This window comes from Heterocephalus glaber, unplaced genomic scaffold (genome assembly GCF_053883595.1).
Source record: "Heterocephalus glaber isolate CG9 unplaced genomic scaffold, H.glaber_assembly_v1.0 deba00000901, whole genome shotgun sequence".
In the NCBI taxonomy this organism is placed as follows: Eukaryota; Metazoa; Chordata; class Mammalia; order Rodentia; family Bathyergidae; genus Heterocephalus; species Heterocephalus glaber.
The window spans coordinates 14,962,221-15,034,309 of NW_028258171.1; the positions used below are offsets into that span (position 1 = coordinate 14,962,221).

The 72,089-nt window shown below is 38.0% G+C and overlaps 1 long non-coding RNA gene across 2 annotated transcripts; it reads right to left on the reverse strand.

Annotated features, from left to right (window-relative positions):
• Positions 1 to 6,513: 6,513 nt before the first annotated feature.
• LOC147828845 (uncharacterized) lies at positions 6,514 to 44,172 on the reverse strand. 2 transcript variants are annotated; one of them, XR_015450096.1, is made up of 5 exons: positions 43,574 to 44,172; positions 20,152 to 20,330; positions 19,375 to 19,738; positions 15,341 to 15,655; positions 6,514 to 10,636 (listed from the first exon to the last, which is right to left on the reverse strand). It is a non-coding gene; the product is annotated as an uncharacterized LOC147828845 (long non-coding RNA). The 2 variants fall into 2 exon arrangements; XR_015450097.1 differs by lacking the exon at positions 15,341 to 15,655.
• Between the last annotated feature and the right edge of the window lie 27,917 nt (positions 44,173 to 72,089).

Sequence of the window (72,089 nt, forward strand, 5' to 3'; positions counted from 1 at the left end):
GACAGAAGACTGAGTCTGTTTGTCTAGCATCTACCCTAGGAATAGAGCTGTGTACCTTGCAAGTCCCATGACTCCTTTAAACTGGTTGTTTTTCACCTGGAAAATGATGTGACTAATAACAAAATGAGCTTCATACCTCCTACTTTCAAATTACCAAAGTTATTTATTCAAACTCCTGAAAATAACAGCATGGTGGTGAGGATAGGAATAGAATTCTGGAAAAAGTGATAAAAGTGTGGACTAGATCATGTGGGGAAATGGAGGGTACACTGAGGAAGGATAAACCAAAGGATTGACTTAGGGACAGCTGACAGTAGGTCCATGAGCATCCATCTTCATGGAGTTTTCCGTACATGTCTTCTATTATATCCCAGTGACTAGAGAGCCAGTATTACATAACTGCATGAATGAAGAAGAAATAATTAAGTGGAATTGAGAGCTGGCACTAAATATCTCTAAAGTCCCTTCCATCTACAGATTCTTCATCTCTGGGAGTCACAAGAATGGAGGTACAAAGTATAGAGATGAATGAGAAGTTAATTTTATATGAGGTGAATCAAAGATGGAGATGGAGACAGGAGGTAACCTTGATGTATGCACGCCCTTTGAGGAGTGTGTCTGACTGTGGTTGTCCATAATCAGTTACCAACAAGGAGTCCCAGAACCATGGTGCTCAGCTCCAGAGGTCTTGAAGATTATTGTGCATCTGTGCTGTAGGTTTTCTGACAGGAAGCTGGAGGTTTTACATACTTCACAGGTGACTTTCCGGAACTCCTACTTGGACACATCACTCTCTCTTCTGAATCTTATACCCACAATAGCTCCAAATGTTTTTCTCTGCTTCTCATCTCTCCACACCATCATTCTGGAGCTTGGACTTCCAGGCAAAAATGGTCACCACAACTTCCACTGAGCTGATCTAGGTGCACGGGTCACTTCTAGAAGCAGCCAGGGGCCAAGAGACCCATAAGTGATGTGCTTAGGGGTCTCTGGGAAGTGTGATTCACTTCTCACCCTGACCACCTTGCTCTGAAATAATCCCAAGAAGCATTTCTGGTGGAAACACACTCTATTAAAATATAGTAGAGTCCCTGAAGGTCAAATAACGAGGTTGCTTAAAAATAAAAGTATGTGGAGTATATAAAATATAAATCTATTGGTGATTTGGTAGAAGGAATGGGTTCAATAGAAACTCTTGTAATTTTCCCCTTCACTGCTGGTAATGAGTCCTGTATCACTACATCTGTTCAGCAGATAGGTCATCTTAATTTCTAAATGTGTAGCCCACATTTTATATCACATTATCCTGGATGTGAACTACCACTTCTTTTCTTTCTCCCTAAACATCATAACATCATATACCAGACTTCCCTGAACACTGGAAAACAAGAAATGGGGGCGGGGGGCCACACGGCTCTGTGGTAGCTTTCCTAGAATACACAAGGCCCTAGGTTCAATCCCCAGCATTGAATGAGTGAATGAATGAATGAACTGAGGTGGGGGGACTACATCACAGATAACTCAACATTTAATAAAGCTTCACTGTTCTTAAAAGTCCCTTTGCTGTTTCTAGCAGTTCCCAATTCCCTTAGAAAGCAGAATAAGGACCTCAAAGTGGAAAAGAGACAGCAAGAGCAAAGATTTAAGAGGGCCAAGGGTATATAGTCCTTTAGTTTAAAGGACCCTTGTGTGGTTTAAATGCCCCCCCCAACTCATGTTGACATTTAGTTGTTACTATTTATAGTAGTATTAAGAATGGGACTTATAAGGGGTGGCCAGACATTAGGGGTCTAGTGTCGTGGATGGACTAATGGTTTTTGAGAGGATCTCTCGCCTCCCTCCCTCCTCTCTGAGATAACACAGCAAGAAGGCTCTCATCGGATGCTGGCCCTTCAACTTCATAGTTCCCAGCTTCATACTTCCCAGCCTCCAGAACCATGAGCCAGCAAACTTGTGTTCATTATCTGCTTATCCTTACCTTACCAAATAACTGCTTATCCTTACCTTATGCCTTAACATTCAAAGTGTTCAGAGAGCCAGGCGTGGTGCACCTGTCAACCCAGCCCTCTGGGAGGCTGAGGCAGAGATTGAAAATTTGAGCCCAGCCTGGGCAGTAGAGTGACTTAGCAAGACCCTGTCTCAAAAAGTATAACAAATATGCTGGGGATGTAGCTCAGGGAAAGGCCCTGGGTTCAATTTCCCAGTACTTCCTCAAAAAAACACTCAGAGAGAATATAATGTGAAGATGTAGATATTTCTTCATAATGTAAATATATCACTTTAAATTTTCATTGAAATTATACATATTATATATATTTTATATTATACATTATGTAATTATATAATTTATTATATTATAATGCATATTATAGTAACATAATATATTATGTTATATTTATATTATACAATCATAATATAATATATACATATTATTTATATTATATATTACATTATATGTCATATATAAAATATATAATGCATAATACATATATATTATAGATATAATTTCAATGAAAATTTAAAGTTATTGCTTTCCCGCTGCTTTAAAAATATGAAAAAAAAACCTCAGAAAAATAGAAACTATCGTAAACATGCATACATTTTCAAAGTAGCAACTTGGGGTTTTAATATGTGTCTGTTTAATTTTTACTGGAAGAAACTTATTTGTCTGGTTCCCACTAGTTTTCTTTTTCTCTTTCATTCTCTCTGAGTTAATTTGTACACGCGTGTCCATACAGTCATGCACGGCACAATGAGTCTGGTCAAGGCTGGGCCGAGTAGATGAGGTGGTCCCATGAGATTACAATGGAACTGAGCGATTCCTACCCCCTGGTGACGTCAAAGCCATTACAACAACACAATACCACACAATGCTCACCTGCCTGTGTCAATGCCCCTATGGACAAACCTACCGTGCTGTGAGCTGTACAAAAGCATAGTGCAGACAACTGTGTGGAGTACCCAGTTCTTCATAGCGACCACCAACCATTATCTTACCGGTTTTTCATCTACGATACTGTAGTCTTAGGCGTTGTTTTAAGAGTGTGCTCCTTCTACTTGTATAAAATGTTTACTGTAAAACTGTGTCACGTTACACCAGCAACAGCCTCATCCATCTCCTGTTTACCACATCTCTTGATTGTGTCAAGGGGTCTTGAAGTGATCGACGGACGTCATCCAGGTTGCTGCAGGCAGACTGCGATGGACACACAATGGCGAGGTTGCCTAACTGTATTTCTCAGTTGCTTTTTCAAATGAGCCTCACCACACTGAGGAGCTCGAGAAGAAACAAGAGTGGCAGTTTCTATTCTGTGATTAGGGAGACTGAAGCAGAGAGGGGTTAAACGCCTTCCTTCCCACAAGGTCACAGAGAATCGGTGCCGTGGAGAGAGAAGGAGTCTTTCCTGCATGAGCTTCTACATGTTAGTCATCACGCACAGGCTGAGGCAATGGATGCTGGCATTTTACATAAATATATGATGATGCAGTGCTATATGCAATAAAAATCTGAAACATAAAATGTGGAAGCAATTCAAGAAAACAGATCTCACATTTTTGCCTTTGTCAGAGTCTGAATCTGACATGCTCTGATTAAAATTCAACATCTGCAGGCATTTAAAATTAAAATATACAGGTATTCGTGTTTTCCTCCTTCCACGATGTTTTATTGCTGCTTTTTTCATCTTAAATATTAAAAACATTACATTATTTTATTTCATATGTCAAACTCCATGTCTCCGTATATTACACATTGCCCTTTCACCTCTGCGCTCTGGTTCAAATCCAGCTCTTAGCTGAGGAAATAAGAAACATCTGAAAATCTTTAGTAGACTCATCTAAAGGCCTAATGGGCTACAGTTTACACTAACTTGACAAACACAACAGACAAACAGATTTGCCACCAATTAAGATGTTTACATGAAAACATTCAGGAATGAGCAGACTAGAAAAGGCTCTCACCTGCAAGCTGTGCCTTTCTTTCACAGAGAATTTGTAACAGAGAAATAGAAAGAAATCTGGGCTGCACCTGTCCCTCCTGAAGCAGGTGAATGAAGGATCCAGATTATAGAAACCCTCTGCCACTTCGTGGGGGGAAAAACTGAAATGTAGGAAGGCTTGGAGGGTGGAAGGAATAAGAGAAAACAGCTCTAAGATAAATCACCCTTTTTCATCCAAAAATTATTGAGGCATGCACTGCATGAGTACACTTTGCTAGGAACTATTTCACTGGTCCCCTGGAGCAAGTCAACAAGATAAAGGTAGCTCGAAAGACAAAACAATGAAAGAAGCTTGTTCATCCTCCTGCAGACCAACTTCCATGAACAAATCATATTTCATGATTTAAAAACAAGGACACGATAGGAAAGTTAATGTGAGACCCACCACCTTTCCCAAGAGTGAAAGATCATGTGCTCTCAGAGGCAAGGGCAAGAGAGGAGATGGGAAGGATTGAAGAGAACGTGTCCATTATAAAGGTATTTCTAGTTTCACAACTTAAATGCTGTGTAATCCAAATAAAATATATATGCAGGTCAGCGGTTTGTATCGCTACCCTGCAGCTATTCTCCAATCCCACATTTCCTGATCACAGAATCACCATTCCAATGGGTCCAGTCCACCCCTTCCCCCAATCCCATCTCATCCCCTCTGTAGCCTCCTCTCCAACCGAAGCAATTCCAATGACAAGTCAGAAGTTTGAGATATACAAAAATCCCTTGGGGAGTCTGTTAAAATTGGTGTTCTCCAGCCCTACTGCCAGAGATTCTGATGCTGAAGGTGTCACATGGGTCCTTGTAATGTGCAGTTTAACTACTTGTCAGGTGATGCTGATGCAGGTGGATGGATCAAAGGCCACACCTTGGGGGAACAGTTTATGCTCCACTGTAGCTCTGACTCTCTGTTCTCGATGGCTTTATCCAGGAGAAGAGAAAAGACTCACCCTGTGGAAATGGTCACTACCTCTTATCACTTCCTTCCCTCTGCCTGCAGGGCCAGCAGACTAGGAAGGTTTTGCCAAGGACTAGAATTATCCTTGCAAGCAATCTTGTATGGCTGGCAAAAAACAAAACAAAACCAGAGTATTTCAGATGACAGGGACCAGAAGGAGGTGTATTTCATCCCTAGTCTCTCTGAGCTAGTAAACCACGCTCTTCCATGCTCCAGTCTTAGCTGCACATTCTCCTGTGAATGAACCCACTGGCAGAAAGTCCTTTTCCCAACTCATTTGTTTAGTACATACTTGAAATTTAGAGCCTTTTTCATCTTCAGTTCTGCACTCAACAACAACAGGGAACATCAGGCACCATCCTCTGATAGTAGAGGACCATTTATAATGCATTAAGGGACACATTCCAAAAGCCATGATGAGGGAAATGCTAAATTCAAGATTTACTGAATCAAGAATTCTCAGTAATTCTTCAATCGTTGGAATTCCTATGGCAGAATACCGGTTTGAAAGGTCTTTTACAGATCCCTTCAGCTTCTTAGTAGTGCAATTTAGGAATAGTTTATTCTCCCATACCTTGTATGTGGAGTTACTGCCAAGCCTCAGTGTTTTCCCCCATGACAAATACTTAAAGACAGGGCTGCATCCAAGCGTTCAGATTTGGTAGCATTGACTCCAGTAACCCAATGCTGACATTCCATTTAAGGACATGCACAAAATCATAAAATCTGTTTCACCGAATTTATATTGGACAAGTCTTTTAAAGAATAACTGGAATAGTCTCAGCAAATGCTTTAAGTCCTGCCTTTACCACATCTGTCCCTGGAGTTTGTTCTTGGACATCTTAGGATACAATAAATCCTTCTTTCCTGACACCCAGTCCCCAAGCAAGAAATGCTGGACAGATGGTATTAATCACCAGGTGCCAATCTGATTTCTAGTTAGATACTCCAGTGATGAGGGAATAGCATGGTTCATTTTTAATTCTTTTATGTTATCTTCACTACAAGAGGATTTTTAGTCAAAGATGATCAGATGAGAACAAATATTTTCCCTGTTGATGAATTTAATGAGCTCAATCTGAATTCTTTCCTGAATTCAGCTTGGTCACATAGGATTGTGACTAGTCATCAAATCAAGTGACCGAGGTTGGATTTCTATAGAGAAGAATGGCCTGTGGTTTCACCTTGTTGTCTTTTATTTATTCTGGTAGATGTTCCAAACTCAGAGAATTTGTATTTTTCTTTTTTTGTTTTGAGGGTATTATAATTTTGTTTAATTATCTTGTAACTTAATTTAATTACAATGTGCTTTTGAATATCTAGGCCATTTTTTAAAAAGAACTACAATTGGACTGTCAGAGCATTATTAACAAAATAGTTAATTTGTAATAAGCAATAAGAAGGGTAAAATAAGATAGTAGTCTCTAGCTTTATTTTCCAAGGGAACTTGTTGCTTTTTTAAAAGAAACTTGTTTTATTGTACACACACAAGTATACAATTCACAAATGGAGAATTGGTGATGTTTAAAAATAAACTCCACATGTAAATATTACCCACACCAAGAATTTTAATACAACCGGCATCCCAGAAGCCCCAGCTCCTGCCAGCTACTTACTCCTGCAAAGGTAACCTCTGTACTAATTTTTAACACCTTAGATTAGCTTTGCTTGAGCCACATGCACATGAAATCATACAATATGTATTATTTAAGATCTTCTTTCAGTCATCTTTTACTGCAATATAATTCACATATCATAAAATTCACCATTTATACAATTCAGTAGTTTTTTAGTATAGTTACAAAGTTGTCCAACCATCACTATCTAAACTCCAAAATATTTTCATCACCTCAGAAAGAAAACCATACTTAGCCATCCCAAACCTCTGGAAATCACTGATCCCCTTCAAACAATCTTATATGTATGAGGTTCATCTATAGGAGGGACCAGCAAACTTCTATACAGGGAGAGAAGACACATATTATTGCCTTATGGCTATAAGGTCTCTGTTGCAACTACTCAGCTCTGCCTAGTAATAGAAAGTAGCCATAAATTTAATATATAAACAAATAGATGTGAGAGTATTGCAACAAAATTTTATTTATAAAAGTAGGCAGCTGGCAGGCCATAGATTTTCCTGTGGTGCTTTGTGTAGAACACTATATTCATTTCTGTTGTTGTTAGAGATTCCATTTAATCAACATATCACAATTTATTAATCCATTGTACTATTCTTAGATATTTGGGTGTTTCCAATTTGGACTACCTGTTGATGTAAACATTCCCGTACCTATCTTCTGGCACACATGTGTTCATTTCTGTTGGAACTGCTGAGTCTCACTTACATTATGACTCACTGATTCTATTTGTTTGAGCCACAAGGCAACATACTATGTATGTATGATGGTGCAAAAACAGAGAACTAATAATCTAATTATTTTCTATTTTGTACCAACAGTTATGTATTACAGAAATAACGTCATTTAATCTTTTTTAAAATTCTTTTATTGGTGCAATGTCATTTAATCTTTACACAATATTATGAAAAGCGGGATTTCATAATAGGGAAACTGGGGCTTATGTAAGGTCACAAAGTCAATAAATGATGCTTGCTCCAAAGCCCATGATTTCCCCCTATGCTGCATACTACACAGAGGGGAAGAATGGAAAAAAAGGACTCAACCTAAATTACTGTTCAATAGAAGAGAAACTGACACAAGCTCAGGCTTTATAATTTATAAAATATAACAGTTTCATTATAACACATTAATGCTCAGATGATTGGTCTTCCCAACATACAAACTGCTAAATGATTGAATGATCTACTCACATGAACATAAATTAATGATCTACTTACATGAACATAAATTAATGATCAACACCAGTCTCAAGAAGTCTAAATTATTATTCTGTGAACTTTCATTAAAGCTCATTCTAATTTTCAACTCCACAAGGTTAATTTAGAAATTTTACATTAATGTATTGAATATCTGAGAATTGATGATTAGAACAGCTAACTTATATACAAATTCTTTCATTACCTTCAAATCTATCTTATCTTTATTAATATACTTGTTTTAAATTTAATTATATTGTTTTTGAAAAGAACAAAGTCTCTCTAACATGATAAATAAACTGAACTCACAAAGCAAATATTTTAATTCCATATTGGACATTAAAAACTATAGTCCACTTTATCAGTCTGAGTATTGTTTCTACAGAGCAGCTAGCCCACACCTAGAGGGGTTACTGGCAAGTCTTACCTTGCCATCTGCGGTGCTATTGACATGACCCTCATACCTGAGTGAGATGGGCAGCTGCCCAGGGCTGCTCTCACTTTCTTGCACAAGGAAACTGCCATTGATTAGGCTGCTGAGTAGATACTGTGCTGCACTGCGTGACACTGGTCCACGGTACCAGGAATGCTTTTCCAGGCTATTTACTGGAGTGATGTAGTTGCCTGGCACCCAACCTTGTCCATTCTTAGAGCGAACTTCACTCCACTCATCATTCTGATTGTAACCAAAGACTCGCAGGTTTTCATCTTTAGTAATGCTGAGTGTGTTACCACCACTTGCTACAAAATCATAAAGTACAACGAAGAGATTAGGGTCACTCTCAGTGGCTCCAAGTAAGTTCTCCTTGGAGCTCCACCTGATGGCTTCATTCAGTGCCTGGGATTCAACATCACAACCATAGGGGCGGTGCAAAGCTTCTGGACTACTGCCTCCAGTCTTGTCTCCCTCAAATCCATCCTCCACACAGCTGGCAAAGTGATCTGTCCAGTCGGGGAGAGCAGATCCCGAGGCCTCACTGCACAAGCAGCAAAGCAATGTGTCCTGATCTCTGCCATAATTATTAGCTGGAAGCAGAACTGTACCCAGGACCATCCTTTGGCCAGAAGCACCAAAGTTAAACTGTTCTCCTGAGAATTTGTATTTTTCTTATGTTGGACATTGCTATTGAGCCAGTCACAATGAGTAGATACTTTTCAGACTTTCTGCAAAAAGATTTGTTATTAGAAACACCACAAAATTGGGTCCAAAGTTTGCTTTCTTGCAGATTGGTTTCTTCAGAATAAAATAAAAGCAATTTAATTGATAAAATTGAGTCACATTCTCTTAATTTACCAACACACCAACCCAAATCACATATCTAATCTCTATTATTCTCTCATCAATGTGTGCTATGTTAATAATGGTATACCATTGTGATAGGACTTACCCTTGGTTTCCAGGAACATAACATCCGGGTAAAGACACAACGCTTAGGAGAAGGAAAGAGTTACAACTCAGTGTTCATCACTGTGTATGCTTAGTCCATGATAGATATTTAACCATTTCTTACATAGATAATAAATGACTGACTACTAAGCTTTGAGATAGATTATAGATTCTAAACATTAGAGAAGATTATGGAATCCAGATTTCAGGAAACTCTCAGGGGAACCTGTTCCTTGCAACTCACTGTGGAAAATTTGGCTCAGATATACTTCATGGAGGAGGGAGAATTCCTACTAGATATGTAAAGGAGCAAAGAATTAAATAGATACAGGGGGTGGGGCAGGCATCCAGGTAGAGAAAATAACAGAAAAACAAGATAGAGGTCAAAATTAACCTGGAGCATGGTGAAGTTAAGGAAATTTGCCTAAGTGGTTCAAACAAAATCATTAGAGAGCTAGCTGGTTTTACAATACCCTACCTGTCCAAACAGCATCTGCTCTAGTGGAAACACAGCAAAATCTTGAGGTAAATGCATGACTGTACAGTAAATGCTTAGATTTGTATTCCCATAGAAAACTAGCAGTCAGTGAAACCCTGTTCAGGTTCAGGACCCAGAACCAAATGCAATCACTGCACAGTTCTCTTATTGGCAGTATCTGAACAAATTGGAAGAGGGGATTTGGAGAGACAGGAGGGAAAATAAGGAAGAAGGAGAAAGTCTTATTTTTTCTACTTGTTGTCAAAGTCAAGAGATGCCAATCTAATATGTGTAGTTCTATAGTTTTTGCTTCTTCACCGATTTTCCTTTATCACATAACAGTCATTTAATTGTATGGTCACTTATCTCCTTCAATTTCTTTATTTTTACTTTTCTGACCATTTTTTCTCCCAAAAGAACCTTGAGGAAAATTTTGAGTTCACTTTAGAAGTCTGACAGTCTTTTCTGTCTTGCCTTGGATGCCAATGAATTAGTTGTGAATGCTGAATGAATCCCTTAAATTCTTTATTTCAGGTTCTTCTTTTGTGGAAAAGAATGAACTAGAAGATGCTCTCTGAAACCTATGTATTCTTCCTACTAGGAGCTACTTTTAATATCAAGACAAGTGCTACCCAAAAAAAAAAATCTACATCCACCTATAATGCCTCCTGAGGATCACAGTAAGCTGAGGACATCCTTCTCGGTGTCGATCCCCTGTCTGCAGAGTTCCATCACTACTCCAAAATCGTCTAGTTTTGATGAGCAAGTCTGTATCTTCTACTACAATGTGAAGTGCTCCATTCAGGGGCCATTTGTTTTTCATCTTTGCTTTCCTAATCCTATTTCAGGAGGCAACACCCAGTTGCAATGTAGCCTACTGTTTAAGAGCATGGCTCTGGTCTTGAGTGGTTTGGAATGGCGGTTCATCACATGCAGGCTGCAGGACCTTTGGAAAGTTCATATGCACTGTATGCTTGGCTTTCTTCATCTATAAAAAGAGAATAAAGTAATAGTTATTAATGTGTGATACAATTAAGCATAGAGTACAGAGAACAATGATCTACAATATTAGCTTATCTTCAGTAGCAGGTGTTCAGTAAATATTTGAATAAAATAAATTTGCCAAGGTCAGAGGTTATATGGGAATACATTGGCCACACACATGCACAAAACTTGTGGGAAAAATAAAGTTGAATAAGGCACAGTGATTCCCCTATGAAAGTTGCAGGGCAGAAGGGAAATTAAGGCACACGTATGAGGAAAGAAAGTACTAGATGGAATCTGATAAATATACCACCAGAGGAAGTGAAATGTAGCAAGGGTTCAGAGTATAGATGATTTCCAGCATGAGTTAGCAGAGGGCTAAATGGACACATCTTTCAACATAATAGAACGGTGTTTACATAGTATTTGTTCCACCATCTCCCTCAGAATTCTCACCCCTGGAGATTAGTAGATTAAGGATAACAGAGAAAGGTGTCCATTGCAATACATAGAAACTGACATTTCAAGAGTCAAGTTTGAATCTTGTTTTTGGGCCAGCAACTTCCAATTTATGTTTTGAACACCAAGGACAGGGGATGGATATTCCCATAGGGTGGTCTGCTGTTTTGTGCAACCAGAGAACTTTTGCTGCCAAGCACCCGAGACACACGCCTGAGCGTAACACCAGGAGAGCAGCCAAGGCCCCACTTGGGCTGCTTTTCGTGTTTGTCTAAAGTAGATGTTTTTCCAAGCAAACTACATTGTGTTCCCAAAAAAGATCCATCATCCTTGTCTTTGTGGTTACACAGTGGGAATCAAACTGATGGGGTGACGGGTGCCTGGGCCAAAGGAAAAGATGCTACAGATCAGAGACCCCTCCCTTTGCCTCATCCTTTTCAAGAACAAGAAAATCTTTGGAATGAAATGTAGTGACTGACCTTGAAGGAACCCATCCCCTGGCTTTGACTCTCAGGAAGCTTTGGACATTTGAGAAACCCAGTACAGCCAATGGAAACTTTCCTCCGGGCTATAAGAGTGCAGAATCAGTGTCTATTAGTCTCAAATTCTGAAGAGTTAAGTCACACATGGGGGTTTGGGTGGTTGTGGAGTATATAGCCAGATTTCCAGCACCAGCAAATATATGCAAATGGAATAGGGCCAAAGTTCTCCTAACTGTACTAGGACTAAATAGTTTTGAATGTTAAAGCCATAAATTCCTCATATTAGGCCCCAAAATACATACCTTCTTTTACAAGTTTATGATTTTTTTAAAAATCTGAGTGACTTTTCAACTAACTATATTTGTAATTATGATCTTTTTAAATATCTCAAATAATACCTTAGGTTGGTTTCAAATCACTAAATCTGGGTCAAGTGCACAATTTTCAGATACTAGCCTAGCATCATTCCCCAAAGGTTATATCCAGGGTCCTCAGGGTGCACAACACCTTTCTTTCTTACTGAACCTCATCCTATCTCACTCCAAGTTCCCTCAGACTCATGAATTCGAGACACCATCTCCCCATGCTGTTCCTACCACCATTTCAACATTCTACATTCCACCATTCTATCCTACCTTTTCCCCTTCTCTGCAGTTCTGGGGCAGGATGATTCTTTGTCTACAGGAATACTGGCTTCCTTTACTGTAGTCAAGAGGCTCTTCCTTTTCCCAAAGGGGACATCTGCCTTAGACCTTCCCCTGGCAGCAATTTTTCCATCTTTCTCTCCTGGATCAAGAGCATACACCAGTGTCTATTTTTTTTTTTTTTTTTTTTTTTTTGGTACTGGGGATCGAACTCAGGACCTTGTGCTTGCGAGGCAGGTGCCAGAACCACTGAGCTAAATCCCCGGCCCCTACCAGTGTCTATTTTTTAAATGGTTGTAACTTTATCATCATCTCCATTTTCATCATCCATCATTTATAGATCACTATGAGCCAGGCACTGTACTTAGAACTTTCTATATTACTTCATTTAATGGTCACAATTATACTATAAATTAAATATTGCAAACACACCTTCAAATTTAGATCCAATCAAAAATGTTCAAACTATCACTCTGGCCTGAAGCAGTACCTCAAGCTTCTCACCAATCTTATGAGAAAAGACTTTCCAAAGATTAGACACAAATATCCTTAATATTCCTATGTTCCTATCTGTGCATTTTAAGATGACATGTAAATGGTCCATCCCATAAATATTGATGCTTAGGAAATATTCACTATAAAATGTGAACTGATCAGAAAATATAAAATAAGAGGATAGATGGCATGCAGATATGGGGCAAAAATGTGAATATGAGATTCAAATTATAAAAACTGTTGAAACATCTAGTCCTGTTGTCAAAAAGGAGATGGTCCCAAAAATTCCTAATCATTTTTCCCCCTTGCCCAGTCTCCAAATCCTTCTACTTTTCCTATTACATTTATTGATATCCTTTAAGTTTTCATTCTCCAAATTTACAACCTTGAGATTATCATGTATCTCTCCATGAGTATTTTCATTCGTCATGTCCAGTCTGTCTCCATGTTTTGCCAGACCTTCTGCAATTGTATTTTTCTACTCATTTCTTAACTCTTAGCCCCAGAGACAGAATCCAGTAGATAAGATATTGAAACAACCTCCTGCCCTAGCTTCCAGAAAAAATTATTTTACAGTCATTGTCAATCATATACCCAGTTAACTACTGAGCAAAATTTTGCAGCAGTATATGCAACTATTGTTTTTTCTCCCATTTTTCTGTGCCATGGAAATTACAAGAATGCCATTTATAGAAAGACTGAGTAGCTGGAGAGACAAGTTTGTAGGACAAGATTTATTTAAACTTCCAACAGCAATATGAGAACAAGTAACGCTGCCTCCCTTCCCCCAAGCCATGCCCTCAGCTTCTTGGTAAATGCTCCTTCCATCATGCCTGTATCTATACCCTTCGCCATGGGTGACCTTTCACTGCCAATTCCTCCTCCATCATCCACTATAAAGGTTAGCCTGTCATTATTTTGTCAGTTCTTTCAATTCCTATCTTGCACCAACCTTTAGCATCATACCTTGTGAAACTCCTGAATTACTGGGTCTCCATCTTTTAAGTTGCTTCCTCTGACTCATGCTTATTTCTTTCTTGTTTCTCCCATAGTTCTCAAAGGAACTTGATGCTACTGTGCTATGACTTTTTCTACTTTCCTTATGTAAAGCTTCAAACAATGATGTTATTCTAAAGGCACTCAGCAAACTCTCCTATTAAAGTCTACTCTGTTAACTTATGCCATCCTTTTCACTAGTTTCAGATTTCTATCAATCATCTAAAATACTCTTATCCTCCAGAGGAGCTTTAGCACTTAACTCACTGGACTAGAGGCCATGTGTGTTTCATTTTGGCCAAGAGTTTGTCTACATTTTGGTCATGCCCTAAGACACTGTTTAAGGCTAAATTTAAAAGTGGCAGACTAATTGATCTGCTGGAAGAAATTTCAAAGCAGCCCAAGATTCAGGTTGTAGCATGGATACTGATGTGAAGATTGACCAGAAAGAAAATGTGTGTAAAGTTTTGGCAAAAGAGAATGTGATTGCTAAAATACTGACATTAAAAGAAGACTTTGCATTAGGACAATAGGTAAATAGCTTGAAGACATCTCAGGAATCAGCAAGATCCCACTCATTACAGGCTCAGGAGAGCCACTAAGACCCCTGTTCAAGAAAGGTCACCTAGGGAATCTCTGAGACTCATTTGATTATGCTCAGACATTCAGAGGTTCCTGAACCATGGTTCAAGGGGGGCTTTGCTACTGCTCCAGGTGGAGGCAAAACTCGGAACTAGTCATTCATTCCTGGTCATTCAGGCATACAGAACACAAATTAGAAGTTGTAGGGTTGGGGAAGCTTCTACCCGGATATCAAAGGAAGGACTGGAAGGCCAGGCAAGTTGACCCTGAGAAGGTGATTGTGTGCAACTGTGAGAGTAAAGCCAAACATGCAATAGAGACACCAGAAAATTGGAGATACCAGGAATGGAACATCTGCTGAGAAAAATTCCAAGCAGCCAGTGGAGCCAGCCCAAGAAAGAGGCTACATAGGCTGTAAACAGCAAGACCATAGGGGTGAAGCTGCCTAAACTCTTTGGAGCTCACAACTCATGACTGTAGGCCCCAGGCACCAGACATAGAGCTACAGAATTTTAGATTTCAGACTTGTTTGGTTTCCTTTCAGTCCTCCTATTCCTTCTTTTAGGATGGGCATATTTATCCTATGCTATTGTGTGTTTGAAACACTTAACTTTCTTTTATATTTTTACCAGAGCTCATAGCTAAGAGTTTCCTTTGAGTCTCAGAGGAGACTTTGAACTGCGACTTTTCAGCAATACTGGAACTGTTAAGATTTTGTGGACTCTTAGAGATGGACTAAATGCATTTCGTATAATCAGATGGACATAAGCTTTCTGGGACAGCAGACAGAGTGTTATGGTTTTATATATAGACTATCTTCCAAAAGCTTCATGTGTTGGGATATGGGTCCTATTTGGAAGAGGCAGATCACTGCAAGTGTGATCTGGAAGAGCATATTCTTGTCCCCAGCTCCTCCCTTTTCTCTCTACTTCCTGGAAGCCATTCAGTGAGGAGCTCTCCTCTGCAGTGCTGTTCTTCTGTGCCTTTCTGCATTGGAGATGGCTTATCACAGACTAAGCCCGCGGAAACTGTAAGTCAGATAAACCTCACCTCCTTTAAGTTGTGGGTGTTCTGTATTTTGTCTCAGTGACAAAAATGTTGACTAATACACTCAGTCATCCTCTTCATTTATTCAAAGACACTGTTCTCAATGAATTTAATATCCAGTACCCTGGAATTTTCTCACTCTTTGAATTCCCTCTGTCATTTGACATCAAACTTCTTGTGTCCAAGTTTCCTTTTGCTTCTACCACACTTCTGTTCTTGCTGTTTCTTTCTTTTTTATTGTAATTACTTCTTCTTTGTCTCCTTCACTCATTTACTTCTTCTTTCTTCCAGAAATTGATGTACCCTCCATGATTCATCCTAATATATTAGAAATATTATTTATTCAATAGACATACATTAACTCTACAGTTACAAATATCCAGTTCTGACACCTTTTCAAAGCTTGGTAGCCAGTTTCACCTACAGGTATTTCTGGCATCTCAATATATCATCAATTCCACCTGATTTCTTTATTTCTTCTATAGAGGCACAAACATCTTTCTAGTCATCCAATTTTAGAACTCATCCAACATTACAGCATGTTACTCATCCATACTTAATATATCTTTCGACTTCTGACATTGTTTTCTTATTTTGTCTTTCAACTGATCTCTTTATTTTAATTCACAGTCTTTTAAGGTGAATGTCATTATCCACATTTTACAAGTAAAGGTTTGGAGGTTAAATAATTTTTCTAGTGTTACAAATCTGGTCAGTGATGGGGCATAATTATAAACCAGTTCAGTCTTAGACCAGAACTGCTTTATTCCTCTTATCAAATTAACTCTGAAAATAGACACTGGCATCAAATAATAACAATGTCAAAACATGTGTAATTAGAAGTAAATGTTTCTACTTTTTAGTACATTTCCTTGTCTGTAAAAGGTTAATTATTAATTCACTGACTGAGCCTTATTTTAAAATTTCAGCTTTTATGAACATAGAAATTACAAAAACAATTTAGGGGGAGATTGGAGAAAATCCACTGTGGAATGCTGCTTGCCTGGTTTTTCTCCTGGTTCCACACAAGGTGTGGACCTTGGACAAGCTGCCCAACCTCTCTGTGCCTGCTTTCCCTCTCTGAATTACCAGTCTTCACCTTCTGCAGTAACAATGAAGTGTCTGAGAAATCTAAAGTGGGTAAATTCCTTGACATACACTCAGCATTCAAAATAGGTGATATAACACAAATCAGACACTTAACTAGCTTTGGATGAGTGGGAAAGGAAGGTGAACTGAATCCCCCCAGGACTTACTTAGGTAGGATCCCTGGAATATACAAAGATATGGAAAATTCAAGTGTAGGAAGAAGAAAGTTAGCTAACATATTGGCCAGCAATACAAATATTAGACTCCAAAATACAATATTAGTTCTTTATTCATAGTATAGAGCTTGAAATACAGAAAAGATATACTAAATATCTGTTAAACCTAAATATTTTATGAATAATAAAATGATTAATAGCCCATGCCTGACTATATCTAATCTTGAACATCTAATCTCCAAAACACTTATAAATTAATAGATCTAATTTAATTCAAGAGATTAATTAAAATGAACCTAGCCACAAATTTGTGAAGAGTGCAATGTAAATTTATAAGTCCCATCTCTCCCAATCCAAACTTTAGTCTTAATCCTCAGTGCCTTAGCTCATCATTTCCATCCAAGTTGCTCTCTACTTTCCAATAAACTTCAGGTCTTCCTCTCCACTCCCTTTCAATCAATGCCGTTTTCTATTATAATAACCCTCATTCTTACCTATCGTTATAAACTTGCTTCCTCTTCTTTTATGATCCAACAATTTTCTCATTTCTCTTTCCACTAAATATAAGTGCTGCCTACCACTATCTCAGATTCATCAACTCTCTTTCTTCTCAGCCTCTGCTGCATTTTAGCCAACCTCCTTATCGGTCCCTTTGAACTTTGCCTTAGCCACTTATATACAGTGCCTCCTATGTGACCTACCTACAATGATCTACCCAGTCTGACTCTCTTTATTAAAGTCCTGAAAATTCCTCTTCCTCTACAAAGTCCTCCAGGATTATACCAAAAAGGAGATAATACTTTTCCCAACCCCAATAACCTACTTACCTACTCCCCACCTGAAATCAGAGGCACTTCACTCAGAAATTCACCTAAACATCGAGTGTTTAAATTGGCATATTTTGCACTTGACCATGACATCATCGCTTGTGCATTGCACTCACTCCACTTCTGTCCTGTTACAAAATTGTCCGGGGAAACTATAGTCCATCTTGGGCAGCAAGAATCTAAAGTGTTGTTTCTTAACTAGCACATCCTGACTCTGCGAGGCATAAAGTCATCCTCAGAGAGAAATGTTCCTTCCTGCCAGCCTCTCAGTAGAGACTTAGGGTGTGTAGATGATGGAGGACAGACATGACGGGAGGAGATGCCACAACATACACTATCTCTCTGAATATTGGCCAGTTTCCCCAAATAATGTATATTAAAATGAATATTATATTTGAGCCTTTGCAAACTACTTCATATCATGGGGATACTTTCACAGTTAGTTTATTATGAATAACAAATCCTATTGGATGGAGATTCATTGAGCCAAAACAGCCTTGCTCAATGCTGGTTTGGAAGCTTGTGGAAGTCATCTAATGTGAGTAGTTCTTAAAAATTATTTTTAAATGACATACAATAATTGTACATATTTATAGGGTACAGTGTGACATTTTAGTACATGTATATAATGTAGAATGATCAGATGAGGGAAGTTAACATATCTGTCACCTCAGACATTTATCATTTCTTTGTGTAAAAATATTCAGGTAATTGTTGTCAAACATAGTTATCCTATTGCATAATAAAATATTAGAAGTCATTAATCCAACTTGTATCCATTAATCATCCTCTGTGAGCAGTGTTTTAAAAAGAAAAAAGAATTTCCACAGATTTAATCATTATTCCAGGCTATTTGACAACTTGACATGCTGTATATCATTTTAATAAGAGTTCCAATATTTTCTTATATAGTAAATATTGTGGAGATCACAGTGATTCTTATTTTTAAGAAAAACTGTAATCCTGATGCTATGCAAATAGTAGGTGTGGCTGAGATAAAATTCCCAGTGACAGTATTACACATTCAGATCCAAAATATGCAATAGAAGTAAAGGAAATCATTTCTAGAAAACTATATTGGGCAATTTGAAAAAGAGCTCATATGGTAACATAGTCTTCTGATGCTTGGCTGCTTCTAAGATGCAGGTGAAGAATTCAAATAAAATGATCTTGTCAGGAGTTAGCTCAAATTACCTCCAAAATAATGTCATTATACATATGATGTGATTTTAAACATGTATATGAGATAAAACTAACTAAATTCCACAAGTAAACATTTAGCTCATGAACATATCACTGTCCATTGCCCTTACCATATTTAACCTAGCCAAAAGACATGTTTGGGTATTACACCCTGAGAGAGATGATCTGGCATCCTATATTGAGGTGCTCTTACATCCGGGCTCTTCCGGTGAGTGTGCATGAACGTAATGAAAGTGGGGGCAGGGCTGGGGATGTAGCTCAGTGGTGCCGCTGTACAAAAAAAAAAGAAAGAGAGAAAGAGGAAGGAAGGAAGGAAGGAAGGAAGGAAGGAAGGAAGGAAGGAAGGAAAAACAGTGGGGGCAGAAGATTCGGATGGACAGGCAGCTGGATAAAGGACTGTCTCAGGGAGAAAACACGGCGGCACATTTTCTTATTTTCACAGCAAGGTCACAAGTGTGTCCTGTACTAAGAAAGATTGGGACACTCTGGTCTGGAGGACAGGCACGAATTCACTTTAGTTCATTTTGTTCCGGAACGGCGAGTGCTCAGTGGATATTATTCACTGATGGCTAGGATTTGCCATGAGGCTGTTTACCGCAGCATCTCTCTGATATATTACATAACACAAAAGGATGAAATCTCAAAAACTCAAAAGGTGGAGAATCGTTCAGCATTATAAAGTCATGCGTGATACAAATTTAACCCTTGTTACAAGCTTCTCTAGCTAGTTCTTTAAACCTACTTTTGGGCTTGTTCCCAGCTCAGGGCCTCCTTTTGTTGAGCAATTGCAATGTATAGTCACATTTTGAACTGTTGCCAGTTAAAATTCTTGCTTTAGTCTTCATGGCTGTCTGTTCCACCAATACAAATATGATAGGGCCCATCCCCTCGTTTGAGTGCATTGTTCATGGTGCTGAGCAGTGATTTTCCATATCTGAGTGTCTTTGTGTTCACCCCAGGATGAAGGGTAAGCCTGGTTTATTGAGTTCTCATTTCTCACAAAGCAGCAACATCTGGAGGGCTGAACAGTTTGTTGGCAGGTCCAGCTCCAAAGAATTCAGCCATGGTTCCGATTGGCTCTTATCAGTAGGTGTCACTAAAGACAGCTTCAGAGGCAGAAAAATAAATAGGCCAATTAAGCAGTGCCAAGAACAGACTATTTTATGGTCATCTCTGCTCTTTTTATTGTTATTCCAACTGCAGAGGTTTCAAGATTTTAATTATTCCCTGGTTCCCCCTGCCCTCCCCACTGCTGCAAATGAACATTTTTCCATTTTCCAAGTGCCTTCCTTTAGAGTTAGAGAGCGAGGCATTTAATTAATATATTTATTTCATGGTGCCTGATGTAGCAGTTTAGCAAAATGAAAACAGATGAAGGTGATTAATTCTAACACTTTATTGCAGTGAAGCTACAGCTGGCTGCTCATCTACAAACAAGCTAGTGAGTGCTTCCCTGGCTCCTTTCTGGTGTAGAAGGAGACACTTCACATATATATAGCAAACACACACACTCACCCACCTTGGCCCCGCCTTTGTGTCCCCAGAGATGCAAGAATGAAGTCTCCAGTGAGCGGCCACATATTTCTGAGGAGGTCAGCAGAGGAAACTCCCAAGCCTCTTCCTGGAGAGGGACCAGACTTCTCCACAGTGCCCACCATACTCATTGCTTTTAATTTTGGGTGGCTGAGGCTCTTTCACCTGCAAAGAGACAAGCCCAGTGGGGAACTCTGAATCTGATCTCGAAATCCAAGCAACACCACATAACTACTCAAAGTTACCTGAGGACAACCGCTGGGAAGTATTCATATGGGTGGATTTTATTTGCAAAATGGACTGTGAAAGATAGCAGGGCACAGACTCCAGGGTCAACACATTTCTGGCCTAGGCTAGGGGCCCAGGCAGTGTGGGTTAAATGAATGAGATAGCTACTAACTCAGAATATCAATAAACTATTCTTTAAGGATTTGTATATGGCCTCTACCACCCACTATATGTGCTAAATTTGAATGAATTTTGGCAGGCTCTTTCATTCTGTCTGGATTCAGGAACATTCCCATTTCATCTGATTGGTAGATCCTTGGGTTTGACGACCAAAGCAATAACTTTTAATTCTAAGTTATAATTATAAAAATTCTAAATTATAATTATTAAAGGAAAGTCAGATAATAACAATAATAACAGCAGCTATTGTTCATTGAGTAATTACACTGCGCTAAATTAAGTTCTATACATTATTTCACGTAATCACACAACATCCTATGATATAAATGTGATTATTGTCCCCATTTTACACATGAAAAAACTGGGGCCTCACCTTAGATTTCTTCAAGAGGATACAGCTGGAAAATTGTGGAGTCAGGTTTAAGACCAATGTGCCCTACTCTAAACCTATTCTCTTAACTGGGTACTTTACAACCTTCACTTCTACCATGGAATTAGTAGTAGTAAATCTTAATAAAGAGAATGGAGGGCATATTGGAAGAGAAGAAAATAGAGAGTGAGAAAAAAATGAGTGAAGGCTAAATCTACTCTGCAGAATTTATTGCTGGCATGTTGGTGTTTAATATTTGCAGGGCAAAGAAAAAGTATTGCTGGTTCCCATGGCTGGGAATTATTTATCCTCATGGCACTGTCATCTAGTTTCCAGGCACAACAATGAATGACTAGTGGCCCTAATTTTCACCATGAACAGTCTTCCCTGGCATTCTTCTGCAATTTTAGCCTCTCAAGTCCAAGTGACATGATGTCATTTTCATTTATTGGAAATAATTGCTAAGCTATACATGCTATAAATCTACATTCTTGTATTCTCCAAAAAAATGGTTATGTGAATTGCAAACTGCATACCAGAACCCAGAGCCCATTGGCCCTACAGAAATATGTCTAGTTTCTCTACACAGAACCCACAAAAGACAAGAACTTCAAAAGCCAACCTTGTACTCTGTATTCAGATTAAAAGTTTACAAATCTGTAGGGACACATAAGGGGCCAAAATTTTACTAAGGCGTTACTTAACACATTAGAATATATTCCACTATTCATAAACTACCAGAATAGTTGGTTTTTAAATTGGATCTTCCTCCAGAAATATTCCATCTTCTACAGAGGCATAGCATATCCACAATAGACATATTCTGACACATTTCAAAGACTATTTCTCATGTTTTATCCTACATGAAGCACATCCTTATGGAATTTCATGTATAACAGGCTTATGCTCTGAAAATTAGCCTTGGAAGTTAATTCTCCACACCTCTGTGAGTCATTCAGATTATTGTCCTTTTGTCAAGATCAATGATATGTCTTATCCAGATCAATCAAAATACAGAATAAGATTCAGTAAGGCACAAGTCATAACAAAACAGTTTAGACTAAACTTCTAGAAGCCCTGATCCTTGAAGATTCATTTATAAAATTCAAATCTGCAAGCATTGAAGACCTGTTATGAGCCCAACACTTCATCTTGTGCTGCAAAGAAGATGAAAATGAATAACATTATTTTTGCCTTCAAAATCATCACACTATTAAAAGACAGGATGAGTGTCATGATAGATAATCTGCCTTTTTTTTAAGAGTAGGAAAAATTTATTGGGAGAAAGAAAGTTTCTGTCTAAAAGAGACAGAAGGGGGACCAGAAAATGGGTTACCCACCCACCCCACTTTTCAAAGATGTTTTATACAGCAAAGCCATGTGGTGAGGTGGGTACAAAGTGGGACGAAACTATAAGACCCAGTGGAAATTTACAAGGAGGACATGAGGTGGGACAGAACCATGACAAGCCAATAAGATTACTAGTACAGTCACCCAGGTAATATTGATTAAATGAGATCCAGTGGGGAAACAAGTTACGTAGCAAGCGTACAAGGAACTGAGCAGATAATTCATCTTTGAAAGAGTGAAAGATGACCTGCACTAGAAGAATCAGAAAGGCTTGTTAGAAGAGATTGCCTTTGAGGTGGGCCTTGAAGGATATGTCAACTGCATTGCTGAAAAGTGAATAAATAGAATACTGTAATGTGGTGTCAAGCACAAAATGCAGAGTACACTGGGAAATGCCAATAATTTAGTATGAATGTGGGTGGAGATTGGACTAAAAAGACAGAAAAGTGTCATTTTTAAGATGAGCCTTGAAGGCTGACCGAGAAGAGTGTACACCAGTCATGCGCAGAAGGAGCTACCGAAGTGTTTGGGATAGGAGTATAGTAAGACCAACCTCAAGCTTCGGGGAAAAATCTGACAACAATGTCCAAGACGAGACACATAAAATACAGAAGGGAATGAGGGCTATGGAAAGGAACACAGGAAGAATCTACGCTAGATCCAGTGGAAGGGATGGTGCTATGTAAGAAAATCAAGGCAGGAAACAAAGATTCTTCACTGATGACAGAAAGGATGGTGCTTCTGCTATCAGAAATAAGAAGGTTGGGAAGACAGAGAGGTTTTGCCTAGGTGGAAGTCACAGAGTCTGACTTGGGACATAATGAGTTCAGTTGCCACGGGTACCTGAAAAACTCGTAGAACAGGTCTAGAATTTGACCCTGGGGTTTTTAATGTAGGATCTTCTACCCCAGCAGTAGCCATAGAAGCCATGGAAGCTAGTCAATCTCCAAAGCATAGTGGAGGAAAGAGTATTAGCTTGAGTAGGCAAGGAGAAAAACTGCTAAAGCATAGTTAATAGAGGATAGAAGTTAAAAACCATGTGGAATCATGCAGACTTAAATTCAATTCCAGACTCCAGCTTTAAAAGCTGTGTAGTCTTCCCAAAAATTATTTGGAAAAATGTTCAATATTTTTACCACCAGAGAAATGCAAATCAAAATTACATTGGGATTCCATCTCACCCCAGTTAGGATGACTATTATCAAGAATACAAAAAAACAATAAATGCTGATGAGAAAATAGGAACCCTGCTACTCTGGTGGTGGGAATATAAACTGGTACACCCACTATAGAAATCAGCATGAAGGTTCCTCAAATAACTAAAACGAGACTACCACTTGATCTATCTTTACAACTCCTCAGTATGTTCCCAAAAGACTTACAGTCAGCATATTATAGAATATCTACATGCCTGTGTTTATAGTGGCACAATTTACAATAGCTGAACTATGGAAATAGCCTAGGTGTCCATCAGTATATGAACTGATAAATAAAAATGTGGCATATATACACAGCCATAAAGAATGAAATATTATTTGCAGGGAAATGGATGGAAATGGAGACCATTGTGTTAAATAAATAGTGCAGATTTAGAAAGACAAATGTTGCGTGCTTTTAAATATATGGAATCCAAAAAAATTAGAGGAGAAAAAGAAAGAGATGAAAGTAATGTAGAAGGGAACTCTTAGAAAAGAGGAAGCAGATTGGAAAGGAGAGAAAAGGGGGAAAAGGACAATAGAGAGGTAAAAATAATCAAAGTATGCTGTGCACATGTGTGAATATACTAAAATGAAACACATTTTTCTGTATAACCAACAAGCACTAATAAAAAATTGTAAATTGATTTGTGGTTTTTAAGTATATTTTGACAATCAAATGAAATACATATCAAAAACAGTAGTAAATAGATATCCAATTACAAACTGGAAAGATACTGTAAGACATTTCATCAAAGAGAACATACAGATATCAAATAAGCATATGAAAAGATGTTCATCTTCACTGGCATTAGGGAAATGTAAATTAAAACCACAAGGAGCTCTCACCATACACCTATCAGAATGGCTCAAGTAAGAAATGATGACACCACCCACACAGGCAAGCCATATCACTAATAGGTCACCATGACGATGGACAATGGTACAGCCACTCTAGACAACAGCTTGGCAGTTTCTCAGAAAGCTAAACATGCAGATACCGTATAACCTGCCAACTGAGTGTGCTAGAGAAATGAACACTTACATTTACACAAAAACCTGTATGCAAATATTCATAGCAGCTTCATTCACAATAGCCCAACACTGATGAGTAAAGTATACACGAGATTTCCTCTGCACTATTTCTTACAACTGCATGTGAAGCTATAATTATTTAAAAATAAAAAGTTTAATTAAAAAAAAAAACTTCAAGCCCGACGTTATCTTCCTATATTTCAATGAGATTTGGTGGGAAATCAGTACTTGTTAACAGGCTATTTGGAAGAGAAAAGGGAGAAGAAAGAAGGAATGAAGGAAAGGTGTGGGGGAGGAAAGAAGGGATGTTTGGGAGCATAGGAGAAGGCAGGGGAAAAAGAGAAAAATAGCAATGGACCTTGCAAAAGATTGTTCTATGGGATAGTCTAGGGGAAATGGAGGCAGGAAGAACAGCTTGGAGGTTCTGGAGGGGTTCAAGGAGGTGAAATAAAATACCTTTGATAATGGAGAGGAAACTGCCCCCTTCTCAATAAAGAACATTAATTTACTCAATAGGAACCCTTCAAGAATTCCTCTTGGCATGACGTTCCTGGAGTGTCCAAGAAAAATAGATGGCCCACTGGGCATAATTTTGCAAATTTAAAAGTTCAAACACAATCTCCCTATCTGCTCCAGCACATGTGTGTCCTTGCAACATGATATTTATGATGTGAATTGGGCTGATTAAATCCATTTTCGGGTTCAGGGATTTGCACAACCTAAATATCCTAGTTCTCAGGGAATGAGGAGCTTCATATTTCCTTTGCATACTTAGTCTTACTAACATCAATAGGAAGTTGTGAGTAATAAGGGGAACTTGGCGAAGAGGCCAGGGGGTGGGATTTAGCTGTGCACAGCTGAGCATCGACCTGAATCCAAGGTTCCTTGGTCGGGATTTCATGGAATTCTTTTATGAGTTCCCACCTGGGGCTTGCATGCACAAATGGTACATATATGAGAAGGCGTGACATGAGAAGTTCCTCAAAGTTAGTAAACACAGAAAGGATGGATGCTGGAGGTAGGGTGAACTCCACCATGGACTCTAAAGGAAGCCAACATTCCTACTAGAGACTAGAAAAGAAATGGTAAATGACCCAATGAATTTGACTCAATGCTGAACCTGAAGATCATTGCAGATACCAGGATTGAACTCAGATCCAAGCTAAAAAGAAAAGTACCATGAGATAGGAAAAATTACTATCCTCTTACTCTAGCAGACCCTATATTACATAAAGTCAAATGAGTTAGGACCCCCAAAATGAACAAACCAACTTTTTTAAAAGAGACCAAGAAAGATCCATGGAGTATGTTAGCTTCACTCTGGGCAACGGGATTGGACAGATATTTGAATACAGTACAGAGCTGGCGAAACTTTAAGTGAAGAATCGCCAGTGAAGTTGGACTTATCCAATTGTTTATTCCTCTTTATTAACATCAGGCTGGAATTGTAGTATCAGGCCAAATAATGACGTAAAGCTCAAGAAAAGGAATGCTGCTAATTGCCAAATTTGTCATGGAATTATCACATTTTCTGTTTCAGTATTAAGCACCAGGGGACATACTAAATAAAAGTGCTAAAGGAAATGTAGATCAGTGTTCCCACAATGGTTGAGGTAGGAAAGATTCAGAAGACAGGGCATTACATCCCTGAAAATAGACAGCTTTGAGGAAATAATTAATATAAATGTAATTAGTGTTGCACCCATAATGAGCTAATTTCTGCACATAAAAGTGAAAATATAATAGATGTAAGAGATGGCATACACATAGTTCTTCCCTAAAGATTTAGGCAAATCTTTTCTTAGGATTCTGTCTTGACCTCCAGTTTGTCACTGCCTCCCTGCTGTTTCATCTTGGTGCAAGTCATAATACTCTTTCTAGATTGCTGATATTTTATTTTTAGGTAACTGTATAGTTTAGCTTTGCTCCCCACCATTCCAAACATATGGAAGCAATTAATTCATTTTCTTTGCCATCATTAGGATAGGAATCCTAGGATATTCTACATGTAACTTCATCATAGGTTTCCCTTAACTAATTACATAATATCTAACCCATTTTCTTAAAAGTACAACTTGCTAGTTAAGAAATAAAGAACAGCATTGCTTATAATAAACTCTGCATGCTACACTGTAATTTAAACTGTACTGTTATGTATGGTGAAGGACTGAAAGTTTAGAGTTACTCCCCTTGGCAAACATTTTTTTTAAGGATTGGTTAAATAAGCAGTACAGAAACCAGATGTCATTTGGTAAGAGTATCTGAATGACCAAAAATTTGCTGTCTGGGTATTTTTTTCCTTTATAAAAACAAGAAAAATTCTTTGGATTTATATCATATTTAGCAGCTGTGAAACAGTACAAACATCTGTTTGTACCTATGGGGAGCTGACCCGCGAGGCCCCTGCCTCTTAATCACCAAGCATCGGGCCAGTCTCACATGCACAGTTTATTGTTTTCTTTGCCATTGCCTCCCGCACTTCAAAGTTTTCATACACTCATGTGCTATTGGCAGAATGGAGGAACTAATCCATTCACAATAAGACCAGATGATTAGAATTTTTTGACACATGATCACAGCATTCTCTCCACCCAGCCTGTGCCCAGAAACTCAGTCATATTTGCCTCTGCCTTCATTTCGGAGTGTCCACACTTACTCCAAATAATGCAAGATTTATGAGCCTCAAGCATGATTGTAGTAGCACACACACCAGTCTGCGCAAGGCCTACAGTCATCATCCGGGGTCACAATCTTTAAAAACCATCTTTAAATGATTTTTCCCTTTTTTTATAGGAGTACAGACATTACATTAGCTCTTATTTTGGAATTTTTCTATTAGGAGTTTGCTATGGTTTTTAAAGAGCAATAACAACAACAACAACAAAGTTACCACACTTGCACACCCAGGGAATATCAGTTTCTAAAAGCCAACATTTTTACCACACTTTATAAATAAGGAAAGTACGCTGAATTGGAATTGAAGCTTGCCAGGTCAAATCAGCTGCTTTATTTATACACTCTTTTTTTTAATATGTACAGAGTCTGCCAAATAAAGCATTCCTATTGCAAAAAAAAAAAAAAGGTAAGAATCAGCTGCATTTTTATATATTAAAAAAACTAATTAAAACAAAGTGTCCTTTCACTGATTTTCATTACAAAGAAGATGTAATCTGAATACTAATGTTACTTATGAGACAATCCCTCCTAGAAATGATCTATTAATAAGATAATAATAAATTATCTGTAACAATTGACTCATGATGGATAAATGCCTTTGGTAGCCCCTGTAATTCTCTGTACTATGTAGCATTTACACTGTACTTTAGAAACAAAAAGAGAGGTGGTATTATAGCTGTATTTTCAACATGTAGAATTTCTCTAATTCAAATATTCCAACTGCCCCTACAGAGTGTAGTGGGAGGGGTATGTACCCAACAAATTTTAGGCATAGCAATATCCAGAAACTTGAATAAAAATGCTAAGGTAAAAACCATATGGACAACACCTCCCTTTTCATCCTGCTGAGTTCAAAGCACTTTTGTAACTTGATGACACACTTATTAAGAAAGACTAGACCTTGGATATGCCTCATCTTTATAAACAGTATGGTCTGATGTACGTATTTTGAATCTGGGATCCATAAAACAAGAATAATTCTCAAGATACCAGTAGGTGTTCCTGGGAAAAAATGATTCCACAGTCAATTAAATTTGAGAAACACTCACAAAATATCCCCTTTTTGGCTAAAGACAAGGCTTATAAGCAAATTAAAAGCTCTAAAATGTACTATAGTAAAGGCATCTCATATTATTATTACTTGTAATACGTTAGGAAAACTTTAAGACATAAGAAAGTATAAAGAATAATGAGATAAAGGCCAGGGATTTAGCTCAGTGGTTCCAGCGCCTGCCAAGTTTAATTCCCAGTACCAAAAAAAAAAAAAAAAAAAAAAAAGAATAATGAGATAAACCCATGTTCGCACCAACTAGATTAAGAGGTAAATATTACAAATACAGGGCTGGGGATTTAGCTCAGTGGTTTCGCCGCCTGCTGCGCAAGCACAAGGACCCGAGTTCGATCCCCGGTACAAAAAAAAACCAGAAACAAATACAATCAATTGCTCAGTGTGTGCATTCCTCACCACATTTCTTCTATCTCTCAGAGGCAGTAAATACTAAATGTGTGTATATTGTGTATGCGTTTATTAATATCTTTACCATCTTTCTATGTATTCCCAAACAATGCTATACTGTTTTGTGCTTTAAACTTTTACATAAATGTTATAACACTGTAAGTATTATTCTGTTTATTCTTTTGGAGAGGGGAACTCAATACTATATCATGAGATTTTAATATATGTAGTTCAAGTTCATTTTCAGTGTTATATGGTATTGTATATACATTTGTTTATCTAGTCTCCTGTTGAACACTTAGGTTGTTTCCCTTTTTCCCAGTTACAAGCAGTAATTACTAATTGTGGTGTATGAATAGACAGAGGAACCCAGTGGGATAGAGTAAAGCGGCAAGGACAGATCATTCATGTGTGGAAATTTCACTTCCGGTACAAGTGATTCCTAGTGATCAACTGGCTCAGGGATAATTATTGATCTATGAGGGGAAAAAAGTTAGATCCTTACATCACACCATATACCCCAAGTCATTTTAGGTTCATTACATTATGAACTCTAACCATAGTTTGTTGAAAAGAAAATTTGTGTTATGTTTCTTTTTTGTAAGAATTTTTTATTATATCTGTACTGAGTACTTTGACAATAATGATACACAATGTATTAACTATCATTATTCTCATATTACTTGGTTATAAAAATTTGTTTTATTTTTTATAAAATGAAAAAGAAAATATAGAAGAATATATGAAAGTATGGAAAAATTTCTAAAACATCAAAAGCCTAAATTATGAAAAAATTAACAAATAAGTCTACAATTTAATTTAAAACTTCTCTTCATCCAAAAATACTGCAAAAAAAGTAAAATGACAAGTCCCAGACTGCAAAAACACTTGAGTAATACAGGGTTTGAATGTCAAATATATGAAAATACTTGAAATTGTATTCAAGCAGCATTTTCTAAATTATTTGGCCCTTATTTAAAGGAATACTTATTGACATTTCATAAAAAGTTTCCACTAGGGTATAGTGTGGGAAAAAATCTTGCATTATGCAAAAGCATCAAACTTGAAAAAGACTTTATCTTAGGTCCTTTACTGAGCTCTTTATTCTTCAGAATAGTGGCATTAGACAAACAATTCCCAAATCTGGGCATTGATGTTTCACCTAAAATGTGGAAATTAGTTCTATCTTTAGTACACAAAGGTAAACATCATAGAATCTGGAGACTGGACCAACATCTTCAAGACCACATTGAACTGACATATAAACACCTTTCAATGGCCTCTAAGAAATCCTTACCTTACCAACAGTAGTAAGAGATAATTTAGGGGTTAAGTAGAGAAATCAATTTTGGGCAAATTCTGACTGAAAGATGTTCTATTATGCAAACATCTTCTCATGCTATTTATTCTATTTCTCACTACCAAATACAACTACCACGTGTCTACCATTTAGATAGAAAAATAAAAGAGACAAACCACCTCTGAAGATGCAATTGAGTTAAACTTTCAAACACATTCTTGCTATCTAACTATTTCTTTACATCTACATGTTGGCCACATAGATGGGCCACAGTGCTCAGGGGAAATAAGAGGCGTGAGAGTTTGAAACATAAATAAAGTACAAAAAACAATTTTACCAATATTTTCAATTCCAAAGTTATCCTAACATACTGACAAAAAAATCTCAAACAAGAGATGAATCTAACAGTTTTATTCTTGCATCAAGAGTTTACAAATGCTTATGTGAGAAGCCGTCTTGAATGCAAGAGCAGAATCTTCATTTGCATAGGAAATAAAGGTAATTGGTTCTCTTTTAAAATAGAAAGTCGGGCTGAGGATTTAGCTCAGTGGTTTCACTGCCTCCTTCGCAAGCACAAGGACCCGAGTTTGATCCCTGGCACCAAAAAAAATAAAAATAGAAATAAAGTAAAAATAAAGAAATAAAATAGAAAGTCTATATTTTGTAATATTAAAGCAAAAAGACAATACATAATACATACAAAGGAATCACCTATAGCTCAGACATAGGTGGCCGATTAATGAATTATAATGAGAAACAAGCTTAAAATAAGTAGTTGGTTTATTTTAAATACATGAAAATTAACTTTGCAATTTCAATTTCCACTAACAGTACATCTAAGAATGTTTTTCCTTTTAAAATCATGAATAGAATGTAATAAATGTTTTATTAGCAAGAAAGTATGAATCTGCAAAGATTAAAATGAATCTTCTAAAGTTATCCTAAACTTTTGAGTTTGTCTGATGAACCCCGACCTTCTATTTTCATGACTTATTGGAGATAAATCACCATAAGCCTTTTGTGTTTCTAAATGTCTTTGGAAAAGGCTCTACTTACCCTTTGTCTATTTTCTTCTTCTTCTTCTTCTTCTTCTTCTTCTTCTTCTTCTTCTTCTTCTTCTTCTTCTTCTTCTTCTTCTTCTTCTTCTTCTTCTTTCTTTTTTGTACCTGGGATCGAACTGACCTTGCACCACTGAGCTACATCCCCCGACCCACTTGCCCTTTGTCTTAACCCATCTTTTTAATAATGCTTGTCTACTGAACAGTCTTGGAAAATACAGATAATGTCTCCTGGCAAAGCAAAGACCAGACAAGTTTATGTCCACTTAATATAGATAATGTCTCTCTCGAGAGCAAAAAGTATTAACCTTTCTATGGCCAATATAAAAGATTGGGGCTCCCTAAGCTCAGGGTCCCTCTCCAGTAACACCATTCATCACATCATGTAACAAATGTCACCTGTCCCTCTTCACATCATCCCATGGGAACTGGGGTTGAGTAACAAGTGCAAAATGCTGACATCAGGCTACTTCTATGACTATAATTAAAAACAAAAATAGAGAACAAACAAACAAACAAAATCTGCACTGTCCTTAACCTTTGGCTCAAGATTTTCACATTCTTTATTAGAATCTCTGAAATTTGATAGCTTGATAGTAGAATAAAAAGAGGGTAAAAATTTCATGTTTGGACAGTGGCTACCTGGGGATTGATCCCAGAGAGAAACAATAGTTGGACAACACCTTTTAGAAATAAACCCACTGTGTAGAAAGAGACAGCACGAGACTGGGCACCAGAGTGAAATGAATAAGTTATCCAAAAGGATCCACAACCAGACACTCTCTTTTACATGGGTTTCCAGTTTTATCTACTTGTGTGGACAAAACAAAACAAAAACAGCCTTAAATGGAGAAGTCAATAATCTGAACATCAAACATCACGATAGCCTCTATGTGGCCAGCTGAAGTCATCATAATACCTCTGTGCAGAAACAAAATATCAATCCAGGCCTAAAGAATGTCCAACCGTTAGGGGGAAAACCCACACAAAACACCCAGGGAAAGGAAATGCTGTGAGAAAGAACGAGTAGATACAACAGATACCAAAATGAGAACCACAAAAGGGTCAGGTACAGTAGCCATCATAAGGTAGCACATACATTTATTTAATCCATTTAAAGAAATAACAGAGACATGAAAATATGAATAAGAACTTTAAAAATAATTTTTAGACCAGCCGCCAGCTTAGCCGCCCAGTCAGAGCGGTCGCGGGGGACCAGGCCCTGCTCCATCTGGCTTGCCCCACCCACTTGCAACCAGAAGACTGTGAGGACCCCCGGGCACACCCACCAGCTGCCAGCTTAGCTGCGCGGGCACCTGCAACAACAGCCCCCCACACACACACACACCAGCCTCTGGCCTCTTGGCTATGCTGCTACCTGGTTCCACACTACAGAGGCACAGGGGGACATAAAGGCCACTGTCCTGAGAGGCAGAAGTGAACAAAAGAGAGAGGGACTCTCTCAGGCTCCCTGATGATAACTGAAGCCCACTGGAAAAGTGAAGAGAATCTCTGCAATAAAGGCACACCAGAGCACCGTGCATGGTAAGTTGAAGGGATCATTACCTCCCATGGGAACCTGGACTATCTTCAGGGGAAGGGCAGCTGGAACCTGCAGTAGAACCTTGCAGAGTTCAACCCTACAGGAGGACAGGGAGCTCAACTTGGGACTAGCAGCCAGAAATCTGCCTGAATCTCACGAGTCTGTGATGGGCTTACTGAGACTCATTGACCTATAGCCGCACACTGCTGCCCATGTTGTCTATTGTGACAGGAGAGACATACCCTGAAAGAGACCCTTCGTTTTCATCTTTTATTTGTTACTTCCAAAATTACCACAATTTTTTTGCTCTTATTTTTAATTTTTTCATTCTTTTTCTACTCTTTTAAAAATTTTTTTTTCTCTTTTTTCTCTTTCTCTCTCTCTGCCTTGCTCCCTTGCTGTCCCACATTGTTCTTCATCTCCCTTTGTGTTCCTGTTCTGGCCCTAATTCATATTTCTTCTTTATTTTTCGCTTCCTCTCTTTTCTTCTCTCACCTGTGCCCTCTGGACTCACTGCTAACCTTCCCCTATCCCTCTACCTACCTATTCCTCCCTCCCCAACTCCTTCTAACTTCCCATCCCTAAGGGTAAAGTTGCTATATTGAAGAGTTTATTCACTATAAACATATGTTGGATTGGTCCTTGATCTTGATTTAATTCACACAGTTAAAGGTGATAGGTTAATAACTACCACAAATTGTCATTTTCTAAAAGGTACTTGATGCTATTGTGTTGCTGATTTTATCACTTGGGCTAAGGTGTTACAAAAAACACCTGAGAAATTTCATGAACACCAAACCAGCATGCCAAACAATTCTAAGCAATATCCTAGAAAAAGACAATGAAGGTCACAACTCCATGAGGCCCAACAGAGGGAAGCCACCAGGCAAGGTAAGAAACTAAAGGGAAAGGGGGAAAAAATGAGAAATAAAAGAGCCAACAAAAGTAAATCATGACAAGGATGACTCAATATCTATCAATTATAACTATCAAGTTTAATGGCCTGAATTCACCAATCAAAAGAAATAGACTAACAGAATGGATTAAGAAGCAAAATCCAGCAATATGTTGTATACAAGAAACACACCTAACTCAAAAAGAAATATATAGACTGAAAGAAAAAGGATGGAGAACAGTTCTCCATGCCATAGGAACCCAGAAAAAAGCAGGGATAGCAATCTTATTTCCAGACAAAGTAGATTTCAAACCAAAACTAATTAAGAGAGACAAAGATGGTCACTACATCCTTGTGAAGGGAACAGTCCAAGAGGAAGAGATGACAATCATAAATATATATGCACCAAATATGAATGCCCCCAACTATACAAAACAGATATTAATGGACATGAAAAACCAAATAAGCACTAAAACAATCATAGTGAGGGACTTCAATACCCCATTATCACAAATAGACAGAACATCTAGACAAAAAATTAACAAAGAAAGTTTAGAACTGAACAAAGCTATTGAACAAATGGACTTAATAAATGTTTACAGAGTGTTCCACACCACAAAATCAGAATACACATTCTTTTTGGCTGCACATGGGTTATTCTCCAAAATAGACCACATGCTAGCTCATAGGACATATCTAAGTAAATGTAAAAGAAGTGAAGTTACCCCCTGTATATTATCAGACCATAGTGCAATAAAATTGGAGATTAATAACATAAGAAACTGCAAAACTCCCACAAACACATGGAAATTAAATAATACCCTCCTGAACAACCAATGGGTAACAGAGGAAATTAAAGAAGAAATTAGACAGTTTCTACAAGTAAATGATAATGCCAGTCCAACATACAGGAATCAATGGGACACAATGGAAGCAGTTCTATGCGAGAAATTCATAGCAGTGAATGCCCATATTAGGAAAACAGCGATAACTCAAATAAATAACCTAATGCAGAACCTCAAGCTCCTAGAAAAAGAAGAGCACAACAAACCCAAAGCTCACACAAGAGAGGAAATTATAAAGATCAGAGCAGAAATCAATGCAATGGAGACTAAGAGAACAATACAAAAAATCAATGAATCAAAGAGGTGGTTTTTTGAAAGAATAAATAAAATCAATAAACCCTTAGCCAACCTTATCAACAAAAGGAAAGAAAAGGCTCAAATCCATGCAATTAAGAATGAAAAAGGCGAAGTCACAACAGACGCAGCAGAAATCCAGAGGATCATCAATACCTACTTCGAGAACCTGTACTCCAATAAAATGGAAAACACAGAAGAAATGGACAGATTCCTAGATACATACGAATTGCCAAAGTTAAATGAAGAGGATATAGAAATTCTAAATACCCCAATTACAATGACTGAAATTAAAAATATAATAAAAAAATTTACCAACAAAGAAAGCCCAGGTCCTGATGGCTTCACTGCTGAATTCTACAAGACATTTAATGAAGAACTATCACCATCACTCTTTAAACTCATCAAGGAAATTGAAAGGGAAGCAAGGCTTCCAAATTCATTCATGGAAGCAAGTATTACTTTGAATCCAAAACCAGGGAAAGACCCAACCCAAAAAGAGAACTACAGGCCAATCTTGCTAATGAACATAGAATACAGAGGGTCATCAAGAAGATCATACCTCCTTACCAAGTTGGATTTATCCCAGGGATGCAAGGATGAGTCAACATTCCTAAATCAATAAATGTAATACACTATATTAACAGAGTCATGGACAAAAACCATATGACCATCTCAATAGATGCAGAAAAGGCATTTGACAAAATCCAACACCCATTCATGATAAAAACCCTACAGAAAATTGGAATAGAAGGTCTTTATGTCAACTTAATTAAGGCTATCTATGAAAAACCAACAGCCAACATCATACTAAATGGTCAAAAATGGAAAACTTGGGCTGGGGATTTAGCTCAGTGGTTCCACTGCCTGACTTGGAAGTGCAAGGACCCGAGTTTGATCCCCAGTACCAAAAAAAAAAAAAATGGAAAACTTTCATGCTACAATCAGGAACAAGACAAGAATGCCCACTATCACCAATCCTGTTCAATATTGTTCTGGAAACATTAGCCACAGAAATTAGAAAAGAGAAATAAATAAAAGGAATAAAGATAGGAAAGGAAGAAGTTAAACTGTCATTATTTGCTGATGATATGATATTTTACATAGAAGATCCAAAATACTCTGCCAAAACACTCCTCAACTTAATTGACAGATTCAGTAGAGTCACTGGATATAAGGTCAACACTTAAAAAACAATAGCCTTTTTATACACAAATAATGGATTCACTGAGAGAGAAATTAGGGAAACAATTCCTTTTACAAAAACATCCAAAAAAATGAAATATCTAGGAATCAGTCTAACAAAGGAAACAAAAGACCTCGACACTGAAAACTACAGCACCCTGAAAAAGGAGATCGAAGAGGATATAAGAAAATGGAAAGACATCCCTTGTTCCTGTGTAGGAAGAACCAATCTAGTGAAAATGGTCATACTTCCAAAACTACTATATAGATTTAATGCAATACCGATTGAAATTCCAATAATATACTTCACAGAACTAGAGAAAACAATCCAAAAATTCATTCACAACCAGAAGAGACCAAGAATAGCAAAAGCAATTCTTGGCAACAGAGACATGGCTGGGGGTATTACAATTCCCAATGTGAAACTATATTACAAAGCTACTGTGAAAAAAAACAGCATGGTACTGGCAAAGAAACAGACCCAAGGATCAGTGGAATAGATTACAAGATGCAGAAACAACTCCAGATATACTCAGCCACCTCATCTTTGACAAAGGAGCCAACTACCTTCATTGGAGGAAAGATAGCCTATTAAATAAATGGTGTTGGAAAAACTGGATTTCAACCTGTCAGAGATTAAAACTAGACCCATATTTATCACCATGCACTAAACTAAGATCAAAGTGGATTAAAGATCTAAATATTAAGACAGAAACACTAAACATGCTGGAAGATAATTTAGGTAGAACTCTTTTTATTTTGGTACTGGGGATCAAACTTGGGACCTTGCACTTTCGAGGCAGGTGCTGAACCACTGACCTAAATCTCCAGCCCCTAGGTAGAACTCTTGAAGTTATTGGCATAGGAAAAGACTTTATGAACAAAAAACATCAGTAGCACAGGAACCAGCACAAAGAATCAACAACTGGGATCTCATCTTATTAAAAAGCTTCTGCACTGCAAGAGAAACCAACAGAGCTAAGAGACAGCCTACAATGTGGGAAAAAAATTTTACCAGCTGCACCTCAGACAAAGGACTACTATCTAGAATATATAAAGAACTGAAAAAAACCAGACTCCCCAAATTCAAAGACCCAATTCAAAAATGGGCATCTGAAAAGAGCAGAAATTTCTCACACAAAGAAGTAAAAGCAGCAAATAAATATATGAAAAAATGTTCAACATCACTGGTCATTCGAGAGATGCAAATGAAAACAACACTGAGATTCCACCTCACCCTAGAAAGAATGGCTGCTATTGTGAAATCAACCAATAACAAATGCTGGAGGGGGTGTGGGGAGAAAGGAACCCTTCTCCATTGTTGGTGGGAGTGCAGACTGGTGCAACCACTGTGGAAATCAGTATGGAGATAACTCAAAGAACTAGGGCTAGAGGTCTCATTTGACCCCACTATTCCCCTGCTGGGTATCTTCCCCAAAGAATTAAAAGAATCATACCATAGCCATATATGTGCATCCATGTTTATAGGAGCACAGTTTGTAATAGATAAATGTTGGAAACAGCCCAAGTGCCCATCAACTGGAAAATGGATAAAGAAGATGTGGGGTTTTTATAAAATGGAGTACTACTTAGCCATAAAGAATGAGAAACTACAGACATTTATAGCTAAATGGATGCATATTGAGACCATCCTCTTAAGTGAAATAAATAGGACACACATGTGTAAATCCTAAATAGTTTCTCTAGTGTGAGAAACTGAGAGTGTAATTAAGGATTAAAATGATTAAAATGAATAACTGATAATTTGAAATAGGAAGAAAAGGTTCAAATGGGAAGGGGTGGCAGAAGGGAAAGGGGAGAGATCAGAGTTACAAGCTGGAATCTGGAAAGAATCCATATATAGATTGTGTTTAAAACTGTAGGAAGATCCCTGGTACCAAAATAAAACAAAACTGTAGGAAGAGATGTAGATAGAGACTAGGCTGGAGCTCATCAGTGGGTTGGGAAGGAAGAGTCACTGAGATCAAAGGAAAGAAGGGTGTGTTTCCAGAAGAAGCTCATACAGCTATGTACAGTACACAGTACTCGATAGTGTGATAAATGACTGTTACTGTTTTAGATACTTATCATAACATGCTGTGCTTTTCATCCTTTACAGCATAATTCTACTTATATAAAAGAGTTTACTGTAAAACAGTGTGCTGCTATGCCAGTGGTAGCCTCATGTATCTCGTGTTTAACTGCATATTTGGATAATATCAAGGGGCCACGAGAGATGATTGATGTATACCTTCTCAGTTTGCACTTAGAAGTTGGCACTCTGTGTGGTACTTTGTGATACACATGGATGAAATTGCTTAATAACATATTTCTCAGATTATATTTCCATCACATGTCACATGACTATTGAAATTTAAATTTAAAAACTTTGGCCTATGTGGAGCCTACTAGCTAATTAGAATTTTTTTCCAGACTACTATTCGCTCAATATTAGTTTTGAAAATCTTTCTAAAACAAATCACATCCTTTGATGTCTTGTTAATACTTGAGATTTTTTTTAATTATATGGAAAAATGTTTAAGTATTTTTCAGTTTTGCTTTGGTTGAGTTCTATTTTATTTGAATATTATTATAGTTTTTTCCCTTGCATTGCTTTTCTTTGAATAATTTTAATTTTTGTATATGTGTGTGTTTAGTCGATGATAATAGAGTTATACATTTTTAAAATATAAAAAAGAAAAAGAATTTAAAAAATAATTTTTAATATTCAAACACATTAGAAGAACCAAATGAAATCAATTAAAATTTAAAAAGGGAAAAATCAAAGGTATAAAGATGAATAAATTCTGGAATACTGAAAAATCAAAGCATGGGTATTAATTAATTTGACTATAATCATCATTGACATGGTGTATACATATATTTTTAAAACTGGGCAGCAGTTATGTAAAAGGTAAGTTTTGGTCACGTGACAAGATGCTACATGCCCTTTGGGATCTAAAAGAAAAAATGCGTTCAGCAAATCTAAGTCAAATTGCCTGAAACAATAAACAAGTATATTGGCTTACTCAGAAAAGTTAGAAGCTCAATTCAAGATGAAACAGCACATTAGATAATACTAGAGCTAATTATTAAACTGAAAGGCAAAACTAAGGAAATGCAGAAATGTGAGGCTAAGAGGGGGAAAATGTTAAATCCTAAGAAGAAAATACAAGATAAAGTGAGAAATTCTAATATTTGTCTAGAAAGATGGGAATGAGGTAGAAACCAAGAGATAATAGCTGAGGATTTGCCAGAATTGTTGAAAAATACTAATTCTGAGATTATGAAAACCCAGAAAATCACAAGAAAGATTTATATATAATATATAATATCTGTTATATCTATTTGTCTATTATACATATTATATATATTTCTAGACTTACAATAGCAGTAATTAAGAATATAAACATTCGAAAGTTCTCTTTCTAATGAGGCAAAGAGAAAATGCATTATGTAAAACAAAATAACAACTAGACTGATAGCTGTTTCTTCTCAACAGCCACAATGTCACCAAACATTGGAACGATTTGCTAAAAGACAGTAAGTCTCAAACTAGAATTCCATACCCAGTGAATAATCTCTTTAGAACAAAAGGAAAAAAACAAGGGCTTTTCTCAGGTTCATAGAAACCAAGACAAAAATAGATTTGTTACCTTTTGTCCTACAGATCTCACTAGAGAAGCAGTCTAAATTATTTATTTGAAGCAGAAGGGATCAAGGAGTGAGGTAGTAAAAATACACTCTGTGAGATAAGTGCGTAGATCTGACTCAGTTGTTACAAGCAAGAGCAGTTTTGCTCCCTCGGGGAGACCTCTGACAATGGCTGGAAACATTGTGACAATTCAGGGAAGAACGGCATCCTAGAGAGGCCACTTGGGGTACAGAGCAGACAGCAACCGTAGCCAACAGCGCCTCGCTCAGTGTCTGCAGTACTAAGGTTGGGAAATGCTGATATAAATTAATATAATACACTGCTAACAGCAATTTGTCTTGTGCAGTTAGAACTAAAATACGCTACAAAACGGTATTTTAAGACCATGATATAATTTGGAAAGATGGAAGAGATCTTGACTAACTGTATGCTTTGTAAGTTATGTGATCATATTCAAGTATTATAAGTGACTACTAAATAAATGAACACACACTAGAAGCTGAATATTCTCTAACCTAGCATATGAGGATGCAAAGTGAGAAAGTAAACAGGAAATGAGAAAGGAACAATAAAACTAAAAACATAGAAAAAAGAGTAAGCAATATGGCAGAAATCAGTAATCAAAATAACTATGGATATCTTAAAACTTAGTCTAGAGGGAATAAGAATTCCAGCTAAATACTGTTCACAAGAGATACATACAAAACATCAGGGCACAGAACTGGGAAAAATTAAAGAATAAAAGATACACAAGGCGCATGCTGTCTTCCAAAAATAGGGTTTCTGTATTACACTGATGCTAGACAAAACAGGCTTAAGGCAAATGAAAAGGTCACTACATAGTACTAAAGAAATTAAACACAACATGAAGTTAATTCTAAGCTTGCACTTATCAATGTAACCTAATAAATATTCTTTAAATAGGCAAAACTACAAGGAAATTTAAGAAATCTATCAGTCAATTTTTAATGTACCCCTCTCGCATGAAGCAAAAGTAAAATCAGCAATGATAGCAGAAGATTTGAAACAAACATTTATAGAATAATGTATCCATACTTGGGGATGAGTTGATTTTTATGCACATTTAGAACTTTTAAAAAATAACCACAAGCTACGACAAGCCACGACAAATCACTAAAGAGTTGTCATCATGACCCATTTTCATTTCCCATAGTGAAAATAATGTAAGGAAAAATTACAAAAAGGTAGTCCTGTAAGTCTGACAGTTGGAAAATTTTAACTACCTCCTGGATAAAAGTACAAAATACAAATGGAAACTAAAATGTTTATAATGTTTCCATTCTAGTTCAGTGTAAAACAACTGTGGAACTAAGGAAAAGTGATACCTAGACAAAAAATTTTACCTAAAATCATATAGGAAGAGGATAAAAAACAGTAAAAATTACAACGTTAAAAAAGATCAAAGAAAACAAAAAATAAGAGAAGAAGGTAATGAAATAGAAAACAAAAACAAAATAGACTGGACAAAGCTGAATGCTGGGCCTTCAAAAAACAAACTCTTGAAACTGACAAAATTCTGGCAAAATCAGTCAAGAAAAAGGAAGCGCCAGGGATTTAGCTCAGTGGTTCTGCCGCTTGCCTTCCAAGTGCAAGGTCCCGAATTCGATCCCTGGTACCAAAAAGAAAAAGAGAAAGAAAAAGGAAGCAAAACCTAAGTAAACAATATTAGGAATGAAAATGAGGACATATCTGTAGATAGTGCAGAGACATAACAAGAGATACAAACAACTTTATGCCAATAAACATTAAAAGCTTCAACAAAATGGATGTTACTAAAGAAATACAAACCACCAAAAACAAATCATGAAGAAATATGAAAGTGGATAATACCATAAAAATTGAAGAAATTGAATTAGTAGATAAATATCTTTCCAAAATGAAAACATCAGGCATAAGAAACTTCACAGGAAAGTTCCTTCCAACATCCAAACAGCAAGTTATTATAATCATATACAAATTCTTTCAAGAATGACAAAAGAGAAAACTCTCCCCAGTGTATTGAATGAGGCTAATATTCCTGGAACATCAGAATAAATAAGAGTAATACAAAAATCAAATCTCCCAGACTAATCTCAGTCATACCTAATATAAAAATTCTTAGCAATACATTAGCATCTAAGTCTGGCAATGCATAATAAATATAATGTCTCATGTCTAAGTAGGGTTCTCCCAGACATCCAACGGTGCTTCATTATTAGAAAATGTATTAATATAATTTACCAAATTAGTAGATTAGAGGAGGAAACAATATAACTAATTCAATAGATGTAGAAAATGCATTTGATAAAACTTGGCACATCTTTTCATAATTCAAAATATAGATATTGAATAAAATGCTTTTAAACTGATAGAAGACATCTACTACATTATATCTATGGTATAAATATATATACTGTATATGTATATACTTATGCTTATGTAATATATATCATATATAATTTATAAATTTATATTATACTTTGTAATATTTATATATAAAATACCCATACAATATATGTTATATATATCATGTTATATATAAAAGAAGTTGTATCTTAATGATCAAATATTAAAAATTTCCAAAAAAAAAAAAGAAATATTTATCCCCCTCCCTGGGCTGGGGATTTAGCTCAGTGGTGCTGCTGCCTGCCTCACAAGTGCAAGGTCCTGAGTTCAATCCCCAGTACCAAAAAAAAAAAAAAATTTAAAAACCATAACCAAAATGCCTACTCTAATCTCAACAGTTTGGAGATGTATGGAAAAACCTAGAGCATGTAATATGACAAGAAAAAGAAAGGAAGAAGGATTAGAAAGAATAAAGCCTGGGTATCACTGGTCAGTGATACAAACAACTTTTTGAGACACCTGAAAGAATTTCTACATAAGTTATGAGAATGAACTTTAGCAAGCTTCTGGATGCAAAATCAAAATTAATTCAGCAACAAGTTGAAGAAAAAATATATCCTATATATGAAAATTTTTGTATTATTTAGTACAAAAACAAAAATGATAAAGTAGTGTACCTAGGAATAAATCTATCAAAATAAATTCAGAGTCAATTATTAAATGAAATCTATATAAACTAAAAGAGATATCACATTCAAGGATAGACTCAGTAATAGAATTACGTCGATATCCTCCAATTGACTTAGAGACCATATAATTTCAGTAAAAGTCTCATAGAATATTTTATGGAATTTATCAAGATGATTTAAAAAATACATAGAAAACCAAAGAATCAAGGATCACTGAAATGCTCTTGAAGAAACGCAAGCTGAGGAGAGAGTGTAGTATTAAAGAGAGACAATAAGATTAGAGGATTCAATAACACTAGAGAATCCAGAAATATAGCCATAATTGTATAAAGATTTATGATAGAGCAGGCAAAGCAAATCAGTAAAGAAAGGACAGAAATATTTAAAGTACGATACTGGAACCAATGGGAAAAACCATATCCATATGGAAAAAAATTAATGAAATTGTTCACACTCTTCATAAATGTTAATTACAAGTGTATACAGGACCATTATGTAACTTTCAGCACACGTCTTAGAAAACTAAATTTATACCCTTGATTAAGGCACTATTTCCCAAGTGTACAAAGAGTCCAAAGAGTAAGAAAAAAATTGATAAATGAAATTGCATTAAAACAAAACCTCTGTTCTTTAAAGGATGTTGTGATCAAAAGTGAAATTACCAGCCACAAACTGGGATAATTTATTTGCCACATGTATAATGGACTCAGGGTTGTAATCAGAGTTGTAAATGAGTCCTAGTAATCAGTGTTAGAAAAATCAAACCCAGTTTAAAAAAAAACAAAACAGGCACATGACCTGGGTTCTCTGCAGAAGAGAAAACAGTGATCAATATGCATATAAACGTGCCAGCCTCACCGACAGGTAGACATGAAAGATTCTTTAGTGTCCCTCGGTTACACCGGGAGTAATGATTCCCACAGTCCTTGCCTTTGTTTTATAAGAAGATAGAGTTGGACAAAAGAGAAATTTTCACAAAATTTGAAAGGTGGAAATGAAATGTGGTTATAACTCTCTCTGTAGGTCTCACTAAGCCAGTGGAGTGACAAACAGATGCAAAAGTATCCACAGGTCCAGCTTAAGCAAGAGTTGTGCCCCACTGCTCACCAGAGGCTCAGGCACTGGGCTGGGAATCCCGGGACACTGCTTCTCCTCTGCTTCCCACAGGGCTCTGCCTGGGTCCGACACTCATCCTGTGATGCTGGCTTCTCAGTCGCCGGCCGGCCGTGACTGTTCCCACACCAGTGCCTCGGGAGGGTGGTCAGTGACCCGGCTCCAACAAGTCAAGCCCACTTCTAGTCCTTCACTTTCCTGGTTCCTTACATGTTCAGATGACTTCTAATTCTTACATAAATCCTTTATCCTGTAACACCTCAGTTTGCTCGCCCGATGGAACACCGATGGAAACTTAGAACGGAGCAAAACAGCAACAGCAAGTGTAGCTTCCTCTTGCCTTCTAGTTCTTCTCCAAGCTCACCTTCATAGAAAGGCCTTTTCTGAAGTTCAATCCTACCCTGGTTCATCACTACCTACCCCTTTTTCCCCACAAATAAGACCTAGCTGAAAAATAATCAGCCTTGAAAATTAGACAGCAAAAATGCCAGCCCCAATCAGCCTGTCTTTGCCTCACCTGCCTTACACAGTAGCCACTGAGCAAGAGAATAGTGACAGCAGGTATTTATTATTTTCAAAGAAACAATGGTAGTTCTTTTCTGTTTTTTTGTTTTGTTTTGGTACCAGACATTGAACTCTGGACCTTGCGCTTGGGAGGCAGGCAGTGGAACCACTGAGCTTAATCCCTGGCCCTACAAAGATAGCTCTTTTGTCTGTTTTAATGTTCTTCCATTCATTCATCTTTCACTCAAGTACGATATAGCTGTCATATACCTGCTATGTCCCCTCTGTATCCCCAATGGAATGTCAGTTAAATTAGGAGACCTTGGAGACTTTCATATTTTTGCTTTCTCTGTTTTATTCACTGCTATATACCTAGCACATATTAGACACTTAATAAATAATGTTACATGAAAAGGAGATTTAATTTCATATCCACTAGATTGGAAAAAATGTCTAAAAGGTCAGAGAATACCAAGTATTGACAAAGATGTAGAGAAAATGGAATATAAATATACTTCAAATACAATCAATCTGAGAATAATGTGGTCTTACCTGAAAACTTAGACATGTACATATCCTAAGACACAGAAATTCCACCTCCAATGACTCGTTGAAGGGAAGAAGCGTAAAACATGCCATGCTTTTTTAAAAGGAATACTATATGCAGCAATGAAAATGAAGGAATTACATTAGTACACATAAAAATTAATCTTGAGCATAAAATTGAGCAAAAAAAGAAATTTATAGAAGCCTGGGTCATTATTCCATTACTATAAAGTTCAAAAGTATGAAAAACAAAATATTATATTTTATAAATAGGTTAAAATAATAAAAGGAAATAAACAAGAGATACAAAATTTAGGCTAATGGATGTTGGTAGGGCAGGGAAAGGGATGGAATTAAGGAAAAGCCCCTGGAATTTTCCAGGAGATTTGTAATATGTTATTTCTTGAGCTGGATGATGTGATAGGGGGTATTAATTTGTATATATTTAATATTTTACCTAAATTTTAATTTTAAAAATTATTTTTGCCAAATAGATTATAATCGTCCTAGAAATATGAAAACTTTATCATCAACTAGGATAGCCAAATTGCAAAAGGTTTTTATGCCTTTCATCTACACTTAAGTTAGTATTTGAATTCACAAACATTTAAATCTTTCCAAAATTGTATATTCGAAGTTTTGTCCAAGGCTCTTGGATTGCAAGAAACAGAAGTCATCTCCAGCCAGCTTAAACAAAAGGAGAAATTAATTATAATGAAGTGAAAGGGCAGCTGCCATAATTAGGCCAAATGTAAGGCGTAAAGAGGGTGATCATAAATTCCATTGTCAATTTTCTAAGCTAACTATATTGCTACTGCCCTACTTATTGATCAGTCTTAATGCCATTTGCAAAATCTGCCCCTAAAGAGACTTCCACATCTTGAAAAGTCATCACGGAGTTGGAAAACTCACCTTAATAAAGAGGCAGAAGCCACATTTTCCAGATGTCTACAGCAGTTTATCCCTTCTGTGTTGTCTCTTAGTGTTTTTAAATTTCGTGTAATCAAATGCATCAACAATTCCTTCTTTTTAATTTTGAGGTTGTTTTGTCTTTTTAAGAAGGCATTGCTTGGCACAAGTTCTCAAGATAGTTTTCCATTTAAAAGATTTTTTTTAATTTTATAAATCATTTGGAGATTTTAATGCACTTGATATTTATTTAGGGGAACAGTTTGAAAACAGGTTCTAATTTAGCTCTTTTTAAAATGTATCATCAATTACCTTCCCACCACTTGCTGAACAGTTTTCCCTTTCTCCACTGATATGACACCGTGTGGGGGATCAGAAAGAATAACCAGAGGTGGGTCCCGGATGGTTCGGGCCACTCATGTACGAAGACCACTCGCTACCCAGTCTCTCCATTCAGATACTGTGCTGCTTTGCCTTACTGGCGGAGGGGTGTAGAGAATAGAAGAAACATCCTTTACCTTTGGGGAGGGTAGAATGGGAGGAAGTTCCTATTTGATGGGTCAAGACACATTCCCCTCTGCTGATCAACGGGTGGTTGCATACCTAGCACTTCTTTATTTATATATATTTACCCACTGTGGTTGTGTCCTAGATTAACCTGGCTACTCAAAGTGGAGGGGGCCGGCCAGTAGCAAAGCACTGAGTGAAAGCTTATTAGAAATGTAAATTCCTACACAAACCCCAGGCCTAATGAATCAGAATCTTCATTTTAACCAGATCCCCAGATGAGTGCTTTGTGCCTTGGAGTTCAAGAAGCATTCTGGGAAATTCTCAGACTACATTAACGCTTGGCAGTGCAATACTCTGCCAATCCATCTCACAAGTGAGCATTCTTTAGACATTGGCTGTCCGGCATGGAAGCCACTGCCACTGAGGCTACAAACCTTTGACATGTGTTTTCAGCGTAAAGCACACATTGGATTTCAAATGCTTCACACACAAAAACAAAAGTAAAATATCTTATTTTTCATGCCAACTACATGTTGAAATATTGGATTAAATTAGATACATGATTAAAGTTAATATCACCTGTTTCTGTTTACTTTTTATTGTAGCTACTAGATTTTTTAATAATATATGTGGCTTTAATTATATATGTGACTGGCCTCTCTCTCCCCACTTGGTATTTTTGGTTCCTGCACCCATCCTCTTGGGAGTGAGCTTTCTAGCTGCCATCCACAATGTTCACTCCTTGATGTGACTAAAATCCCTCTCCTCTGACAAGCCTTCTTGTCCCAGCCACTTGCATCAGGTTGCTAACACTGGGGCAAAATGCAATTTTATTGTTGTTGTTTGGAAAAGGCCCATAAACAGGAGAGAAGGGATCAGGGATGAAGTTCAGGCTATACCTTTAATCTTTAATACTCTCTATGGCATTGACCATTGTATTTCTCAGAATCTCTTCTTCCAATCCCTCTTGCTGCCAAGCAAAAGGTCTGAACTAGATAATCCTTCAAATGCTGGAAATCTCAAGCACAACTATTTACTCTGAACTATCTTCTGCTGTCCCTGTAATTAGATTGTAAATTCCTTGAGGGCAGGTATTTCATTTAAAATTCCACCTTTAACTACTCTTGCTATGACTGAACATCAGAGATCTCAGTAGTTGTCTTTAATGATGACTTCTATGCCAAGGGACAAAACATTTATTCAGATAGATCGAGTTTTACAAGAAACTTGTACCCTCATAAAGCAATAGAAGTAGAGACCTGGTACACAAATAGCTGTGTTTTGAGGTAAATCCTGCCTGCACATTTGTGTTTGCATATTTGTTTTTTAAAGCTTGATCATCTGACTGTCACCTGAGGAATCTTGGTTAAACATTTCTTTATGCAAAACAAATAACATAGAGTAGTTAAATATTTTACCTCTCTGGCTAAAATTGGGTTATTTTTATTTCCTCCACTCTGAATGTTTAAGGTGGAAAATCAAGTATTCAAAATGTCCAAAAGATTTCCAGTTACAAAAATCCCATCATCTGTGAAAAATAGTGGCAAACTCTGAATGATTAAGTCAACAAACATGTATCACAAATTTATTATAACTGAATGAGTCAGTAATCTTCACTGAAAACTTCTGAATGTGGCAAATTCTCAGTAAACAAAGAAGAACTGGAAGATGAGCCTTTCTTCTCAGGCATTTACCACTTCACTGAGGGAAACCAAACCTGTAAAGTAAAGAGAACTAAATGGATCCTTACACAAAACAGAAGTGACCAATAACCATTGATTGAGCCCTTGTGAATTAATGTGAACAAGGCTAATATATGCACTCTGAATATATTTTAAGGGCTCAGAAGGGGCTCATATTGGGACACCTGGGGGGCTCAGATATTTAAAGACTTGTTTGAAAAAGCAGGAAGCCAGGAAAGACCAACCCAAGTGCCCAGCAGCAGGTCAGATGTAGGACCATGAGAGCAAGGTGCATTTCCATCCTTCCACCAGAGAAAGGGAGAGATGGAGTGTGCAGGAAGGGTGGTCCACCATCTGCGGTCCATCTGAGAACCTGTGCTTTGTCCACTACCTGTGGAGGGTCACTGTGATGTCTTGTTCTAAACGTAGATCACTCTGATCCCTCCTCCGCCATCACCTCAGCACCTGTGAGTGAAGCATCCAAAGTCCACTCTACACTGAAGTTTCTCGTTCATCTGATGAGAACAAGGAAGGAAGATTGCTTCTGACCTGAGTTTCAGGCCCATGTCTGCAACAATGTAATAAGTTGACACCCTTTTTCTACTCATCTTCTCTAAGGCTCAGTTTCTCCATTTGTCAAATGAAAACAGTAAACGTTACCTACCTACATTCTTGTTGTGAGGACCAAATGAATAGTCTAAGATTCATAGACATATTGTACACCCAATAAGTGCAATACAAACAATAACAAATTCAAGAAGAACTCCCCAAGAATGGCTAAAGGAGCTGTGAAGAGGAAACGAGCGAGCAAAACCTTAAAAGCCCACGCAGGAGATGAGTCCTTCAAAGATGTGTTTCCAAGGGTCACCTCCATTTGTTGACCCCTGACTATGTTCCAGGCCAAGTTCACATGAATTTGAGAGACCATTATAACCTCCCTAGGAAATGGGAATGTAGAAGGACATTAGCTGAAGGTCGGTGAGGTTAAGTATCTTGAGCAAAGCACACAGCTAGTAGGTCACACAACACAGGGAAAGGAACAAATTGTGTTACAGTCAAATGGCCAGAAGCCACCCTATGAGATTCCCAGCCTATCCTCCGGTGGACATAGATGATTGAGGGCAGCTCAAGTAAGCCCTGGAATGAAGCCAAGTTCTGAGACTGAAAGGCACACATAGGAATCAGGGATAAGGAGCTCAGGTTAGCCATAGAATTGTATCACGCATTCTGTGAAGGACTTATTGCCCAAGCTACTGTTCGTAACCATGGAGACCAAGAAACAACAGATATTTCTTTCCTGCCCATTTCTAAACCACTGTTGTGTTACTCTGCGGTCATGATTTGCTATGAGTATTACCTGAAAATACCACGTTCTACAGTATTATTTTTACTTTATTTTTATTAGTCCATATTTGAGGTACATAACTGTTACTGTCATCATGGGGAGTTGGTACATATGCATAACAAATCTTAACTCTTTTTTACTTTTTTCTCCCTGGCCTCTCCTTTGCCTCCCTCTATTTTGATAGAGGTAGTAGAGTTCAAAATCCAGGGCTGGAAAGGTTCACAGTCGGCCTGGAAAGGAGATTATAATGAACACCTGTTGCGTCTGTCTGGCCAGCTCCATGCTGGCCAACATCCTGATTATCACCCCATCCAAGTCACTGAGGTTCTGAGAGCACTGATACCCATTTGCAGACCAAGAAAGGGCCCACAATCCAGGCTTTCCCATTAGCGTTCTTCAAATCTCCAGAGACAGCTATTGGCTCAGGGATGGCAAGTGACTCTGAATGGGTCAGTCAAGAGCTGATGTGAGTCTTTGTTAGACTATCAAGAAATTAAAGGACTCTGCCTGGGAGTGGATTTACCAGCGAATAGATAAATTTGCCAGAACCCTCTTCCTGGGAGAAGTGAAATCTGGGTCCGTGCACACCAAAAGCTCTGGCCCTAGACTTTTCAAATATATGAGTTGGTGATTTTAGGAGAGAAAAGTCTTGATTAACTGAGAGTTATGTGCAATTCAAAGCTGTCGGTCTTGTCACAAATTTATACTTAAAGTGAGTGGACTGTGTGAGCATGGGGCACGAGGAAGAAGAGAATCCAGGTGAGAAGGAAGATCGGTCCTTAATCCATAAGCAGAGCAAATGATATCAGGCAGAGACAGCTCAAAACCAAACAAACAAAACAAAACACCTAGGTAAAGACTGAAACAACAGGGATGAGATTTATCAGACGAAAATAATACCAGAAGCTGTGCCAACTGTCTCTGGAAATAGAAAATAATTAAATATGAGAAGAGAGGTTTGGGAAATAACTGTGTCCCTAATGTCAGGTACAAGGGAGAGAACATTGGATGGGGCTAGTTTTAAAGAGTGGCAAGGAAACTAGAGTGGGATTACAAAAGAAAAAGCAACAAAAAAATATTTTTATGTGGGGAATATTTGGAACAAAATTCAGTAGTAAGACACACTGGTATCTAGGACTTTGTTTCAAAATTGAAATTAGACAGTAAATTTAGTTTGTTGCTTTAGTGGACAAACTGAAAACTCTATCTGAAATTATCATTACCACCAAACATCTTATTTTCACATGTATTATAGAAGAGTTGGGGAAATAGCCAGCACAAAATTCATAATGCTTTCCTAATCAAGAACCATGCTGACAGACAAAAGTGAAAACAATTTAAACATATAATTCCATTTTAATATGAAAATCTAACTCCATAAATAATCTTGGGCATAGAAATATTCTCTGTCCCCATAAGTAGGTTTTTTAATTCCATGTAACTCAGTAGTATCTACTATTAATTTTCTTCATGAGCAGCAATTAATAGATTATATAATTTCATGTATCACTTCAGGTGCCATACAATCAAATAAAAATAATTAAATAGAGAATAAGAGGTGGAAGCCATTTATCTGGTTAATTAGATTCAACCTGGAGTCTGATTCAAGGCATAACTATTACTGGGTGGTTTGGAATGTTTATTTAGATCTTCACAACAAGTACTTAATTACAACAGAAAAGACAAATGAAACGATGTTAAATTGACATAGATAAAGTCAAAGAACCAGGATAAAAAATGGAAAAATGCATTAGTAGTGAAATTTCACTATATCCTTCTCAGACCCTTACACTCCAGATATATATTTGTTTTATAAACTTGGGAGTGACTCTAAGATACTGGAGAAGTAATTTGTAATAATTCTAAGTGACTGCATGACCTACAGTATTCACAGTGTGTAAGTTAAGAATCTGCATCTGAATAGGTTTCTTTGGTAGACTACATGTGCATCCTCTTGGTCATTTGTTTGGCTGGCTGTTTCTGCTGGGTCTTGCCAGGGCCTGGTGGAGCCCTACACACAACACACTCCACTGTGGCCACGTGTTCACATGGCCCATGAGTCCTTGGTCTACAAACTTTTCCAGAACCAGAACCACCTCTTTCCCATCATTATACACCTGAGTGTTCCCCACAATGGCTTCCAGCTTAGTACGGTTTAAGGGAAGGGACAGAGGCTGCCAAAAACGTTCTATGTCCTTAATTCACTATAATATAAATGCCATAAAAATGAAAGGGTCTAGAAGTCATAGTCCAAGTTCTGGCTTCTCCACTTATTGGCTGAGTTATGCTGGTTCATTCACCCCATCCCCTGCACGGTGCTGCTCTCTCTAAAATTGGGGTACAGTTTATAGCCACCCTTCCACTTGTTAAAAGATTTTCACAAGGCGAGGAAAGTAAAAGGGCTCTGTATCCATAAAAGGTTTACAATTTAGCATTACTTTCTATCATTTGGGTCACAGGGTAATGACCAGAGTTCAAGTACATCTTGTCTCAGATAAGCCTAAATCTTCATCTTGAGAAATACCTTCCACCTAGTTTGTTGTTGTTGGGATTCTTTGTGGTCCTGTGTGAGACAATGAAAACTCATGCCAGGTGTGAAGACAGCCCCTCGGTATTATGTTGCAGGTGTAACCTGGGCTCTCTCACTCCAGACAGCTTAACAAAGGCTACCATTTGGTAATACAATTGGAATGTGTTAGGTACGATTTTGTTCTATAAAAATTTCCTCATACCTGCTCAAAAAAAAAAAAATGTGTCCCAAGGAAAAGAGCAAAGGAGGAAGCAAAAATTATTTGAGGGCCTACTATGTTCTGGGCTTCAAGAAAAACAGAAAGAATCAAGTCCAACCAGCTTTCACAGCCCAAGGGTAAGGACAGAGGTCTGGCCTAATCTTCCCAAGGTAAGGCAAGGTTGGAGAAACTGTGGACTCCTTAAATATTTCCAATTAATAAAGCAATGCCTTCAACAGAAAAAAAAAAAAATCCAATGCAATATAAGTGTACTGACCATCAGGTAATTCTTTTCTAAGATATCAACTTGAAAAACAACCAGTGCATGATAAAGGCCCTCGGAGAAAGATGTGTAGTGGATTTCAGCTCTGTATCCTGGCAACGATAGGTGGAAGCTCCCTTCGAGATAATGTCAGAGCCTTAATCTTCGAATGTGCGGCCTGAGCGGGCAGTGCCCAGCCTCACCCCAGGTTGGGCCTGGTTCAAAGCGGGGTGTTTTGACCTCTCTTTGGTGCAGCTATTTGATGTCGAGCCACCTTGTTAACATGTGAAATCCTAATGTTTTCAGAAGCATAAAAAAGGTAGATCCCTGCTAGTGTTGAATTCTGATCTTGTTCCCAAGTTTTTACATTTGAAGGGAAAAAGCATAAAATAGGTCTGAAAATAAGTATTTACATAGAACAAGAAAAATACACAACAGGCCCGGGGATTTAGCTCAGTAGTTGTGCTGCCTGCCTCAAAAGCTCAAGGACCCAAGTTTGATCCCTGGTACCAAAAAAAAAAAAAAAAAAGAAGAGAAAAATACAAAAAAAATCAAAAAAATTAAAGCTGCAAAAGAGCAAACATTTTTACAAAACAGAAAATAACTTTTACTGGCCGGCATATGCCTGAAAATCTTTTTCCTGTGTTTTTAACAATACAGTTCCTGATCATTCCTTCAATGATCAATGCTTTCATAATGTCAGTCCTTAGAAAAGAAAGATAATTCTTCCAGCAACATTGATCAAAATTTATTTTTAATTAGACAGTTTTAAAAGTTGCCTTTTCAGTGATATATGTGCACCCATGTTCATAGCAGCACAGTTCGTAATAGCTAAAGCTTGGAAGCAGCCCAATTGCCCATCAACTGGAAACTGGATAAAGAAAATGTGGGTTTTCTATAAAATGGAGTACTACTCAGCCATAAAGAATGAAAAACTAGAGTCATTTATAGCTAAATGGATGCATATCGAGGCCATACTCTTAAGTGAAATAAACAGGACACACATGTGTAAATACCGAATAGTTTCACTAGTGTGAGAAACTGATAGTGTAAACAAGGGTTAAAATGATTAAAATGAATAATTGATAATTTGAAATAGGAAAAAAGGTCCAAAGATGAAGGAGTGAAGGGAGGGGAAGGGGAAAGGAAAAGAGGGAAAGGAAAAACTATGAGAAAAGAAAAAAAATGGAAATGAAATCTATGTAAAGAGGGAAGGGCGGAGGGGGTGAAGGGTGCACAGGTAATGGGGAAAAAATAAGAACCAAATATACCATGGACAGGTACAAACACCCAATGATAAATGTAAACGAATTGTATACCTAAAGTGTACCAATAAAATGTACCAATAAAATTAATTTTAAAAATAAATAAATAAATAAAAGTTGCTTTTTAACTATTATTAGACAAGAGGAAAGGAATAAGGGGAGGAGTGTAAGGCAGAGTAATGGGGGATATGATCAAAACATGTTGTATTTGTATCCAAATGCCATGATATTTTGTAAAAATTAATATGCACAAATAAAAATATAGTTTTTTAAATTGCTTTTTAGTTTTTAAAAAGTTGCTTTTAACACCACAAATTGTTACTGGCAATTCATATATCTGAGGATTGTTGTCACATTTGAAAGAACTTCTATCAGGTCTCTTTCATATGTGAGCTATACAATTTCAGGGCATCTCAAGTTTTCTTGTGTGGTAACTAATCTTTAATACTCTTAGAGCAAACTTAATAACTAGCCAATGTGCTTGTTATGTAATGTTTCACATTATTATTGTCAATATTCTATTTTAAAGCAGTTATAAATGTTAATATTTTCTAATGTATCCATGCAATTTAGTGACATGTTACAGTATATAACTTTACAAATACAGTGTTCATAGCACTGTTACATGTGTGCATCCTACAAACACAAAAATTCTGATAAACTACACCTTGGCCAAGGTCCAAATTATCTGTGAACATATCAAATAGATTTTCAAGTACTGTATATTTCTGGCACCAGGAAACTTCTGTTTTGACTGGGCATCAATGAGAAAAGAATTATTCTACAATTGTTATGTCTGATGAGTGGTAGAATTTTGCACAGAGCAGCTTCTGGCTCCATATGTTTCAAACCATATTTCTCCTCTACCTTCCAAATACTTACAGTGCTAAGAGTTTGTATCAGTCCACTTTCCAATACTGTAACAAAGTGGCTGAGATAATAAATATATGAAGAGGAAAGGTATATTGTGGATCAGTTTTGGAAGTTTCAGTCCATGACCTATTGACCCCATGGTTTCGGGTGTGTGCAAGGCAGTTCATCATGATGGGAGAGCATGGCAGACAAGGCTGCCCAGCTCATGGCAGCCAGGAAGCAAACAGAGAGGTGAGAAGGGGTCATGGTCCCCAAATCCCTTTCAAAGTTTGACCTCAGTGATCTAACTGCCTTGCACTAGGAACTCTCCAGTGGCTCTACCACTTCCTCATGGTGCCACAGCCTGGAGACCAAGTCTTCACCCAAACCATAGCACAGCTACACTTCATGCACATGTCCACAGGCAAGCTTTGGTGCTACACTTTTGTGGTAGAATGTTGTTAAATCAAAGCAGTGGCTGGTAGGAATGTGCCAGGAAGAAATTTTCATACCAAAACATTAGCTAAATGGCTTTATGTGGATATGACTGTAAACAAGATAAACATACCCTCTGACCTAAACCTTAATGGATTCCCAATCCAACCATCCTATATCCAGTTCTCCAAAACACCTGTAACAACCCCAGTACCATTCACAGGAGGGAGAATGTGACAAGAAGAGGTAAGTGTCAGAGGAGAAAGCCTCATTCATTGGCTGAAGTAAAAATATTTTCTTTTTACACATCTCACAAAAATAACTGGCAATATGGACACGTGACTAAGGTCTTCCTACGTGACTAAGGGCTCTTGAAGGGGCCCATACAAGTACAGAAACTTAACATTGACACTTGGAATCTTTTACAATTTGCAAGGAATCTGCTTTGAGCCCTGAGTTTTATTCTATTGTGAATCTCAAACTTGATCATGGAGAATTTTCTTTCTTCATAAATGTACTTCTACATTATTTAGATATAGAGTATACATTATTCTATATGATTAAATATTAATTTAAAAATCAGAAAAACAGCACAGATTATTAAAGTGTTTCAGAATTGATCAAGATAGAATTTAAGGCTGATCATGTTTTCCCAACCCTCATTATGAAGGAGCTTAATGATAAGTGAAATGCCCATGTATGAAATTAACCACTGAGAAAAATATTAGAAATGGAACTGAGTGGGTTCTGTGAAATTGGAGGATATGAAATGCTACCATGCTACAGATATCCTCTTCCTAGTCCTACTCCATCTTGCCAAGTGGATAAAATAAACCCAAATGGGGATACAGAATCCAAGAGTCGACTTAAAATAGAGGTGTTTATCCAATAGATTTCTTTCAAGTGAACAAAACAGAATGAGGACAACTGTTAAAGAAACATATCTCTTACTGACTAAAAGTAAATGGTAATGGAAAATATCATTTCAGAGGTAAATCTAAGACTTCGAGGTACCAGTGATGCAAGTGAATATGTCAGAGCTTGAGCCATCATCCAATGTAGAGCACTGGGTGGCTATTTCTGAGGTTGACAAGCATGATGGGAAGCGGCTCCTTTTTCCACATAGTGTGCCAGCCATTTGGACTTCCTTTCCATACTATTCCTCCCCAGCCTTGATTCTAGCCCATCCCTGATTTCATCTGCCTAAATCCCTACCCCGGGGAGCATAGGTTGAGATGGGGTGAAGTTCAAAAATGGGGTAAATCTGATTTACTAATTATCCATAATTAGATATGCTTCTAAGGGTTTCTTTTTAGACTATGTCAAAATATTTCCACCTCAAAGCCACTCAATCAAATAGCCACATCAAAACACTGAGAACACTAGTGAATTAATTAAATTATGAGGCAAAAAACAACATAGATTATACTAATTTTGGCTACATTATTAAGGAGTGAATGTATCCCCATATTGCATAACATTTTCTGGGTGGAACATAAGAACACATTTCTTCAACTACACCACTTCTTTTATCGTTCCTTAACTGTATGTTTTATGGATATGTCTCCACACCTATTTTCTATAGAACTCGATGTTAAGGAGCTTAAGCAGTATATGCTCTTTTTCCATTCTGATGCCAGATTGTAAAACATAGCAGCCCACAATGACTATCTGGTATTCTTTGGGACAGAACTTATACTTTATTAGGGAAGAGGAGCCTAAAACTGCCAGAACAGCATCTCCTGGCAGAAAAATACCCAGGAGGGTGGATAGGCATTTTCATGATCTACCTACCATCTCAGACCCCTTCTGTGGAGTCAACACAGAGGAATTTGGTAAATCAGATGTTCAGATGTTTGAGCCATCCATTGACATTTGTTTCCTTAATCTGACCTTCTTTGCAACAACTGTCTCTGAAACTAGATTCATTCATTTTTTTCAGTCATCCATCAGATCATGATGACTTTCTCTGTGTTAGGAAATAAAGTCACTTTAGTGAACAAAATACCCATTGCTGTTGCCTTCGTCGATCTTACAGTTGAACAAGAAAGATAGATGGTAAACAAAATAATACTTGCATGTTTATCCATCATTCATTGTGTTCCCAGAAGCCATAGATTTGGCCCTGTGTTGGGTTGAGGGTTATCAAGAGCTTCAAAGCCAAGCCCTTTCACTGTGAACCCAGAGGCAAGTCTGCTTCTACTGTGGCCACTGAAATTCTAAGGACCACTGCTAATATGGAAGCCGTGGATTACCATGTCCACCCGGGAGACCTGGTTACACACACACCCGGTGTATTAGAGCTCAGGAAGTTGTGTTTTTAGAAGAGAAAAGGTAAGTTTCTTGATGAGACCAAAACAAAAGAGCCACAGCCCTCTATCCACATCTTCAGAGGCAACAGGTATCTGAGGCTTATTCTAAGAGCAAGCAAAAGACAAGTGCAATATATTAAGTAACAGAATAATGTGGCCAAATTTGCTTAAAGTGCCCTGGCTGCACTGAGGATAATGATATGGGTGTAAAATAAGAATAGAGGCAATGAGAACAGTTGAACAATTATTTCAGAACAGAGAGGATGATATCTTGGTATAGAGAGGTGGTTTTGAGAAGGAAAACAATAGGCAAAGTCAAGAGCTACTTAGATAAAATATCAACAAGTGGCAGACTATGACAGGATAATAAAAAGGGAAAGATCGAGATAATGCATTGGTTTCCAAATTTAAAACATGTTCAGTGATTCTTTGCCTGGATGTACATTGAACTCCCTTAAAACCTCTTACCCCAGATATTTTGATGGAATTGGTTAAGCAGGGCCCAGCATGTTTTCAAAACCTTCAGATGTTTCAAACATGCATGCAGGATAGAGAATTCCTGAATGAGGTGAAGAAGAGTTCCCAGGTAGAAAACAGCTGATAGGTACAGAGTCAGAAGGAAAATAACCTGAGTTCATTCTATGTAGGTTTTGTTGGGAAAACCTGTGACCTGTCCCAAGTAAGAAATCAAGCATAGGGTTGGATGTATACATAGGGGGATCTTAGATCTAAACTGGAAACAGATGATGTGATCGACATTTGTATTGAAATAGAAGTCATGGAAGATGCAATTACCTGGGGAAAGAGAATAGCAAGAAAATAAAAGAGCCCTGAGCAACACCTACGCAGCAGGGAGAAGTAGATGAGTCAGTCAAGGACACTGCTGAAGGAGTGCTGATGGGTTAGGAGGAAACCAGTCAAATGGGTGTTGCCAAAGCCAATGCAAGCAGAGAATGCGTAAGTGGGTTGAGAACTGTGTCTAATTTTGCCAAGGCCTGGCACTCCACCTTCCTCCCAACCATCAAACTCCTGGGTAGATTCAGGCCCTCCTTATGGTAAGGCTCTACTTTGGCAAGATAGCTATCAGCCGGGAATCATTACTTAAAGGTCAAAGTGTAGGAGACTCGAAAGCCCATTTCGTTTTAGGATTTGGAAAGTAATTACAATCTCATTTCAGGTAGTAAACACAAAAGATAACATTCTATGTGCACAAGCACTTGGATTCCTACCTCTTAGACATATCTTGTGTTTGCCTATTTGTGGGTTTAAAGTTGGCAAGGATTGCATCTCTCAGGGTTCAGTGCATTCTTTCTGTTGCCAAGCCTACTTAGGGTAAAACAAACACAGGATGATCTTTCAGTACCTGAGTCCTCCCTGGGTCCCTACTGTAACCTGTACAGATTTTTGTCACTTATTGCAGAATCTCTAACTTTTTAAAAATTTCTTTACAATGTGTGTCTCCTGATTTCCCCAAAGTCTGGTTCTGTACAAGTCTTAAATGGACATGTATCTCCAGGACCTAGCGCTTGGTATGTACAGGATAAATGTTCACTGAATGAATGGAAAGTTGCATAATTTTTCTGTGAATTCATGAGCAACCAGTCTGGAAATTCCATCTCTAAGTATTCTTTCATCACAGACTGTAAAATATTGTTTAAATAAAGGATGTGGCTTATCCATGGTTAAGTTTTAAGTCAGTTTTCTATGGAGTTAGTAAAGTCTCATTCTAATACAAATTATTTAATCTCCCGGTGCCTTGGGTTTTCTGCCTATAAAATAAGAATGGCCATGCTGATTTCCCCTGGTGTTGCAGTGAAATCTCTAAAGCTCAGAACTCGATGTACCCATAAGAGTGGCCCTTGGGTTTATAGGACCAATTGATGCTCATTTCTGTCCATTCCCCCCCGCCCCCGTACATGGTGCTTCAGATGCTTCAAGGCAACAAAAGTTCTCTGAGCCTGCTTGTAACAGCTCCTAGAGCAGCCCTAAGGCTGACTCTTGTTAATCATGCCGTTCTTTGCCATGGAAGTGATTTCCTAGGGTCTCCAGCCCCTTCTGGGTGATGCAGGAGGAAGTATTGGTGGCCTTAGGGCAGAATTGGGCTAAAGGCAGCAAAGGCGCTCGGTGCCACCTGGAAGGTCCCATCAGACTTGGGTGATTGTGTTCACAGTCAGTCACTTCTCTGGTTCGATTCTACTTTTCGGTTGATTTAAGGATCTCCTGGTGGAAAACCTGTCAGAGACGTAAAAGATTAGCTAAACCAAGGGCAGTCTTTCAGACTATAATTTAAATAAAGTGTATCAATTTACCGGATATGTTTTCCTTTATTTATTATAGGTCCACTTGACATCCTAGGAGCCCACACTGGTTCAGTGTTCATTCTATGCCAGGCTTTTGAAGTGCCTTGCCGCTTCGCCTCATTTTATATTCATGTGGGATTTCTAACGCTCTGCATTTTACATGTGCAAGAGCAAGGCTCGGGGACATGGAACAGTCTGCCTATCCCTAGCAGCTGCCAAAAGAGACCAGATGGAAACTCAAACGCTTCTGACTCCCAGCTCAGCCTCTTTACCACTGTACCATACACTGACCTTCTCTCTGCAGGCTTCTTAATAGCTTTTAGTCATTTTAAACTAAAGTTTTAATAATTTTAAAACTTTCACCTTCCCTGAGCTGAATATTTTTGCAATCCTACCTCAGAGGGCAAGAGGCTATGAGTTTCCTTAACACTGAGAATATTTTGAAGTAAAACTAAAAGTGAAATGAAAGCAAATATAATGTGTATGTTAGTGGATGATCTTGCTAGACTTTCACCAAAACCTGGCTTTTTCTTTTCCTTCAGTGAATTTTATTATGTGTTTGTTTCTATACAGAAGCCACATCTGCGACTACCTTTGTTCTTTTGCTTTTAAACATGTCAAGTTATCTTCTAAGCTTCTCAAATTATTTTTCCTGTTTCACAAACCGTGCCACTTTGTCTTGTTAGTTTTTTTGGTACCAGGGATCGAACTCAGATCCTTGCGCTTGCGCCGCAGGTGGTGAAACCACTGAGCTAAATCCCAGCCTTGTCTTGTTAGTTTTATCAGGAGTTCAAACCTATGAGATTAAGGAAAGCAGCCAGTGTATCAGTAGCTTTCTCTTCATGTGCAATGACAGGAGTCCCCAGTGCTGGGACCTACAAACAAGTCTGGTTTTCATATCCAGAAGTAGTGCTAGATATTTCTAATTTTTTATCCACAAGATCCTAAAAGTATCACTGTGGGAACAAAAATTGATAAAAGTGATAAATGTCCCTGGGGAAGACAGTTCCATTTTCTCTAAGAAATACACTAGGTGGACTATATGACCATGTCAAGAACACAGGTCAAATTAGCCCTGTGGATGAAGATGGGAAGTCGTTTCCTTCTTGGTTGCAGACTCCACACAATTGGTTGGAGCTGAGTGAAATATAACTCAGTGGAGCAAGATTCTGTGACTGCATCCAGGTCTAATGACAAAGATGCTATGGTCAGTTTGTCCGGTATTCAGGGGGCCAGAGGGAGTGGTGACAAGACACAGACATGACCAGGTTTGCCATCCTGAGAGAGGAACATGGCTCACCAGGAGGGAGGTCTCACCTTTACAATGGCAAAGGGACCCACTCCACAAGTTACACAAAGGAAGCCTCAAAATGAAACACTCCCAGTCATTTGTTTTTTTCTAAATGAAAGTGTAAAGATACATAGAGAAGGAAGGAGACCATGTTCTCATGATGTCTCTTCATGCTCAGGGACAAAGAGACGATGCGGGATTAGTACGGAGGGACACCAGCCCTGCTGAAAACGGAGAAAATGACATAGTTGATGGAGTGGGTAGGAACCTAAATTAGGACATTTCTGGAAATGCAGCATGTCCTCACTGGCAGGGCAGAAGTTCATCTCATACGTTGACCAAGATAGATGCCCAGGTCCTCCTGGATCCCTGAATGGAAAGCTCTAAATGGAAAGCCCAGGCACTCAGGGCATTGCAAGGAGCTGTTGCTGGTGTGCCTTTCTGGCATGGGCTGCTCCTCCTACTCCATGGTGCTCATCTGCTCCCTTCCATTTCCCTGCCTGGAGACACTTGCTGTGTAGTGATGGGGACTGGCAGGCAGGAAGCGGTGACTGTCACCATGGAGACATGAATGAAGTCCAGAGGTAGAAGGGGCTACCTCCATCTGGAAGGGCTGGGGACAGCTTCTCAGAGAAGAAGACAGTAGATCAGAAGGATTTGGGTTGGTCTGGTGGCCCCATATGCCTAGTCCCACACCAGGAGCTGTACCAACAGTGAGTGGTCATGAACTTGCACTCTGGAATTGGAGACAAGGGTTCCAGGTCACCCTCTTTGCTCCTGTTGAGTAGCTACACCATGTTGAATAAGTAATGAGCCTCACTGTGCCTCGATTTCCTAATTGTAAAACTGAAATAATGATACTACACAGTTACAGAACTGGTGTTGAAGATTGGAGTTTGTAATAAGATTCACACAGCTCCTGCTCTATAGAAAGTGTCCAACAATACTAGCTGTTTTTAATGCATAGACAGCATTGCTTTTCACTTTTTAACAAACAATAGGATTCTTTTTCTTTATTCTCCTTGTCACACTGGTGGGACCCTGATCCCTGGACACACACACATGATAGGGTGTTAGGCTCTACCCACTTGATTGTGCTTGGATCAGTCTCAATCCAATCAGTACCACGACTTGACTCCCTACTTCCTTTTACATAGCTCTTATCAGTGATTCCCAACAATTGTTAGCAATGTTTCAAGGTTAAGTCCATCTAGTAGATAGTGGTGTGGTCAGTGTCCAACCCAAGGTTTGGCATCTAGCTGTTGCTCGGTTAATTTTGGTTGAAGCAATCCCTGTATCTCCACTGCACCTCCAAAAATGTCCTCAGGAAGGAACATTTTGTTCCACATTGATGCCCCCATGTTTCTTCTTCTAGCCTGGCCATGTGTCCTGAGCAGTCACATTTTAGCATGGACTGTTTATAGACCTTTCAAAGTATGCTACCGATGTGTTTATTCTGCGAACCATAAAGTGAAGACTATAAAATAAAAATGGATTAAGAGACCAGTGTTCATAGAAATACATTTCTTCAAGTATACTCCGATAAAAGAAAATGCAAGTAGATTGGCCAGGAGCTCTGAATGAACACGTGTCCACCCACAACTCAAGACAGTATGAATTAATACCACTTAGAGTTGCTTTTATGTTTTCCAAGCCCTACCTGAAGGATCTGTGATTTAATGAGCCTTTCAAAGCTGAACACAAATCCCACTGAGATTTAAAACAAAATAGACTTTAAATAGGAAAAAAATAAATAAAACAAAGCTAGTTTTGTTTCACAGGCACAGAAAGGTGCTAGAATTATTTATTGCTTTCTGGCCTCTGCATTATGGCCAAATTGATATTTTCCAGGTTTTTCATTAACTTAAAATATTCTGAGGTAAACACATCATTTCCCATGATTAAATTCAAGGTGTTTCTGTAGCTTCCTTCTGAATAGCTACAAATTAAAACAAGAGGAAAGAGCCCTGATCAACATTTTTGCTGAAGTAGCACCAGAAAAAAATGCACAGAGCCAACCCAGCCACTGGACTGAGATTCTCGCAGCCTCAAGCAGGGGCTGTATAAGCAGAAGCACACCTCCAGAACCAGAACTCATTCTTTAAAATTCCCATAGACTCAAAAAATTGTAAAAGAATTTAAAAGTGACCTTCCACACCCCATAGCAACTATCTCTTTGCTAGTTCTAGGTAGTCTAGAATGATTCTAGGTAGTTCTAGGTTCCTAGAAATAGATCTCTCAGAATTCATGGGGATTTCAAATCTCCTCCCCCCCCCCCGCATTGGTTATATTAAATTAGTTTCTGTTAATAGTCTTTTAAAACAGGTGCAAGATTATAAGATGAAGTAGAAAAGCCAATTCAGGACAGCCCTTGAGGACAGGGACATGTCTAGGAAGGGAGGCCACTGGGTCTGTCATAGAACTAGCTACCACCTGCCACCGAATTTAAATGCCCAGCTAGTCCTCAGCACAGCCTTGAGTGGCTTGGCAGAAGGAGGAAATAAGAAAACAACAAACAGGAATTGCTGGGATGACTACTTAGAAAATCCCCCTCTGATTCTAGCTACCTTGTATCACGCAGTCAAGTTTGAAGTACTCACTTCTTGACCTTCCAAGATTGAATCACAAGCCAAGGTAGAGGGCCAGGCCTATCTGTCACCTATAACTGAATCTCCTGACCCTTCCATTCACCTGAGATGAGAGCTGGCCTCCAGAGGGCTTGTCCAGAAGGGGACATGATGCTGGCCCTCCAAGCCATCATTGTAGAGTGACTAAAGTTCCCTGACATTACCTGCATCATGCATACAGATAACACTTCTTATGATTTCAGTCAATTAAAAACAGGGGGCTAGGAGGTAACTCAATGGTGGACATATGTGTTTAGTGTGTGTGAAACCCTGAGTTCAACACTAGCACTAGATAGATGATAGATACATAGATGATAGATAGATAGACAGATACATGATAGATGATAGATTATAGAGATAGATAGAAGATGATAGAGATAGATGATAGAGATGGATGGATAGATGATAGATAGGTAGATAGATAGATACAATTTTAAAATAATAAAACTAAAACTTAGAAATCAACATAGAATATAAGTAGGGAGACATTTCAGAGAAGGGGAGTATATTCAAGATCATGTCATCTTAGGACACACTTCATAAAAATGCACATAGTAGAAGTGGCAGTTCTAATGTGGAACAGTTTCTAAAAGGGAAGTGAAATTTCCTTCCCCTGGACTTATGGCTTCTGCCCCTAATCCTATTCTCTGGAACAAATCATAGGGCCTTTCAGACATGGAGATACTTCGCTAAGAAAGGGTTAATTCCATGCTTGGTAATGTGATCACCCCTTTCAAAGTGAAGCTTGAAATTCTTTTTTTTTTTTTGGTTTAAATTCTTTTATTGGTACATTTTACATATACAATACATTTACATTTATCACTGGGTGCTTGTACCTGTACATGATGTTTCTTGGTTCTTAACTTTTTTCCCATTACCTGTGTGCCCTTCACCCCTCCACCCTTCCTTATTTACATAGACTTCATTTCCATTTTTTCTTCTTTTCTCATAATTTTTTCTTTCCCTTCTTTTCTTTCCCCATTTCCTCCCACCACCTCTACCCCTTTGGACCTTTTCCTATTTCAAAGTATCAATTATTAGTTATTAATCTTTTTAATCCTTATTTACACTCTCAGTTTCTCACACTAGAGAAACTATTTAGGATTTATACATGTGTGTCCTATTATTTCACTTAAGAGGATGGCCTCAATATGCATCCATTTAGCTATAAATGACTCTAGTTTCTCCTTCTTTATGGCTGAGTAGTACTCCATTTTATAAAAGAGCCACATCTTCTTTATCCAGTTTCCAATTGATGGGCACTTGGGCTGTTTCCAACCTTTATCTATTACAAACTGTGCTGCTATAAACATGGGTGCACATATATCTCTGTGGTATGATTCTTTTCATTCTTTTGGGAAAATACCCAGCAGGGGAATAGCTGAGTCAAATGGGACCTCTAGTCCTAGTTCTTTGAGGTATCTCCATACTGATTTCCACAGTGGTTGCACCAGTCTGCACTCCCACCAACAATGGAGAAGGGTTCCTTTCTCCCCACACCCCCGCCAGCATTTGTTATTGGTTGATTTCGCAATAGCAGCCATTCTTTCTGGGGTGAGGTGGAATCTCAGTCTTGGTTTCATCTGCATCTCTCGAATGATCGGTGATATTGAACATTTTTTCATATGTTTATTTGCTGCTTTTACTTCTTTGTGTGAGAAATGTCTGCTCTTTTCAGATGCCCATTTTTGAATTGGGTCTTTGAATTTGGGGGTCTGATTTTTTTCAGTTCTTTATATATTCTAGATAGCAGCTCTTTGTCTGAGTTACAGCTGCTAAAAATTTTTCCCACATTGTAGGTTATCTGTTAGCTCTGTTGGTGGTTTCTCTTGCAGTGCAGAAGCTTTTTAATAAGATGAGATCCCAGTTGTTGATTCTTTGTGCTAGTTCCCATGCTATTGAGGTTTTGTTCATAAAGTCTTTTCCTATGCCAATATCTTCAAGAGTTCTACCTAACTTATCTTCCAGCAAGTTTAGTGTTTCTGTCTTAATATTTAGATCTTTAATCCACTTTGATCTTAGTTTAGTGCATGGTGATAGGTATGGGTCTAGTTTTAATCTCTGGCAGGCTGAAATTCAATTTTTCCAACACCATTTATTAAATAGGCTATCTTTCCTCCAATGAGGGTAGTTGGTTCCTTTGTCAAAGATGAGGTGGCTGAGTATGTCTGAAGTTGTTTCTACATCTTCTAACCTATTCCACTGATCCCTGGGTCTGTTTCTTTGCCAGTACCATGCTGTTTTTGTCACAGTAGCTTTGTAGTATAGCTTCAAGTTGGGGATTTTGATACCCCCAGCCATGTCTCTGTTGCTTAGAATCACTTTTGCTGTCTAGGTCTCTTCTGGTTCCAAATGAATTTTTGGATTGTTTTCTCTAGTTCTGTGAAGTATATTGTTGGAGTTTCAATCGGCATTGCATTAAATCTATATAGTAATTTTGGAAGTATGACCATTTTCACTAGATTGGTTCTTCCTACACAGGAACAAGGGATGTCTTTCCATTTTCTTATATCCCCCTCAATCTCCTTTTTCAGGGTGCTGTAGTTTTCAGTGTCGAGGTCTTTTGCTTCCTTTGTTAGACTGATTCCTAGATATTTCATTTTTTTGGATGCTATTGTAAAAGGAATTGTTTCCCTAATTTCTCTCTCAGTGAGTCTGCTATTTGTGTATAAGAAGACTATTGTTTTTTAAGTGTTGACCTTATATCCAGCTACTCTACTGAATCTGTCAATTAAGTCTAGAAGTCTTTTGGTAGAGTTTTTTGGGTCTTTTAGGTAAAGTATCATATCATCAGCAAATAATGACAGTTTAACTTCTTCCTTTCCTATCTTTATTCCTTTTATTTCCTTCTCTTTTCTAATTGCTGTGGCTAATGTTTCCAGGACTATATTTAACAGGATTGGTGATAGTGGACATCTTTGTCTTGTTCCTGATTTTAGCATGAAAGTTTTCAGTTTTTGACCATTTAGTATGATGTTGGCTGTTGGGTTTTCATAGATAGCCTTAATCAGATTGAGATAAAGACCTTCTATTCCAATTTTCTGTAGGGTTTTTATCATGAATGGGTGTTGGATTTTGTCAAATGCCTTTTCTGCATCTATTGAGATGATCATATGGTTTTTGTCCTTGACTCTGTTAATACATTTATTACATTTATTGATTTACGAATATTGAACCATCCTTGAATCCCTGGGCTAAATCCAACTTGGTCAGGGTGTATGATCTTCTTGATGACCCTCTGTATTCTGTTTGCCAGTATCTTGTTGAGGATTTTTGCATCTATGTTCATTAGGGAGATTGGCCTGTAGTTCCCTTTTTGGCTTGGGTCTTTCCCTGGTTTTGGAATCAAAGTAACAGTTGCTTCCAGGAATGAATTTGGAAGCATTGCTTCCCTTTCAATTTCCTTGATGAGTTTAAAGAGTAATGGTGATAGTTCTTCTTTAAATGTCTTGTAGAATTCAGCAGTGAAGCCATCAGGAGCTGGGCTTTTCTTTGTTGGTAAATATTTTATTACATTTTCAATTTCACTCATTGTAATTGAGGTATTTAGAATTTCTACATCCTCTTCATTTAACTTTGGCAATTCATATGTATCTAGGAATCTGTCCATTTCTTCTGAGTTTTCCATTTTACTGGAGTACAGGTTCTCAAAGTAGGTATTGATGATCCTCTGGATTTCTGCTAGGTCTGTTGTGACTTCGCCTTTTTCGTTCTTAATTGCATGGATTTGAGCCTTTTCTTTCTTTTTTTTTGATAAAGTTGGCTAAAGGTTTATCAATTCTATTTATTCTTTCAAAAAACCAACTCTTTGATTCATTAATTTTTTTGTATCGTTCTCTTATTCTCCATTGCATTGATTTCTGCTCTGATCATTATAATTTCCTCTCTTGTGCGAGCTTTGGGTTTGTTATTCTCTTCTTTTTCTAGGAGTTTGAGGTTCTGCATTAGGTTATTTATCTGAGTTCTCTCTGTTTTCCTAATATGGGAAAAGCTTGAAATTCTGAAGCAGTGTTTGACTAACAACCAGGCAGTGCTTGGGGACCAACAAGTGCGACCAAGGCCAGCACTGTGCTCCACCCCAGGGACCATCACAGTGTTAATCAGCCCACTCCTGAGGGACTGTTTTCTCTGGTTTTCTTGTTACTACTTCACCATGCCTTCTCAGAAGAACAAATGAGTCCAAAACCAAATTAATTGGAAGGAGGAGAGAAAAGGCATCAAAATAATGTTTTATATTCTGGCTAAAAAAGCAGCCCGCAGGAGCCTAGAGTGGTGGCAAGCACTGTTTGTCCCAGCTACTCAAGAGGCTGAGGCAGGAGGACCACAGATGTGAGACCAGCCTTGGTAACTTAGTGCTTAGTGAGACACTGTTGCAAACTAAAAAATAGAAAGGACTAGGGTGGTAGTCTATGGCAGAGAACCCTGAGCTCAATCCCTAGTACTAATCAGGAAAGAAATGAATAAATAAATGAAGGGACCTATAGGAAAAGTGGGCATAGGGAAAAGAAAGTCATTTCTTTAGCACTCTAGTTCATCTATATTTGTTATTTCACTTAATACTTACGCTCTGTGAGATAGGTTTTAGTCCCATTTACCAAAAAGGAAACTGAGGACTTCAGAGGCTATATATATTCCCAGGATCATACACCTGAGATCCATATCCAGATCTCATCCCTTTACCTATATCATACTCATTATTTACAAAAGCATCAATAGGAGAGCATTACCACTTACCACTGGACCTGACACTGTATGCAAACAGCTAACATTATGCCTCTCATGTTACATAGAGACCAACCAAAGAACATAATTATTTCTTTATTATCTTTAGAATTTTCTTAAATCATTGACTTACAATGTAACAATTGTGTACAATTTCCAATGCCATAAATCTTTACATTTGACACTTCTAAATTGGCATATTACCAAATCCTTATAGAATGATAATTAAGCTATTGATTCTTTTTTTTTCTTATGGTGCCAGGGATTGAACTCAGGGATTCATGCATGCCAGGCAAGCATTACACCACTGATCAACATCCCCAATGGAGTACTACTCTGCAGATAAATAAAGATAAATTTAAGGCATTTGTAGGAAAATGGATGCACCTTGCAATCATAATGTTAAGTGAAATAAATAGACATACAAGCAGAAATACCACAGAACTTCTCTTATATGAGAAACTCAAAGAATAAATAATTTTTAAAAAAATACAAGACAGTAGGAAACAGAGAAATAGATATTTTACAAATGGAAAGGGATCTAGAGATGGAGGAAAAGGGGAAGGATTGAGGAGAAAGGGAATAAGAATTAAGATGTGTTACGTGCATGTACCTACCCCCTAAGATGAATGTAAACATGTACTACAAACATGTACTAGTAAAACATTGAAAAAGAACAGTAATTACTAATCAAAAATGTTAAAGAGAATATACTATGCATGGTATAGAACCTCTGAGGGGAAAAACAATCACATGACCATCTAATTTTCAAGATATTTTAAACCTGTTAAAAATCAGTGTAAGGGGGAGGGGAGAAGGTAAACTTGGGGAGAAGGAAGTTTCCTCCGCACACCCCATTAGCAGTCCTGGGGTCTCCCAGGAGATTCGTAGCTAAGGAAGTCCTGGGGGTCTCTGCTGGGTCCTTGAACTCTGACCCAAATGCTCCCCAAGCTTCCCGTTCCTGTGATGGGAACCCGTGTCCTCATCATTGTCATCCATGTCCCTTTCTGCACAGTCTCCACACACCACGTCGCCAGTGCACTCGGGGCCACCCCACATTTCCAGGGATGGGCCACAGCTCAACCCCACTCACTGGCCAGCACTGCAGTTTCAACGCAAGAGAAGGCACCACCAAGAACTGTGGCTTTCCCCGGTGTGTCCTATGCCACAGGTGACATTTGCCAGACAAATCTGTGCCTTCTCAGCCAGCGTGGTTGCTCACCATTGTTCTGACTCCCAAATTCTTTCCCAGATGGGCACCTGCAGCTAATGTCATTTGTTGGCTTTGTACATGGGGTGTGGAGAAAAGCCTAGTAGGAGCCTGGATCCCCACAGCCAAGATGCTTAGGAGCCTGTATATTCAACTTCCCTACCCAGCTGAAAATGTGAATGGCCTCTTCTGAAGTCCTTGAAAGTGGAATAGGAAATTAAAGGAAAGGAATGCAACTCACAGATCTTTGCATCCAATCCTGTGCACATCTGCACAACCATTGGAGACTCCTCAGAAAACTAAACATAGAAATTCTATCCCAATCAGCTATTCTGCTTTTAGGTATCTTCCCGCAAGAGTTAAATACATCATCTTATAGTGATACATGCACACACATATTTACAGCAGCACAATTCACAATTGCTAAATCACAGAAGCACTTTCTGTGCCCATCAACAGATGAGTGGAAAGAGAAAATGTGGCACATATTCACAGTGGAGTACTACTCATAAAGAAGGATAATTCTGAGTCATTTTCCGGAAAATTGATGGATCTTGGGACCATAACGCTAAGTAAAATAAATCAGTCATGAAGGTTAAATATCACATGGTGTCTCTAATATAAAAGAACCAAAATAGAAGATACAGAGCCATGTTAAGGCACAGAAAGTCTCAGGAGACATGGGGAGAGGAGAGACTGGCTGGGAGGCTCAAAATGACCACAACGTGGCTGCACATGTATCAGACTCCATGCTGACATAATCACTATGCATCACAAACATGTAGTAATTAAAAAAAAGAAATCGGGCCAGGGATTTAGCTCAGTGGTTCCGCTGCCTGCCTCGCAAGTACAAGTTCGATCCCTGGTATGAAAAAAAAAAAAAAGAAATCTATTTTTTAAAAATTCAAAATATATCTTCTTCAAACACTAAAGGTTATTTTCAAATAAGCAAAATGGAAAAGGGAAAGAAAAAAACCTATGCTCCCTTCTAGCTCTAATGAATTTGGTTCTACCCAATTAGAATTTCTTTTTAAAAATTTTTTATTTTATTTACACATGTTTGCAGTTCATGTATTTTATAGTCATCTCAGGGAATGGTTACATACACCTATCACAGCTTGTTGCTTTCTTTTTGTTTAATCCTTTTCCCTCCCCCACCTTCCTCCTCCAGTTCCCCTTCCCATTTTCCCTTCTTGTTGATATTATTTGTCTTAGCTCATGTTATGGCATTTAGGGTTTACCTAATTGGAGTTATTAGGTTCTTGTACATGCCACATCTTTATTCCTCTCATTTTCCCTTCCCCTCATCCTTACCACTTACCCTGTTCCCTTGGACCCCCTCCCTCCCTATGGCAAGAGATCTGTCCCCTTGTCCTTTCTGTCCATCCTTATCATTTTCTTTGTTTGTACTTTGCCTCTCTCAAATGACAGATACCCTATGTTTGCCCAACTGGAATTTCTTTCTTTTTATTTATTTGTGTATTTATTTATTTATTTGGTACTGGGGATCAAACTTGGGACCTCGAGCTTACATGGTAGGCGCTGGAACCACTGAGCTAAATCCCGGGCCCCCAAGTGGAATTTCTAATACTGAAAGCTACTTACCACAGTCACCCGGTAGAGCCAAAGTAAAGAGAAGTCTTTTGCATTGTTTCTCTTGCCTGAGATTATACCCTTGTTATAGAAAGCAAATTGTTTGAAAATAGGAAGAGAAAAATAACAATTGGCTTTGAGGAGTGAGAAGTCAGTTAAGTTTTAAATATGAATCCAGGAAATGTTTTATTAAACAGCGAAGGCATTTAGTGGCTTAGACGAAAGAATAATCCTGCTCTAAATCCCACTAACCTCATGAGTATTCCATTTATCTAAGAAAGCCGCAGAAGCACATTCCAAGGAAGTTTCTTGCTGTATTGCACTGACAGAGCAAAAGTAGTACATGCTTTTACCCACAGTTGTTAATAATAATAAATAGACACTATTTAGTAAGCATTAAATGTATGCCAGGAGCTATATTAAGCTCCTTAAGTTTTCATTCACTTAACCAGCCCAACAATCCCAAGATAGGTATTCTGAGGCACCGAACATATATTTGTTGAAAGAATACGTTGACTGAGACTAAGAACATTTCACTTGCCCAAGGTTACCTAGTGAGGGGCCGGGGATTTAGCTCAGTGGTTCCAGCACCTGCCTTGCAAGAACAAGGTCCTGAGTTGGATCCCCAGTACCCAAAAAAAAAAAAAAAAAAAAAAAAACTCAAGGTTACCTAGTGAGATATGGTGGAACTGGCTTAAATCTGAACTGAGAACTTGGGACTGCTGTTGCCAATCACGGTGTCTTGGTTAAGTCTCTGGATCTTAGTATTGGATGCAGAGGATGCTGTAGTGGCCCCACCCAGCTCCTGCTGGGCTCCACCACTTGCCAGGAGTTAGGCTACTGATGGCTCACAGCTGACTCTGTCCTTGGCCAGTCCTTCCTCCCAAAGGTCACTTCCCATCTTTGGGAAAGGCCATAGCCAGCAAATGAGAGATGTGAGAACACAAATGCCCAGGTCCTTTGCCTCTGTTCAAGACCCCTCTGCAAAGCCACCCAAGTCCAGAGCTGCCAATCAGTTTTGCTTTCCTCATTTCCCAGAAAACCACTCCCCAGTCAATCTGCACATGAGTCTTGGTCTCAAGGGCTGTGTTCCGGGGAACCCAGCACAGGCACTGACATCTGCAGAAATCTGCTTGGACCAGGCATTCTAATCATTCAATAACCAGCAAAAGTGTATTGAGCTCCAGGTATGTGACTGATCTTGTCTTTCGAGTATTCACTAGAACATTTGTGCATTTTTATTAGGTTGTCTTGCATAAAATTTACATCTTTTATACATTGTGGATACCAATCTTGAATGAGTTACAGGCACTGCATAACGACTGCTCCTGTCTGTGTCTTGCCTTTTCATTTTATGGCACCTTTGTTCTGCAGAAGACTTTACTTTCAAAAGGTCAAACATGGATGTTGTATAGC